General features: G+C 49.0%; 3 protein-coding genes across 13 annotated transcripts in view; 2 read left to right on the top strand and 1 right to left on the bottom strand.

Moving 5' to 3' along the window:
- Nucleotides 1-17964, top strand: part of PGF (placental growth factor) — a 21413-nt gene extending 3449 nt beyond the window's left edge. For 2 of the 9 annotated variants that reach the window (XM_081140511.1, XM_081140512.1), the window contains 5 exons: nt 2515-2711; nt 3523-3599; nt 5640-5669; nt 5776-5838; nt 9355-12435. In XM_081140511.1, the coding sequence (XP_080996637.1) occupies nt 2515-2711; nt 3523-3599; nt 5640-5669; nt 5776-5833 (362 nt within the window). In that variant the 3' untranslated portion in view covers nt 5834-5838; nt 9355-12435. Of the gene's footprint in view, nt 1-2514; nt 2712-3522; nt 3600-5639; nt 5670-5775; nt 5839-9354; nt 12436-16472 lie in introns of those variants that run through there. The other 7 variants (XM_081140518.1, XM_081140517.1, XM_081140515.1 and 4 more) reach the window with 5 other exon arrangements.
- Nucleotides 17965-25072: 7108 nt separating this feature from the next.
- On the top strand, nt 25073-41643 carry RPS6KL1 (ribosomal protein S6 kinase like 1). 3 transcript variants are annotated; one of them, XM_081139631.1, is made up of 13 exons: nt 25073-25165; nt 26159-26238; nt 26326-26387; nt 26485-26772; nt 28036-28160; nt 29079-29171; nt 35791-35838; nt 36225-36357; nt 36937-37527; nt 37949-38038; nt 38207-38289; nt 39695-39790; nt 40102-40619. In XM_081139631.1, exons 4-13 carry the CDS (start codon nt 26508-26510, stop codon nt 40210-40212), a joined length of 1635 nt encoding a protein of 544 aa, XP_080995757.1. In that variant the 5' UTR covers nt 25073-25165; nt 26159-26238; nt 26326-26387; nt 26485-26507; the 3' UTR covers nt 40213-40619. The 3 variants fall into 3 exon arrangements, with proteins under 3 accessions (XP_080995757.1, XP_080995756.1, XP_080995758.1); XM_081139630.1 differs by lacking the exons at nt 26159-26238; nt 26326-26387 and adding an exon at nt 41177-41643 and having other exon boundaries at nt 25092-25165; nt 40102-40208; XM_081139632.1 differs by lacking the exons at nt 26159-26238; nt 26326-26387; nt 28036-28160 and adding an exon at nt 41177-41642 and having other exon boundaries at nt 25106-25165; nt 40102-40208.
- Nucleotides 41644-42902: 1259 nt separating this feature from the next.
- On the bottom strand, nt 42903-63093 carry DLST (dihydrolipoamide S-succinyltransferase). The gene is made up of 15 exons (XM_081139621.1): nt 62734-63093; nt 62121-62154; nt 59679-59727; nt 57123-57178; nt 56904-56978; nt 56381-56436; nt 55467-55578; nt 53795-53938; nt 53349-53425; nt 52377-52474; nt 48953-49083; nt 46362-46435; nt 45992-46075; nt 45421-45588; nt 42903-44472 (listed from the first exon to the last, which is right to left on the bottom strand). Exons 1-15 carry the CDS (start codon nt 62794-62796, stop codon nt 44338-44340), a joined length of 1356 nt encoding a protein of 451 aa, XP_080995747.1. The 5' UTR covers nt 62797-63093; the 3' UTR covers nt 42903-44337.
- Between the last annotated feature and the right edge of the window lie 6445 nt (nt 63094-69538).

Raw genomic sequence — 69538 nt, 5'->3', positions numbered from 1 at the left:
CACTCGTGGCCCTGGGAGCAGCCTTTGTGGGACAGCTTAGCCCTGGCCTGGCCCTTGACTGGGCCACAGCCTCCCACTCCTCTCACCCCGACCCCTGCCTCTGGAACAGGTCTGGGGCCAGAGGAAGCGCTCTCAGGAGCAGCTGAGCAGAGCGCTTTGCCGAGGGCCTTGGCCCACATCTGGGAGTGGTCACCGCTTGCTGAACTGGCCCCTTTACCCACCCGGGACGCTTTGTTTCTCCCACTCACCCAGACTGCAGCCTCCAGAGATGAACTACCCTTTTCCTGGTGGCTGCCAGGTAAACCAGGCCCAGCTCACCCCCTTCTCAGCCTTCCCCCAACACAACCCAGCCTTGTGGTCCAGAAAGTGGCGGATTTCAGGGCCTGGAGCCTGGGCCTGTTGATGCAGCCTGTGTGGTGGGTGTGGGGGTGAGGAAAGGAAATCCCTTCTTTTGCCGCCAAGGCTCAGCTGGCTCTGCTTAACCTGGCTGTGGCCCCAACAGCCCAGCTGGATGGGAGTCTGTTTGCAGACTGGTAGGGGGCTGGGTTACCCCTTCTCTGCTGCTGTTCTATGGCACTTCGTCAGCTGGCTATTCTCTGCTATTATTTATGTTTTCCAAGGTGGAGATTAAACGTTCAGAGTTACATAGTGCTCATGGAGATTTTAGACTAAACACGCATTCGTGGAGTTATGATAGGGAGGTGCCCCTCTGACCTTGCACTGCAAAGGCCGGCTTCCCTGGGGCTTTAGGGCTACTTATGGGGAGAGGGGCTTGTTTCCCACTTGGGGGTCCAGGGAGAGTGTCCCAGTGGCCTGGAGAGGTAGGATCAGGGGAGGCACTGGTCTTCCTCTTGTCCCTAGGCCCAGCCCTAGTGCCCCCTAAGCAGACAAAGCAGAATGGAGCAGCAGACACCCAGATAAGTGTGGTTTATGGCCTCTGTGACCTCCTCGGCCAGCTCCACGTGGACATACCACCTCTTGGGTATTTTCCACCAGCTTGCAGCCTTTCCCCAGGGCCTCTGCTGGGGCTGAAGTTTATTTTTACTCTGAGATTACCCCAAGACTCATGTCCTCATAGGCTCAGTGGAATGGACTTTGGCCCCTTCTGCCTCTTAGAAAGGGCCATGGAAGGAGGTGAGCCATGGTAGGAGAACCAATGCTCTAGGGCAGAGGCTTCAGGGCCCCCAGGTGACCCAGCTCCCATGTCTTCTCCTACCAGCTGAGGACAACCATCATGTGTGGAGCAGGATGACCCAGGGCCAGAGATGTTTCTCTGCCCGTGGCCTCAAGGCTGGACTGGGTAGTGTGCCCAGAATCACAGACCGTCTGTCAGAGCTGGGAGAGACCTTAGCAACTATCTATTCCTAACCTGCTTCTTTTTCCCCAGCCCAGGAAACTGATATACCCAGAAAGGTTAAGTGACCTCCCCAAGGTCACAGAGTCAGTGTAGGGCCAGGACTAGAAGCCAGGTCTCCTGCTCTGGCTACTCATTTCCTGTGAGCCTCTATTTGGGGCCAGGCCCCAGGTCTTCCTCTGAAGGAGCAGCATCTTTTGAGTCCAGATTGGCCCCCCAAAAGCTCCCACTCATGAGCACCAGGACATCGTGAGGGTTGGGGATGTCCCTGATAGTCTTCAGTGAACTATCATCTAATCAGTCATTATTTAGCCTGTGTTTACTGGGTGCTTGGGGCCCTGTCCTCACAGAGCCTCAGTTTGGTTGTAAAGGAGATAGGAGCCACCAGTGGCTGAGATAAGGCCAGTCCTTGGGGCCTAGTTATGCTCAAAGGAGGAGCATCTGTTCATTCTAGAAAAGTTGGAGAAAAATTTAGAGAGGAGGCAGGAAGGCGGGCCTTGAGAAATGGGTAGTAGGCTTGATTTGGTTAGAAATGAGAAGTGAGGGAGGGACATAGCCCAAAGGTGGGAATTATAGTGATGTAGTCCGGTTTGGTTCAAGGGCTGGTCCCATAAAATAAGGAGTGGGGATGGGGCACGCTGCTGGCTGCAGTCTTGGCTGCCTGGCAGAGGAGCTTGCCCAGAATGGGGCAGGAAATAAGGACTGGGGCGAAGGCTAACCCTCCCTGTGGGAGTCTGCAAGCCAGTCTCGCAGAACATACAGAACTGTGTTCTGCAAAGTCCCCAGGACCGAGGAAGCACCAGGTCAGGCCTGAGAAAGACCCAGCGGGCCTGGGGAGCTGCCAGGGCACGCTCCTCGAAACTCCAAGGGCACTAAGGCAGGTGTGGGTGCCTCAGTTGAGAATATAGCAGAGAGCTCAGGACACTGAGGAATTCCATTCCTCTGGGACTTCCACCTGGCAGATGAGCTCAGGGTCCAGCAGTCTAACCAGAGGGATCACATCAGTTCAGAGCAGAGGGAGCTCAGATAGGCTGAGGGCTTCCTGCAGGAGGAGGTGTGGGCTAAACCTAGAAGGCTCTGCAAGGTCTAAGGAGCCAGGACAGGGGCATCAAGAAGCAGGGCCCTCCTGACCTGACCCAGCTGACTGTGCCCCCCTGTAGTGATGCCCTTCCAGGAAGTATGGGGCCGCAGCTACTGCCGGACCATGGAGAAGCTGGTGGACATCTTGTCGGAGTACCCTGATGAGATGCAGTACATATTCAGCCCATCCTGTGTCCCCCTGCTGCGCTGCACTGGCTGCTGTGGTGATGATGGCCTGCGCTGTATGCCAGTGGAGATGGCCAATGTCACCATGCAGGTAGGAAGGGTCTCCTCCGCACGTCCCGCCTGCCCCATTATACACACCCTACTCAGAGGTCCACAGCACCTGCCCACCTGGAGAAGGAAGGAGGGCAGGCCAAGGTGACAGGACTGCCACTGACTCCCAGGCCTGTGCTCTACCACCCAGCACAGTGCCCCTCCTTTTCAAGCCCGCATCCCAACTTTGAGCCCGCTCACCTCCTCCCTTATCAGCCATCCAGGGCTCTAGCTCAGCCCTACTCCAGGACCCAGGATATCTGATTGAGGATGGAAAAGATTTGCATCTGCTCAGACTTAAGAAGTCCCTGTTTATACCTGGAGCATTTGGTGCCCTGAGCCTTGCGCGCACACGGGCGCACACATACGCACACAGTGGTTTGTGGAGCACTTGCTGAGTAATGTCAAGCACTGTGCTAGGCATTTCATAAATGCTACCTTAACATTTGGTCCTTCAAGGCAAGTGTTTCTCCTGTTTCGGAACTAAGGAGCTTGAGGTTCAGAGATGTTATTTCCCTTGCTGAGCAGGTGGAAGAGCCAAGATTTCAACATATGTCTCTCTGACTCTAGAGAATAGATCCCCTTCCTACATTGTTGCTATGCTGGTGGCCGTGGGTGGAGAGGGACAGGGGCCTCCCTCAGATCCACATGCCGGTGGGAGGACTGTTTGCCCCCTACTCAAAGCAGAATGAGGGCACGTAGTCCAAAGGGTGGGGGGAAACATGGAACCTTGTCCTTCCTACAAGTGGAAAGAGTGTTGGAAACCCACAGCCACCTCCCCAATCCAGGCATCCAACCTTTCTGTCCCACAGATCCTGAGGATTGACATTCGGAATCAGACCTCCTACTTAGAAATGACATTCTCTCAGCACAAGCGCTGCAGATGCAGGTAGGTCCTCAGGGAGTGGCAGGGACAGGCCCCATGCACTTGGCAGCCTTAGCCACGTGGTTGCCCATCCCTGCTGCAAGCTACTCTTCCTTCTCGGCTAAGGGAGACCAGGGAAATCAGGGATCAGAGGCAGCTGCATTTTGTCCCCCCCATCAGCCAGTTTTTGCCTGAGGAGGTGGTTCCAGTAGTTGGAAAACAGCTGCTGAGAAGCCACGGTGGTGAAGGAAGCCTGGGTCCCTCCCAGACTTGCAGGGGCGCAGGGCACACCATGTTCCTCCCTGAGATGGGAGGCAGCTGCCACAGCCCTGGAAGAGACACTGAAGCAAGGACTCTTCAAGCCTGGGCTTAGTTCTGGGCCAGGCTGGTGCCTGTGGAAGGGGACAGTTGGGCAGAGGAGCACAGAGAAGGACAAGCTATGGCAGGAGGAAAGGGGCAGAAGGAAGAAGGCATTGGGGTTTCTGTAAAATCGTACGCCCACCCAGCAGAGCCTCTGACCAGCTTGTTCCCAGGACACTGTGAACATTAGTTAGCAGGAGGAGCAACAGCTGAGGTGCTGTCCCCATGCTCTGGGTTGTGGATGGAGGCACCAGAGAAGAGACCCTGAGCCCTATTCTGGGCAGGAAGCAGGGGGACCACCACCATTGATTCTGCCCCTTCTGTGTGCCTAGCCCCACACCAGGCACTTGAATGTGTTTTCTCATTCAAGTTCAAATGTCCTCATTCTCATTCAGTGAGAATTAATTGAGCACCTACTACTGTATGCCAGGCACTGTCCTACATGCTTGAGATGGACAAGGTCCCCGCTCTCCTAACAACCCTGAGAGGTAGCTACTATCATCAGCCCCATTTTATGGATGAGGAAACTGAGGCTTGGTGTGGTTACCTGATTTGCCACAGCTTATGAGTGAACCCAGCCGGTCCAACCCCTAAGCCTACCCTGTGTCATGCTACCCCTCGTGGCCACCCTCCAGAGACCCAGCACTGCCCTGGGCTTGGCTCTGCTTAGTGTCCAGGGCTCTGGCCACCCCCCTTGGACCTGAGCCCAGGCTCTAGGCCCCCTTCACTATACCACTGTCAGGGACTCTGTCTCAATCCATTTTCTCCCATTCCTCCCAGCCAGGTTTAGCCGAACTACAGTAGTTCTGTAATGACCCCTCCCAGGCACAGTGCTAGACAGTGACCTTTCACATTCTACATCACCTTTGCCCTCACAGCCACTCTGTTGGGACAGGCAGGAACTGAGGCTCCACGAGTGTCTCTGACTTGCCCAAGATGGCAGAGACATGACCAAGCAGTCCAAGAGGCCCTGGTACCCTGCCCTGGCTCCCCAGGGAGACAGCCAGCCCAGGGCAACGTTCCCTGGCCCTGCTGCCCCACACCTCCACCCCTGTTCCCAGGGAAGACTGAGGCCCTGTCTGCTTCCAACAGGCTGACCAAAAGGACACCTTTCTCCTCTCCTCTGGGCCAGCAGCCACAGCTCCAGAAGCAGAACCAGGACATGCCTGGTGACTATGGGGCTGTGCATATATCCCCTCACTGCACCCCTCACCCACTCCTCCCGCTGTTGCCTGCAGCATCACACATCCTCAGAGCGGAGGTGGCAGTTGTGTCCTGACAGGCAGCCTTAGCTGGCAGCAACCATCCTCCACTCTGTGGCCTCATTCACTGTCCTTGAGGAAACTCAGTGCACCCTGGAGCGAAGGGCAGGAACAAGAGAAGTAAACAGAGAAGGCAGGAAAGAACAGGCTTACAAATCCCCAGACTTGATGCCAAGAGGCTAAGCACAGAAGGTTATGGAAAGGGGCCCCAAAGGGAAATTTGTATTGCTCTTGGTGGGGTCACCAGAGTCTGGAGTGGGAACCGAAGCCCAGGGGCCTCTGGCCATCTCTTCCTCACTAGCTCCATGCTACCCCCTAGTGGCTTCAGCGCCAACTGCAAGATCAGGATGAATATCTGAGGGGAGGTGTGTGGGTGGCAGGGAGCCCCCAGTGTCTCTCTCCTGATTCTCCCCTGCTCCTCTCTGTCTGTCTGTCTCCCCAGGCCCCTGCAGGATATAATGAAGCCAGAAAGGTAAGTGGCCTGGCTGGAGCTCCAGACTATTCTCAGGCCTGCCAGCCCCTGTCCTAGCATGAGAACCCCCCAGCCACTCTGTCCTGACGCTTTTGGCTTATTGCAGGAGGAGACCCAAGGGCAGTGGGAAGAGGAAGAAAGAGAAGCAGAGACTCAAAGACTGACACCTGTGAGTGTGCTGGGGGGCGGTCCAGGGATGACAAGGAGGCTGAGCCAGCAGGGAGCCCCCACCAGCAGGCGTCAGTGCTGGGGAAGGAGGAAAGCGAGGCCAAGAGCAGGCTTGGGGACCAGAACAGGGAGCTGCATTTCTAGAGATTCTAGGGCCCAGGAAGCATCAGGGGGCCTTGGTTCTTGTCCTGACTTAGCCCAAGTCTCTGTGTGGCCTGAGCAAGTCACCTCTCTGAGCCTAGTTTTTCTCTCTGTGTAAAATGAGGAGCCAGGGCCCCACTAAGCATTTAGTCATTCTAGAAACACTTACCAAGCACTTAACTGTCTGTCAGGTATACCGGTAAATGAGCCAACAAGATTCTTGCTCTTAAGTGCTTACCTTCTAGTGATGAAAAGTCCAATAGCTGAAAATGTACCCAGGGCTACTGCCTAGAGGCCTTGGGGAAGGAGCAAGAGCCCACTGGCTCCCACGCCCCTATTTCTACCCCCAGGGGGTCTGGGGGTCCACCCACTTCCTATTTCCCTCTCAATGTTACCTGTCCATCTTGGCTTCATACCTGGAGGCCCAGGTTGGAGTCCAGGCCTGATTTAGCTGGGAGAGGATTAGAGAAGGGACAATCCAAATCTGTGAGAGTCAATAGTAAAAATAAAATATTTCACATCTACAGTAACTCAGTCACACCACGGGTTCCTTTTAGTTCCAAGGCTCCAGGAAATCACTTAGGGCCGTGGGACTGGAGCTGACCCAACTCTTACCCCATGGGTGCTCCCCTCCGTGAACAGAGACTTCCACCCCACTCTGTGAAGACAGGGATTGTAGGGAAGTTGGCCCCCGAAGGCACGTGGCCCTCATTTCTCCCCTGGGCCCAAGCAGCGGCTGGGGAAGGAGCTGGCAGTGTCGTCCACGCGGGGCTCCCCGCCGCCAGGCAGGCCCACACAGAAAGCGTCCTGTTGCTCCATCTGCCAGGGCAGCAGTCTTCAAACATCTCATTTGGGAATCTCCTGAAAGAATTTTAAAAACACGTGCTCCCTTGCTCATTTTTACATTAACATTTAACTTTTCCATCAAAATTATAAATGGTTGTAAAGATATCATTTCTGGCATGTTATAAATATTAATGTTTTAATATAAAGCCACTAGATAACTCTTGAGATGTATCTTATGGGATAAGGTGTTTTAATTTAACAACATCATGCACTTTAAAAAGAAATGAACAACAGCAACAAAGCCTCAATATGCACCCCCTTTAATAGCAGTTGCATATTTGCAGCGCTGCTTTTTCCTTGAACTTATATTCCCATTTCACCTCCCCCACAGAATTTTAGCCTAATGTAATTTTTTTAATGTTCAAGTCTTTTCTATATCACCTTGTCATGTGTACCTGCTACAATGGTATATAAGTTTGAATTAGTTTAAATTTCTTGTAAACATAAACTTTAAATTTTCTCCTGGAATGAATTATCACAATAATTATTAGTCATACCAATTGATCAAAAGAGCACAAATACATCATATTTTAATAAGTGTTAAACATAAAAGTACAGTCAATCCCCGGGCGGTGTGACCCAATAGGTTGGGCATCTTCCTGTGCCCTGACAGGCTGCTGATTCAATTCCTGGTCAGGACACATGCCCAGGTTACAGCCTCGATCATCCACACGGGGCCTGCAGGAGGCAGCCAATTGATGTTTCGCTCTCCCTTCAATGTTTCTCTCTCTCCCTCTCCCTTCCTCTCTCTCTAAAAATCAACTTTTAAAAATCTTTAAAAAAAAAATACAATCAGTCTAATTAAGGATGCATCTCAATGAGATGGATGTGGCTACTTCTTTCAATTAATGAACCCGCTAATGAATGTTACCTCATGCCAGACTGAGACAGGATTCAGTATTAATTGCATTTCTGTTCACCATTTTTTATAGATGAAAAGGTTGAGAAATCACGCTCACATAAATAAGTAAATGGGACTAGATGCCACTTAATTACTTGAACTTGTCAACATAAGAACCATCCAAACCTGTAGAGAATTTTTAAAAGTTTATTTGCGCCAAACTGACAATTGCCGGGAAGCAAAATCTCATCGGATTGAGAAAATGCTCCGGAGACTGGCGGTTCTGTAGCTTATTTTATACATTAGAATCGAAGGAGACAAAAGAAGGGTTACATGAAATTCATTGGTGCTATGTAGGTTAGGGAGGCGGAAGAAAGCAAAGCTGGGAAATCTCTAGGAATGGATAAAATAAAATGGATAAATATATACTTCTTTTACAATGGAGGGCACAGGACGGTTAATAAGTAACATTTACAGCACATAGAGATGGTATATGGGGAACCAGATAACCATGAGGGGCTCTGTGCTCTCCTGCTCTGGTGGGAGGTTGTGCTCTGAGAGTTTGGAAAGGAGATTACTCTCACATTTCAAAGGTATGTTATCTTAGCTGCAAAAAGACATTAGGCGCACTGAGGAAATGATTGGCCTCTGTCAAGGAAGCTACAGGCCTAGGACGTGACCACCCACCTTGGCTCACTTTTAGTTAGGAAGTTTTATGTTCAGACCATCTGTGTGGTTATTCTTGGTCTCTGAGTTTACTGGGCCAGCAAGGCGGCCCCCTTGAGCTCGTGAGATTTAGAATGCGGCCCCTTTTTCATCCACAAACTCCTCCCAAGATATTTGCCAAAGACCTCAAGGTAATCTGCTAACAAAAATTACTTCTCACGACGTGTTAGCTGACGATTCGGTTGAGTTGTTAATTCTGTTGAAAGAAAAGACTTCAAACTATCCGACTCACAAAAGGCTTGGTCATCCAGTCATTTGCCATATTTCCTTTTTCAACACCTACAGTCAGTATCTCAAGTTGTTCTTTGTTCAGTGTCCCTGGATATATTTGCCTTGGGACAAAGTATTGTCACAGCCTTGGAATGGGCAGGATGCTCCCAGGTAGAAAGGTAACTGAACTCTCAGGATGGCAGGGAAGCAGACCTCTCAGGCAGGCAGTTTTCAGGTGGAGAACTGAAAATGGATTCTTTTAAAACTATCAGCACTCATATACATCTTGGACAATTTTCTTGTACATCCAGGGGCACCTGTACCCTCATTTGAAGACTGCTGTCCTAAAGTAATCAGTGGTGTTAGTGTATGGGGCCCGACTGGGTTCATGCCACTGACTAGCTGTCTGACTTTGGGCAAGTTTCTTAACCTCTCTGAGCCTCAGCTTTCTCATCTGCAAAAGGATGATATTAACAGTGCCGTCCTCATGACGGGTGGAGAGCTTGCTCTGGCCGCCGTGGCCCGGCTAAGTGGGAAGGTAAATGAGAGAGTGCGTAGCACAGGGCCGGGTGCCTGGGTCCATGCTTGGCGCAGGGTAGCTCCTAGCTTCTCTTTGGCCTCGGTGCAAGCAGAGATCCAGGCATGCTGCAATCTCCCCGTGCTCCCTGTCCCAGCTTCCCCCCTGGGTCTGTCCCCCCTCCCGTAGGAGGGACCCACCCCCCACCGTGTACTGATACCGCTTTCTGTGTTTAGCCTCTGGCAGGTGCGGTGATACTTCTCCCCCAAGGTAACCGGCCCCACGGAGGAGAGAGACCCCATACCCGGCTCCTGTATTTATTATCGTCACACTCTCAGTTACCTCTTTGCTGGCACTTGCCCTCTATTTATTAGCCAATTGTATCCCTGCTGAATGACTCGCTCCCTCCAAGACGAGGGGCAGAGAGGGACAGGACCCTCAGGAATTCAGTGCCTTAAGCAGAACGTGAGAGAAAGAAGGCAGCCACGGCCCAGCTCATGTGTGCGTCAGCTTGGAAAGAAGCAAGACGTGACTTTGTGAGGGGCAAGCCAGGCCCCAGAGGCCCCGGGGTCTCCCAGGGGCTGGAGAGAGAAGAAGAGGAGAGGGGGAACCCACTGCCTGTCCCTGGGCCTTGGGCTCTTCATGGACCAGCAGCCCTTGCTTTGGGAGCTCCTGGCCGGGATGGGGTGGAAGGCGTGCTCTGGCTGGACCAGCAGCCCTTGCTTTGGGAGCTCCTGGCCAGGATGGGTGGAGGGCTTGCTCTGGCCGCCATGGCCCCAGCTGAGTGGGAAGGCAGGCAGGGGGTGAGGGCCCTGTGGCCTCCTCCTCTTCCTGGCAGCGGCTCTGCACCCTGGAGAGCAGAACATTCAGCTCCTGAGAACAGCCGTTGCCTGGGGCCTTTGCCACTCCTAGTCCCCTCCGGTATCTCCTCCCATCATGCCACTGCTTGTACTGGGACATTGTTCCTTATGGCCAAGGAAGGCGTCACCATTCTGCCCCTCTCAGGGACACGGGCAACGAGTGGGCCCCAGGCTGGACATGGAGCACACTGCCCCGCATGGCTGTCTGACTGCCAAGGCAGATTCTCTTGAATAAAGTTATTCTAGTCTGGAAACAGCTTCTCCAGGGGATTGTGTCTGCTGGAGCAGTGAACAGCAGCAGAAATGGAAGGATAGCAAAAGGGATCATGGGCCACAAGGGTTGGCTCCAGCCTCTCCTGCAGCTTCCTAGGGTGTCTTCCCCTCAGCTGTTTTAGGCAAAAACCCTGAAGTCCACTCTTTCTATAATGAGGGGTTCCCAAGATATAGTGTTGGCCCCAAAGTTGGAGGAGTCTGGCCCCAGTGTTCCCTGAACACCATCAAATTCAAGAGCACAGTACCCTTCCCCTCCCCTCAAGGCCACCCCATAGCCAGCCCAGTGCCTGGCCCTCTGGACCCTGAGTGAATGGGGGCTCCCAGGCTCTTCAGGTCCTGGCCCCCATCTCCAGCCTGCTCAGGCTGCTGAGTGCAGAGTTCTGCAGATTCTGCCCGATTTCCTTTCCCTTTTGCCTCCCATCATCCTCTGCCTTCCTCCTGAAGGCCTTGGCATGAAATGAGAAAAAATGCTTTTTAAAATGTTTTCAGTCCAAACCACATACTATCAGACTCCCATCTACCTCTAGTTTAAATGGATGTGTCTGTATGTGTAGAAGTCTCTCCCGTCATGTATATGGTTTTACTGTTCTATGTATTGTGGGAAGGGGAGTTCCCCATTTATTGCAGGCTGCTCAGGACAAACCCACAGGGACCCAGGGGCAGGCTTGCCTTGGGCTTTGGAGGGAAGCCATGGACCGTTCAGTGGGGTGGGGTGGGTTGGCCCTGCTAAAGCAGCTGCCCTTGGCTGTAGGTTCACTGAGGCCTGGGCCCCCTGGAGGACGCTCTGGTCAGAATGTGCTCTGGCTGGTGATCACAGGGTGGGTGTGGGCCAGCCCCAGGGCACATGCTTTGCAGAACTGCACTTTCTCCCTTGCATCTCCCCTCTTGGGCTGCAGCCATTCTGAGCCATTGCCTTTGGTGGACTAAGAGCTGAAAATAGCACCCCTTCTCCTCTGCCAGACCCTGTCTTGGCCCCAGGGACCCCAGCTCAGTCCCTATAGCATCTCCAAGGCTCTCAGCTTCCCAGATCACCCACATGGAGGTCAGTCTTCCTACCCAGGCCATGGACCTCTATAGAGAACTAGCCAGAGACCAGGGGAGCTCTTGGAGGCCAGAAGCAGTGGGAATGAGGAGGAAAGGACCTGACGGGTCCCTTTGGCCATATTGCAGTCCTCCAGATCAGTTAGTCCCTAAAGGGCCCTTTTCACTTGCCCATTATTTATTTGTGGAGGACCACCTGTGTACCTGACACTGTCCTAGGCACCAAGGATCCAGTGGGGAATAAGGGACGCAAGGATCTGCTCTCACAGATCCTGGATTTGAGTGGAGAGAGACCATACCATGTGTTACAGGATATTGGGTGGGCTTTACTGTTGCTCAATCTGGTGACTGGACCCATAACTAAGGAAAAAAAGTGTCTTGAGTACCCCACACTCTAAAACAAAGAAGAAACCATTGGGGATGGACATATCTGCCTACAGGATCTATTAGGAGATGGCTGAGGTAATTCTGCTAGGCCCAAACATCACCCAGCACCCCTTGAGCACCCTCCACAAGCAAAGACCAGGAAGGAGGAAGGGGAGGGAGGGGAGGTTGCTGGAGACCTGGGTTGCTGGTCCCTCCCCCTCTTCTCTGTGGAGCTGGATTTGCCCATGTGCTATCTGAATGGGAACTAGAGGAGTGGAGAACTGAAGAGTGACAGGGGACAGAGAAAGGGGACACCTTGGGGCATCCAGCAGGAGTTTCTCATGAGTCAGGGGGACATGGTGAAAAGTGAATGGCTATGGGCATCCTTGTCCTTGTTTTCCCAAAAGGGAGGCCTGCAGACGAAGAGACCCCACAGGCTACAGGCTGTGGGTGTAGAGTTGGGGCAATTGCTGAGTGGGGAGTATCAGACATAGAGCTGGAAAGGAAACACCTCAAGGAACAGTGCTCTGGGGTATCCCTGTGGTGCACAACAAGAGAGTTGGCACCTGTTATGCTAGGCACAGTCTTGGCCAGAGAAGAAATGGCCACAGCTAAGGGGGACTTTCCCCCAATTTCTCCTTCCTGACCCTGTGTGAAAGAGAGAGAGGGACTTAGGGACAGACCGTGCCCCTCCCAGCTCCCTTGAGCCAAATCCAGGCTCTGTCTTTGGAAGAAAGAGGTGTTATACTTACATTGGATGGACCAGCCTAGATGGGGCTGGACCTTTAATAAATTAAAGTGACAGGAACATTAGAAGATCTGCCCAAAATGCTATTAAGAGACAAGAAAGGGAGAATCAACATAGTTCGTTTAGAAGCAATGATGAGAGAAAAGAAACTGGTTGGTTTGTACTTTCACTGTTTGCTCAAAAAGCAAGTTAAACATGTAAACGAAGAAATTAATAAGAAAATGAAACATCATTGCCAAAATGTGGTTCTGGCACATTAGATATGACCTTGGCTTCTATCACATTTCTCCCCCAAGAAGGAAGCTCTCTGTTCCCTCTCTGAATCTGAGTTGACCTGGGTCTGCTTTGATCAGTAGAGTATAGCAGAAGAGACCCTATAATAGTTCCAAGTCCTTTCAAGAGAACTGGAAGCTTCTGCCTTGGTCTCTTGGAACCCTGAGCTGCCATGTGAGAGGTTCAGCTATCATGAGGTCACCATGTTGGAAGGAAGCCCAAGCTAGCCATATAGAGGTGTGTGGGGGAGAGAGAGAGGCTCAGCCAACCTCTCATTGTTCCAGGCTCCCAGCCTTTACAATCATCCCAGCAGAAGCCCCATGGAGCAGAGACAAGCTGTGCCCTGTTTGATTTCCTAACCCGTAGAATCATGATATATATTAATAACAAATTGTTATGCAGCAATAGGGGCTGAATGGAAAATAAGGAAAGGTGGTGAGATAGTACCCTAGACCCTAGGGAGAAGGTACCCTAGACCAGGAGGTCATGGAAGGCCTCTCTGTGGAGGTGACATTTATGGTGAAGTTTGAAGGACAGGAAGGAGTTCACTCCAAAACAAAGGACAAGAGCACTCTAAACAGAAGACACCACTGATGCAGACGCCTTCGAAGGGATCCCGGTGCGGCTGGGGCATGATAGGCAAAGGAGGAAGGGACACGAGATATGACAGATGTTAGAGGTGGGCAGGCACCAGATCATGAAGGGATTTGCAGGGTTAGGAGTTTGAATTTTGTTATAATGTGAAGGGAGACCACTGGAGGGTTTCAAGCTGGGGAATGAAATTATATTACATATATTTTTGGAAGATCTCTCTGCCTTCTGTGTGGAGAATGGATCCTAGGGGCGCAAGAGTAGAGGAACAAATACCACTTACAAGACTGCAGCAGCCTGGCCGGGCGTGGCTCAGCGGTTGAGCGTCCACCTGGGATCCAGATCACCATCTGATTCCCGGTCGGGGCACATGCCCGGGTTGTGGGCTCGATCCCCAGTCAGGGCGTGCAGGAGGCAGCCGATCAATGACGACTCATCATTGATGTTTCTATCTCTCTCCCCCCCTTCCTCTCTCTGAAATCAATAAAAATATTTTTTTTTTTAAAGGAAAAGACTGCAGCAGATCCAGGCAAGCAATTATAATGGCTTGGTTTAGGAAGAAGTATTGGAGAGTAGAGAGTTTGATCTTAATGTCCCATGTGGGCTGGTTACCCTGATCATTCACTCATTCTTTTTTTTTTTTTTAAAAACATACCTTTATTGATCTCAGAGAGAGGAAAGGAGGGGGAGAGAGAGAGAGAGAGAGAGAGAAACATCAATGATGAGAGCTGCCTAGCCCGCAATCCGGGCATGTGCCCTGACTGGGAATTGAACCCCGATCATCTGGATCCTAGGTCGATGCTCAACCGCTGAGCCACGCCCGGCCGGGCCTTTTATTTTTTCATTCTCACCCTAAGATGGAAGACATTTTTTCCATTGCTTTTTCAGAGAGAGTGGGAGAGAGAGAGGGAGAGAGAGAAACATCAATGTGAGAGAGACACATCGAGTGGTTGCCTCCCACTCATGCCCCAACAGACCAAGCTTGCAACCTTGGTACATGCCCTTGGCTGGAATCGAACCCAGGACCCTTTGGTCTGTGGGATGGCACTCTAACCACTGAGCCAAACCAGCTAGGGCTCCATTGATTTTTAGAGACACTGGAAGGGAGGGGCGAGGGGAAGAGACAGAGAGAGAAACATGGGTGTGACAGAGACACATCAATTGGTTGCCTCCTGCATGCACCCTGACAGGGGCACAGGGATCAGACCTGCAACCCAGGTACATGCCCTTGACTGGGAATCAAACCCTTCGGTGCGCTGAGCCACACCAGCCAGGGCCATTCATTCATTCTTGAGCATTTCTTTTAGTCTCCTAAGAGCAAGCCATTTGTAGTAGATACATGTTTGAGGGGGCAAAATATATTAGCATGTGAAAGTCTTCCCAGTTTCCCACTAAAGAAAATCGCATTCTGCAAGAAATTAGAATAGGAGAGAGGTCTTAGCTGAAGAAGCTAAGTTGATTTACCTAAGAACTAAGAGAGAGAAGGCAAGCTGGAAACGGAAAAGAAAAGACCTCAAGCCTCCATCTAGAGAAAGAGCTTGGGGTTTTGTTGATTTAAAAGCTTCTGATGATTTAAGACAATTTGTGGAGTGAAGGGAGGGTTTGGAAAGGTGCTGCTATACTTCCCTCACGTGGAAGTTCCTAATGTTCTCTGAGAGATATTCACTCAATAAGGCAGAGACCCAGCCCAAGGGAACGCCTGGATTAGTTAGGCTTTTGCAGAGAGAGATAAGAAGACATTGTCTCTGATCTTACAGTTAGTCTAAGGAATCCGATATGCACAGGTGATTACGGAAGAAGGAATGAAGGCCACATAGCTTAAGCAAATGCAGGTGAAGTGCTACTAAAGAAATTGGACATATCTGAGGTGACTTACACTGGGGAAAATCAGGGCATTTGAGTCAGTGGCATTTGAGCTGTGACTCAAGGAATTAGGCAAGATTGGGTGTGGGGAGATGGGTGGAGAAGGCGTTCTAGGAGCAGGCAACCTGTTAACAAAGACCGAGAGATGGAAGATCCACAGCTAAACAAGGATTTTCCAAGGGTTCCGTTTTGATGCTTTAATGTGTGTGAAGCAGACGAGGGATAGACAAGGCTGGGAGGTAGGCTGGGCCCTGATGCCATCCTAGGTTGTTAGGGCTTTGCTAGGCAGTGGGAGGCACTGACATTTTTTAGGCAGGAAAATATTTTAAGCAGGAGAGTGACATGATCTTGGGATTCAAGGCTGAAAGTAGATTTACAAATAATCCATTTCTATCTCATTTTACCATTGAAGAAGTTGAGGCCCAGGCTTGTCCAAAACCATGAAAGTTTAGTGAGCCAGAGTTTTAAAATTTACCAGTAAGTGACTGAATTGGAATTGAACCTAGATTTGCCTCCAAATCGACCCCTCACCACATCATCTCCCCCTAAGGATGGAGAGCGGAGCAGAAGGGAAGGGGAGGACTGTGTCCGCTCCAAGCCCGAGAAGCAGGCCAGACATCTGGAGGTGGGTGGACAGAATAGGCCCCTCCACAAACTCTGGTGGGAAATCAAGGCTCCAGACAGGGCGGTAACAGAGGCTTGGTGTGAAAAGGTGGCTGTCTGTCAGCACCAGAGCCCACCAGCTATTTTCCTAGAGAAGGCAGACCCTTCCCTTTCCTGGGGGAAGCCTGGAGTGCTCTCCCTGCCCCTGACATTGGCTGTGACTGAGGCCCATGAGGCCCAGCCCCTGCCAGCTGTCTGGGGGCCCCACCTCACAGGCCATGGGGCTCCAGGCCGAAAAGATGGTGTGTTTCCAGTCCCTGAAGTAAATTTGTTGCCATGGAACCACCAGGCAGGACAGTCCGAGAGGAGGTTGAGGGATTCTTCACAAAGTTGGGCTAAGTCCCCGTTTTCTCTTGCTGACAGGGTGTCACCTGGGTGACGGGGAAAGTCCTGCTGCCAGACCGCCCTTTCATTGAGGCATTCTGGAGACTCAGCCCCTGTCCTCAGCTGGACTCAGAGTAGGAGAGACCCTCCTTCCATGATCTAAGTCTTCCCCTCTTCCCTCTCTCTCCTCGAAGGCCCCTGCCCCCACAGGCCCCAGCAGTCAGCAGGACCACCCACGAGTCACCGTGTGGGCCGCACCTAACGGGAGCCTCTGCTCACAGCCGGCCCACAGCGGTGGCTGTTTACACTGTAATGGTGATATCTTTCTCCTTGGGCTCTTTATCCCCTTCAGAGCTGTCTCTGCCACAGTCCCCTTCGGAAGCCCTTGAAGCCTTCTCACTTGCCAGATAAGCTGGGAGAAAGTACTAAGAGGGTGAGAAATCTACCCAAGGAATTTCAGCCCCTCGGGGTCAGGGGGCTGACAGCTGGCCCCAGCTGCTGCACAGCCTGGCAGAAGCTGAGGCCTCCAAGGCTCTGATTCGCTTGCCCACCCAGGACCAGCTCTGTGGGGTCATGATGCCGGAGGGAAGGCTCAGTCAGAACCTGGGGGCCACCCTGGTGCTGCCCCCCCAAATCAGCTGGAAATACAACTTCTCACCAGACATAGTGGGGCCCGGAGGGAGCAGGACTCTCCTCTCATAACAAAGTCCTGAGCCCAGATCTAGGAGATGCTGGGTGCCCTCGGGTCCTTCTTTAGAAATCAGCCCTGACCAAGCAAGACCAGCTCCAGCAGCAAGGGCTCCACGTGGGCTGTTCCATCGAGAACTTTCATCTTCGTGTATGTATAGACTTCCCTGCCATCCCCGCCCCTCTGCCTGAGAACAAAACGTTCCCATCCTCTCAGGAAAAGACTCAGTGTTATATGGCTATAACAGCAAGCCACTCTTAGAGCCAGTTATAAACCTGGTTCACATGACCACTCATTTCAGTAACCCTGCTCCTGAAACCGTGTGCTCGATCAGTAACTACTCACCTCCTGAAAATAACCAGTCAGCAACAGCCTCACTCAGTTGACCACGCTTCTAGGTCAACCAGCTCCTGAGTACTCGGAAAGGTGACTCGGCCTGAACTCCACGCTTCCCAAAGCCTGTGTGAGACTCTCCCTGCCTTGTTCAGACACTGCCCTGCAAGTACAGCTCTCTCTTGCTTAAGCAAGCAGTAAACTCAGCCTCTTGTTTCAGATGTTGAGTGGCTACACCTTCCTTTATTACTTCTTCCCCCAAATCTTTCTTATAATGTATCACAAATTCTTCCAAAATCCAGAGAACAAACAATATACTTTTTTCAGCTTTGGTAAAAAGTTGACCTATGCTGAAGCCAGAAACCCCTTCCTTCTTACCCCTCTGCCCTCCCCCAACATCCCAGCTCCATCCTGGACCCACGTGAAGCATCCATGAGACAAATAAAACTCTCTTTCGATAAAGCGAATCCCTTCCCTTGGCACAGCTTTTATGATGCTGCGTTACGTCAAGACTCCCTCCTCCCAACACCAGGCATGAGGACAGGGAGAATGGAAGAGCTGAGGGAGACACACTGCCACATATACGTCCCTTTTGATACAAAAATGAGACCGTAATATATTCATTATTTTATAACTTTCCTTTTAAATTTAATGTATTGTAGACATTTCCCCCATGATGTTAGATATCCTTCTACAATGGGACTTTTTAAGTACTGAATTGCATTGCCTTATTTGGCTATCCCATAATTTGATGAATTGATCTATTGTTGGATATTTATGTTCTCTTTTTTGTTGCTGTTATAATAAACAATGCTATGAGGAACATCCTTGTGGGTATGTCTTTGTGTGTAGAAGTCTCTCCCATCATAAAAATAACAACAGCAGCAAAAATCAAACCAATCCCTCGATTGCACATGCTCCCTCCGGTGCCTCCCTAGGTTGCTCTTGGGCATTTGAGAGTTTACACTGTCTCCTTCTTGGCATTTCCATTCACTACCACAACACAGCCCTGAAAAAGCGATTCCAGGGATTTCCATGGTACCAATCAGCCTTTTGTCGTTCTTAGAATTAAACTTCCAGTCCTTTCCTCAACCTGGAAGCTTCCATGAGGTCTGACCTCTGCCCACCTCTCCAGCCTCATCACATGCCTATTTCTCTAAGGTTGAACACACTTGTCTTTTCTTAGTTCCTGAAATTTGTGGTGTCCCCTCAGGACCTTTGTTCATGCTGTTTCCTCTGCCAGGAAACCCCTCCCCACATCCCACACCCAACCCCTCAACCTTGCTGACTAACAAACATGCACCATCCATAACTCAGCTCAAAGGCACTTCCTCAGGAAAGAATCCCAAACATCCCTCCCCATCACACTGGCTCTCATGCACCTTTAGAAGCTTGTGAAGCACTATGAAGCACTACTTCCTTATTGCACTAATCACTATATTTTGAAAAAATAATTTCTAATTACATGTATATAATTTAATATATAACTTTTTAAAATTAATTATAACATCACAAATTACACCAATTTACTCTGTTCTTTAAAACAGAACATTAAAAGGAATTGTGGTGCTTTCTCTCCCAAGTCCAGGTCCCTGCCTCCACTCCCTGATAACACTACTGTTAGGAGCTTACTGTGATCAGTGTAGGGGTCCAGAGCTTGGGTTTTGGAGTCAAACTGTCAAGGTTTGATTCCTAGTGCTCCTACCTGTATAAATTTAAGCAAATTTCTTAACCTCTCTCTGCCTTAGTTTTATCATCTGTAAAGTAAGGATTAACAATAGTAACTAATAGTGTAGTTTTAAGACTTATATAGATGGTCAATGTTAAGTGATTAGGAACTATGCCTAGGCTTTCCTCAGCAATAGAAATGCTGTTTTGTCAGTTTTCAGAGGGCAAGTCATGGGTCTTCTCAGCCTCCATAATTTCATGAGCCTATTTCTTATCATAAGAAATCTGTCTATCCATTCATGCTATTGGTTCTGTTTCTCTGGAGAATCCTGACCAATACACTATAATATATAAATAATATATAGTATTGTTTTGTGTATTCAAAAAATACACATATAAATGGCATCATATTATAGGTAGCATTTGGGAACTGTTTTTACTCAATATGTTTTTGAGATCTTGTAGGTTTAGTTCTGGTTTATTCTTTTAAAATGCTAAATAATAATTCACTATATGAATATACACATTTTATTAATTCATTTTCATATTCATATTGCATAAGATATTGAATTTGGAATCTTTTCCAATTTTTTGATATTTCAAGAAATACTGCAATGAATATCTATATATATCCAAGGTATGCTGCAATAATAAACAAAAATGTTTTTCTAGATTCAATATCTAGAATTAGAATTGCTAGATCATACATTATGTGTATTTTCACTTTAAATGGTTCCCCACCAGGAAAGGCACTTCACTTTCTACCTAAAGATCAAGCTGATATTCTTTGATGCTTTCTTCTAAAAATTTGTGGTGGTTCTATCTCTTTTAATTTAGAATTTTAAACTTGGATTTATTTTTGTATATGGTATGAAGTAGGGGTTAATTTTTTTCCATAAATTAAGTCAATTTTCCCAACATCTCTCATGAAGAATGTACCCACTGATTTGAAATGCATTTTTTAAAAAATATATCTTTATTGATTTCAGAGAGAGGAAGGGAGAGAGAGAGAGAAACATCAGTGATGAGAGAGTCATTGATCACAGCCGCCTCCTGCACGCCCCTGACTGGGGATAGAGCCCGCAACCCGGGCATGTGCCCTGACTGGAATTGAACCGCGATTTCCTGGATCTTAATTCCATGCTCAACCCCCGAGCCACGCTCGGCCGGGCTGAAATGCATTCTTTATCCTAAGTCAAATCCTCCTACATGCCTGAGTTTGTTTCTGGACTCTATTCTATTCTTTATAATCTATTTATGTGCACCAGTGCTACCTGTTTTAAAAACTGCAGCTTTGCCCAGCCAGGGTGGCTCAGCAGCTGAGCATTGCCCTATGAACCCGGAGGTCACAGTTCATTTCCGGGTCAGGGCACACGCCTGGTAGCCGGCTAGATGGGGGGTGGGGGCGGCATGTGGGAGGCAGCCCATCAATGACTCTCATCTTTTATATTTCTCTCTCTCTCCCTCTCCTTTCCTCTTTTGAAATCAATAAAAACATATTAAAAATGTTTAAATATTACAGCTTTATAATATGCCTTTTGATCTGATAAGGCAAGCTTCCAACCCACCACTTGTTCTTTTTCAAAGAGCTATTGTTGCACATTTACATACACTGTTAAAATCACATGAGGGGGAGAGAAACAAGATGGCGCGTAAGTAACCGCTGCACCCGCCGCCTCCCGAACCACGTCAAAATTACAACTAAAATACAGACCCACCATCACTCTGAGCCTCCTGAAATCTAGCTGAACAGAAGCCCTGCAACCAGGGAGCTGAAGGAGCATTGAGCCCAGTAGGAGGGACGGAGACGCCGGCGGATCGGGGCTGAATCATGGAGATGCAACAGCGGGCCCACACCCGGTGCTATGGGTTAAACCCGGGAGGGAATCTCGGCGGTGGGGGTTTTCCAGAGGAGTGAGGGGTCCCAGCCCCACAGCAGGCCCCTAGCCCAGGGCTCCAGGGCTGGGAGGAGACGTTCCCACAACTCTGGGCTGTGAAAAACAGCGGGGACTTGTCGGTGTGGGACACAGAGGCCGTGGGAGCCCCCAGCTTTCCTCTTAAAGGGCCCGCATGCGGACTCACTGTGACCCACTCCCTCTGAGCCCAGTGCCGGGCAGCAGCCTGAAAGGACCTGGGACACTCGGGGAGGAACTAACCTGCCTGGAATCCGGGCGAGAGGTGGAGGGGCGGCTTCCTCCCAGGCAGAAGGGCTGGCAGAGGCCATTGCTCCTTTGGCGAGTCCTCCCCGCACCCAGCCGGCAGGCAGGCGCCATATTTGAATCGCCAGCATCTGACTCACACCGTTGGCCCCGCCCCGTGATTCCCGGAGGCCCACCCCTCCCTACCTGCAGGCTCATCCAGGCCATTTCCAGGGGCTTTTCTGTGCAAGTGGCCTCTCGAGCCTCATGCTTAGGACTTTCCTAAAATCTCTCAAACAAGCAGCAGCTGCCCCATACAGCTTGATAAGCGGCGCCAGGCCTGGCACTAGTGGCAGCCTGCATTGGCCTCTCCTGGACAACTCCAAGCCCAGCACAAGTAGCAGCCAACTAGGTTTGCTGAATAACTCATGCTGGGTGGCCCTGGGCAAGGCACTGGCACAGGCTGACTTTGCACCTCCCGGGAGGCTCCAGAGACAGTGCACCTGGTGGTGAGACTGGACCATGCTGGATTACAACCCTACCACATCCACGAGTGACACACTCAAGGGGAGCACTTGGTGAACACCAAAGCTCCACTGAAGTAAAGCCTTCCCCATAGGGGTGTCTCCAGCACAGCAGCTCTTTGGCTATAGTTGCAGCTGGTCCTCACAGCCAATTGGCCAGAGGGTCAATTCCTCCTAGCGATGCCAACAGCAACCAAGGCTCAACTACAACAGGACAGTGCACACAGCCCACACAGGGGAGCACCTAGAAGGCCCAGCTTAGGTGACTGGGGAGGCTGAGTCACTGGGCCCTACAGGACACCTACTACACAAAGCCACTCTACCAATTCCAGGAGACATAGCAGCTCTACCTAATACATAGAAACAAACACCTGGAAGCAGCCAAAATGTGGAGGCAAAGAAACATGTCACAAAGGAAAAAACAGAAGAAATCTCTAGAAAAGGAACTAAGTGAAATAGATCCAAGCACGCTAACAGGTACAGAGTTCAGAATTTTGCTTATAAGGATGCTCAAGCATATTATTATGAAAACAACTGAGAAAATCGATGACATAATGAAGTACCAATTTGAAATGAAGGCTACATGAACTGAAATGAAGAATAATTTACAGGGAATCAACAGTAGAGTAGAGGACACTGAGAATCAAATCAGCAATTTGGAACATGAGGAAACAAAAAACACCCAACCAGAAGAGCAAAAAGAAAAAAGAATCCAGAAATATGAAGATAGCATAAGGAGCCTCTGCAACAACTTCAAGAGGTCCAACATTCATATTATTGGGGTGCCAGAAGGACAGGAAAGAGGGTAAGAAATCAAAAACCTATTTGAAAAAATAATTACAGAAAACTTCCCCTACCTGGGGAAAGAAATCGACTTACAAGTCCAGGAAGCACAGAGGGTCCCAAACAAGAGGAACCCAAAGAGGCCCACAGCAAGACACATCATAATTAAAATGCCAAAGGTTAAAGACAAAGAGAGAATCTTAAAGGCAGCAAGAGTAAAACAGTTAGTTACCTGCATTCTGATTTCTCAACAGAAACTTTGCAGGCCAGAAGGGAGTGGCAAGAAATATTCAAATTGATGAAAAGCATGGAACTACAACCAAGATTGCTCTACCCAGCAAAGCTATCATTTAGAACTGAAGGCCAGATAAAGAGCTTCACAGAAGAGAAAAAACTAAAGGAGTTCATTGCCACCAGACCAGCACTACAGGAAATGTTGAAGGGTCTTCTTTAAGAAGAAGCTAATGAACAAAAGAATCTGACAAACTAAATAGATCCAGAGACACTGACGCAGGCAACAGACAATCATATTTCAGAGGGAAGGGGGGTGGAGGTTGAGAGGAGATTAACCAGAGAAGTTATATGCATATATGCATAACCCATGGACACAGTCAATAATGGGGTGAAGGCCTGGGGAGGCGGTGGGAGCAAGGTGTAGGGGATCAATTGGGGGGAAAAATGGAACACCTGTAATATTTTCAACAATAAAGATAAATTAAAAAAAAAATTACTTGAGACATTATGTGTCTATATGTCTGTGTATTTATTATTGTTTTTCCATTAGAAGGAAAGCTCCATGAAGGCTTTTTGTCTGCCACTCACCAGCATACCCTCAATGCCTAGAAGAGGGTCAGACTCATAGGCCCTCTAAAAGTTTTGTTAAGTGAATAAATATACATGACTTTTACAAGCACCCTGTTCTAAGTTCTAGGAAGAGTTCCTTTGGTATTTTGGTTGGAATTGCATTGAAATTTTAAATTATTTTGGAGAGAATTTACATCTTTACAATGGTAGTCACCCCATTGTTGAACACAATACATCTCTCCATTTATTTGAGTCTTTTTTGTGTCTTTCAGTACAATTTTATTGTTTTCTCCACGAAGGCCATATATTTCTAATTTTTTTTTTAATGGTGTTTTTTAAAGTTTGTAATTTTTTTAAGTTATTCACCTTAGAGTGAGGAAGGGAGGGAGAGAAAGATGGATGTGAGAGAGAAACATTGATCAGCTGCCTCCTGAACACACCCTGACTGGAGAGCCAACCCACAACCTGGGTATGTGCCTTGACTGGGAGTCAAATCTGCCACCTTTTGGTGTATGGAACGACATTCCAACCAACTGAGCCACACCGGCCAGGGCTTTTTCTAATTATTTTATTCCTAAATATGTCATAGTCTTTGTTACTATGGTGAATGAGATTTTAAAATTATTATTACATTTTCAAATTGTTATTGCTGATATATAGGAAAGTTCTTGATGTGTAAATATTGATCTGGTGCCCTGGCCTGTGTGGCTCAGTTGGTGTTTTGGACTCAATCTCCAGCAGGGGGCGTAACCCATTGATGTTTCTTTCTCACATCAATGTTTCACTCTCTCTCCTTATCTCTTCCTCTCTCTCTAAAATCAATAAAAACATATTTTTAAAAATATGTTGATCTAGTGTCCAGACACTTTGCTGAACTCAGCAATAATTGCTTTGGGTTTCCCAGGCAGACAATCACATCATCACAAATAATGGCAATTTGGCCTCTTCCCTTCCAATTTTTAAACATGTTTGCTTTTAATTTCTTGCTTTAATTGTAACTTCCAGCATATTGTTGAAGAGTATATTGATTCATTTTGGGCTGCTCTGGTATATCATTCAAGATTGGGTCAAGGCTGCGGTAACAACCCCAAAATCTAGCCGCTTATCACAATAACAATTTGTTTCTCACTTACACCTCATGTCCAACACAAGCCTTGGAGCAAGGAGGAGTTCCTTAGTGTTGTTTCTCAGAGACTCAAGCTGATGGAAGCTCTATGCCCTCGTGGACATGTGCTTCTAAGATAACTAGGCAGAAGGAAAGGGCTGGTGAATTACCCACTGACTTTTGGAGCTTCTACTCTGAAGCAATTCGTGTTCTGTCCACTAGTATTTCAAAGCAGGTTCCATGGCCAAGCCTCACTTCCAAAGGGGTAGAGAAGTGTGATCCTACCATATGCCAGAGGACAGCAGGACCACAGGAATGGGTCTAACGCCCCACCACTGCCTGTGATGGAAGTTACGTTACATATGCTCTGAGTTTCTTGTTAATAACCCCTTATCAAGGTAAGGATTAAGTTCATGAGTTTGTTTAGATGTTGGTAAGTAAAGAGCTTGTCCGTACTGTGCTTGAGTGTTAAATTTTTATCAGATGATTCTATGCCCTCTGAGGTGCCGATATTATTTCCTCCCTTGACCTGTTGAAGAATTTATACATGTTTTTCGCCCAGAACATCCTCCGCTGCCCTCTTCAAACACTTCTGTTGGTTAACTCCACATTTTTCAAAGCTCATTCATTCACTCAGCAAATATTACTGAGCAACGCAGGTGCGCCAGACGCCGTTCTGCGCACTGGGGTACACCCGGGAACAAAGCAGGCAGAGGCCCTTGACCCCACCCCCTCCCAGCTCCGCCCCCTCGCCCTGCGCGCCGCCCACGCTGCGACTTTAGGCCCCGCAGGAGCCGAGCCGGGCGCTGATTGGTGGTTTATTCTAACGGCGAGAGGCTGAGCTCATCTGCGGCCAATGGCTGGCTGCGCCCGGCGGGGAGCCCGCACCTGGCTGGAGGGCGCAGGGCCGCGGTCCCGGGTGCGCAGCGGCGCGCGGCGCGCGGAGGTGGAGGGGCGGTGGCAGCGCCGCGGCCGCGCGGACCGAGCTCCTGGCTCCGGCAGGTACGGTGTTCGCCCCGCTCCTCGCTGCACCCACACAAGGGCGCCCCTCCTCTCACTCCCCCGCCCGGCTTCCTCGGCCTGACCCCGGCGGGGCGGGGCCTCTGGCGGGCCCGGGACTCACGGGCTGGACACGCCGCTTTCTGTGTCCAGGTGCGGTCATGCGGCTCTGCCCCGCGGGGCCCGGCCCGGCGGGGCGGCCCCTGAAGCCGGGACCTGACTCGAGCAGCCTAGCCCATCGGCACGCCCAACACGGGCCTCAAGGCTGCATGTCCCGGATGGGGCGGCGGGACCGGGTCCCTCCCTCCACCTCCTGGCCGCATCCTGGCCAGGGTGCAGCTTCCCCCTGGCCCTGGGATGTGGGTTTCCCTTCCCTTCCCGCCCCCCTCTCCATCCTGTTCTCTCCTCCCATTTTCTACAGAGGCAGGCATAGCCTGGGGTTGGAAGTTCAGGCCCTGCCCCTTCCCAGTGGGGCCTGAGAGAGCAAAGGTGCCCCTGCAGCACTGCTGGCCTCTCTCTGAGCCCTTTCCTTTGCTGCAGCCACTTCTCTGTCCCTTTGGACACTTGTGTCGCACACCGCTCAGGAAGGAGCTGCTGTCAGGTCTTTGAAGGCCACGTGGCCTCCCGGTTTCAGAGGAATTCCTTCCCTAGGGCTGGGTAGGCCCTGCCCTCCTTCCTCTAACTCCATCCAAATCTGCCACCCAGTCATTTCATTTGCCCACAGGCCTTAAGGCCTGGCTTTGTGCCCAGCTCTGTGCTGGGCCTTGTGGGAAGGTCCCCATTTCTGACCACACTGACCTCAGCACTAAGGGAAACACAGCAGGGGCAGTCCATTCTGTTTGGAGCTGAATTGTAAAGGATAAATGAGATTCCTGTAGGAGGAGCAGGGAGGGGAGAATGGGTAGGATGGAGGAAAGTGTGAGGAATGGCCTTTGAGCTCAAGGCCCCTGCCTGGGCCTCAGAGTGTGTGACCTCCATATGTTTATTGTGTAACAGACATGGGTTTGCTCTATGCCCATGCATGAAGGCAGCTCTGGATCACGAATATCTTCAGCTCTCTCAATGCTCAACACATAGTAAGTAGTCAAGAAATACTTGTTGAACTGAATTTGAATTGAAGGAAGGAACCCCAAGTGTGTTATTATTCTATTCCTACCACTTAGGAAAGATCTGGCTCAGTGAAAGGACTTTACCCACATTAGGTCTGATCCTCCAGCCCTCGGAGGTGAGTGTTAGTCTCTGAATATTCAGTGGAGAAACCAGAGCGCAGATGGGGTGTTGTTCCCAGCTGGATCCTCCCTAATGCATCTGTTCATTCCCAGGTTGCACCTGCAGGGCAGCAGCCATGAGCCTGGTGGCCTGCGAGTGCCCACCTGGCCCTGGCCAGGAGCCTGAGCCCTGCTCACGAGCACAGTCCCAGGCCCGCCTGTACCTAGAGCAGATTCGCAACAGAGTGGCTCCAGGGGCACCTGACATGACCAAGCGAGACTACCTGGTGGATGCAGCCACGCAGATCCGGCTGGCCCTGGAGCGCGATGTTGGTGAGGACTACGAGGCAGCCTTCAACCACTACCAGAATGGCGTGGACGTTCTGCTACGAGGCATGCACGGTAAGGGCCAGGCTGAGCAGGGGCAGGGGCTGGTGAGGAATGGCCAACTTGGAGCTCGTCTCTTTATCTGTCCATCTGTGCTGGGTGAATAGGGCCTGCAGGCCTCTGTGGATGACAATAATAATAGCTAGTGTTTATTGAGCAGTTCCTATATGCCAGGCACTGGTCCAAGGGCTGTATTAACTCATTTGAGACTCACAGTAATAGAAGATACTATATATGTTGTTCCATGTAGCTCCAAGTATATAGGAACTATTTTTTATTCCTATTTTCCAGATGAGAAACTGAGGCACAGAGCAGTAACATAGCCTTTTTAAGGTTCCATATCTATCAGTTGGCAAAGCTGGGATTTGAACAGTTTTGGCTCCAGAGGCGGTATGCTTAACCCACTATGCTGGCCTGGCCCTGGAGCTGGACTGGGCTCTGGCCCTCTGGGGGTTTGCATATAATGGGGGGAGACTGATGAGTTGATGGTGGACAGTTATAGTCTCAGGTTCAGTGATGAGCAATGAGGAAGTGAAGGGGGGGAAACTGAGTCTAGGCCAGGCCAGCATAGGGGCTTTTCTACAAGTCCAAACCCTAATCTGAGCACTGTCCAGCTGAAACGTCGGGCACTTCTCCAGAGAGGGAACAGCAGAGCCTGGAGGTGAGAGGAGAGGCCTGTTCAGGGCAAAGTAAGGCATTTCCAAGCTGGGGGAGAGGGTCGCTGGAGGCCAGTGTGAGACCTCAGATGGCCTTGGTAGCCAGGCTGAGGGTAGGAGTTGAGCCCTGATTTGTGCTTCCTGCCCTCCTGCTGAGACTTCTCAGTGCCTGGGCTTCAGGTCTGTCCTGCGAATTCCTTTGTCCTTCAATCCTGATCCCTACTCTCGCTTTTTTCACACTGGGCATCAGAGATGAAGGAAGCGTGTTCTCTGGGAGCTTCTGCCTCTTCCTGTGAAAATGGACACGGAAATCCCCACTCAGTCTCTTCCCCAGCTGTGATGGCTGCCAGAGGTGGTGGGTGCCAACTGTAAAGTATTGTAGGCTAGGGTGTCCGCAGCTACCAGCCTCTCCTGCCATCTTCTTCCCACCTCCCCCGGTGCTGGTCTCCCACCCAGAGGAGGGGCTCAGGAACAGATATGGGTCAGAATCTGCTGACCAGCGTCAAAGTAGGCACTCAGTCTTATGGAGAGCAGGGGGCAGGCAAGGGGAGCTGGAACCACAGCCCTCCAAGGCCAGGGTGGGGGGCAAGGGTGGGTCCTGGTGACCCCCTCCCCCCCACAGTCGACCCCAACAAGGAGCGATGTGAGGCTGTAAAGCTGAAAATTACCAAGTACCTGCGGCGGGCAGAGGAGATCTTCAACTGCCACCTGCAGAGGACACTGGGCAGCGGAGTCAGCCCTGGCACGGTGAGGAGACCCCTCCCCAAGGGCCTGAGGGCTCTGAGGGCTGAGAGCTGAGCCCCAATCCATAGGCCAGTGGTCTGTGTTCCCAATTTTGGGCTGCAGGACAGGGCTGGCAGCGGTGTGTGCCAGGGCTACCCCTCCTCCCACCTTCCTTTTGGCTTCCTCTCTCCCCCACATCCTCCATCGTTCATTCATTTTCAGACACTTAGTGAATCATCTCCAGTCCAGTCTCACGCCCTCACAGAGTACACACACACGTCTCCCCACCCTCACACATGGCTCATACACATGCTCACATGTGTACACACTCCAAGGCTTCCAGATCTGTTTGTGTTTGAATGGGCCTCAGTGAGTATTTGGAGCAGACATGAATACCCCGTGTGCACATACATACATGCATACATAGATGTGCACAGATGCTGTCCCCATATGGCTTTTCTTAACCCAGTTGGCACTCGGAGGGGATTGAAAACACACACATACTTCTCATGCCCACAGACATGCACATGCACCCCTCCTAGGCTCACTTTTCCCCAAGGCAGATGCCTGGGCCACATGCCTTGGTCTTTGAGGCATGTTCCCTGAGATCTACATGTTCTCAGGTTATTTCCCCACCCCTGTAGCATCTGCCTCCTGTAACTGGGCTTTCAAGGGGTGGTTTTTGAAGCCTTAATAACTCTCTGAGCCTTGGAGAAGGGCTGGGCGAGGGCTGAGTGAAGAGGGCAGTGTGGCCAGCCTGGACAAGTCAGGACCAGCTTCTCTGCTCAGCCTGTCCTTGTGAGGTGAGGTTGGACTGTACCCCATTTTTGCCCTCTCCCTGTGCTCCCCTAGTAGCTGGAGGCCCTGCCCACTGCCTGGTGAGAAGCATGGCTGAGGAGGGCTGGGTCCTGAGGCTGTGTGGCCTGTCTCCCACCTCCGCAGGGTTTCAGCAGCCTGAGGCTCCGGCCCATCCGCACACTGAGCTCTGCCCTGGAGCAGCTGAGGGGCTGCAGGGTGGTCGGGGTCATCGAGAAGGTGAGTAAGCAGAGCCTGCAGTGTGGGAGGAGATGGTGTGTGCAACTGGGGGTGACTGGTGGGCAGAAAGAGCAGCTACCCCTAGTCCTTCAGAGGGGGCTGGAAAGGGGTCAGGAGGTCCAGGGGGGAAGAGAGCAGCTGTGTCCATTGGCTCCCTATCCCTCCCTACCCCAGCACACACCAGTCAGGTCCTGGAAAGGAAACTGGGAACCCAAGAGGCAGACAGCGACTTCCCACAGCTCTCCAGCTCAGACACAGAAAACTGCTCCCTCAGAGATTCAAGACAGAGGCCACAGGAGAAGCTGTGCCCAGGGCATGCTGCCAGCACACACTGCCTGGCTCACTCCCAGTTCCCCCAGGTCCCCACCCCTCAATCACTCTGCACCCTGGGGCTGCAGCCAAGAGTCTCCTCACCAAACACAGCCAAGAAGTTCCTGTGTCGGGAAGATGCTCATCTCCAGAAACCTCCCTCAGAGTGTCCAGACTGGCCCGTGCATCATCCGAGGCCTTGGCCACTATGCCCTTTCTCCCCCGGCCCCACCCTCCTCCTGACCCCATCTGGGACCTTTTCCCTTAATTCAGGGCAGACAGGAAGATAGGAACTGACATCCCAGCCCACACCTGGGACACTCATTAGAGTGGAGGAATCAGAAGGACAAACAGTGGAGTCAAATGAGATTGGAGCTGTCGACGTAAGAAACATTGAAACCTGTATGAATTTTTATGAGTTTATTTGAGCAAAAATGACAATTGCTGGGAAATGAAATCTCAATGGATTGAGAAAATGCTCCAGAAAAATGGCAGTTTTACCACTTATTTTATTTATTTAAATATATCTTTATTGATTTCAGAGAGAGGAAGGGAGAGGGAGAGAGAGAGAAACATCAACAATGAGAGAGTCATCGATCAGCTGCCTCCTGCACGCCCCCAACTGCGGATCGAGCCCGCAACCTAGGCATGTGCCCTGACCCGGAATTAAATGGTGATCTCCTGGATCCTAGGTCAGTGCTCAACCGCTGAGCCAGGCCTGGCCAGGCTTTACCACTTATTTTATGCATCAGAATCAAAGGGGAAGACCTGGGGTGGGGTTTACATAAAACCCATTGGTAATCAATTAGGGAGGCAGGAGAGAGCAACGCGGGGTGGGGGTGGGGTGGGGGGGATCTCTGGGATTGGATAAAAAGTACAATGGATAGACATATGCTTGTTTTACATTGGAGGGCACAGGATAAGTAATGAGTAACATTTACAGCAATAGGATGGTATTTGGGGAACAGATAACAATGAGGGGTTCTGCGGTCTGATTCAGTGGGAAGTTGTGCCCTGAGGGGTCTGGAAAGATTGCTCTGACATTTCAAAGGTATGTTATCTTAGATGCAAAAAGACATTAGGCTTGCTTAAGGTAAAGACTGAACTGTGTCAAGGAAGCTACAGGCCTAGGACAGGATCACCCACCATGACTCGATTTGTTAGGAAGTTTTATGTTCAGACCATCCTATGTGGTTACTTTCGGTTTCTGGGTTTGTAGGCCTGCCGCGTATGCCTCCCCTGAGCTTTTCAGATTTAGCATGTGGCCGCCTTTTCGCCCACAGAGCCGATATTAGATTGCCCTCTGCCCCAGCCAAGGGCTACCTGAGTAGTCACTAAAGCAGTTCTTCAAACTGGCTGTTTATCAGAATCACCTGGGAGCTCCCTAAATTACAGACGCCTGGGCCCCTCCCCAGGCCTTTTGAGTCAGAATTTCTAGGGTTGAGCCAGGAATCTGTAATTCAGACACTCCCAGGGGATTGTGATGGGTCTGGAGGCCACAGTGCTCGCTTCTCCACCCGCCAGAGGATGAAGTGCTGCCTGGGCAGAGCACAGCTCGGCCAAGGGCAAGTCCTTCGCCCCTCTGACCACCGGTTTCCTCACCTGTCAGTGGGGTGAGGATCCTCTCCCCATGGGTGATGTGGGAACTAAAATGAAGTAATTTGGGGGAAAGGCCTGGCACACGCTAAAACATGTGATGCATGTTTGATGGCTCTAAATGCTGTGACAAACTCCAGTCTGGAGGTATGCAGGCTTCATATCCCCCAGCCTTGTTCCAGCTGCTACTCGCAGGTCCCTAGAATGGGCCCCAGTCTGTCAGCAAGACCCAGCCAGCTTCCATCTGTGCAGTCCTGCCCTCCCACCCACTAGTCCATGCGGCTTGGACAGGCTGGGGAGGTGACTGCCACCACCTTTCCCCAGATGGGACCCCACTGAACCAGGGGTGTTGCGGAGAGGAGTTCCAGGTGAAATTAGTTCCAGTTGAAATTATAGGAGTTTTCCTAAACTAATTACTTTGTTTTTTAAATTATAGGAGTTTTTGGAGCTTTTAGGATGCACATGTGCACCTCGAGTTTCTAAGAGGGAAGTCTGTGAAAGAATTCCCCTAATTTGTTTAACCCCAGGTCACCCATATGCAAAGCATTTTCAGAATCCAGTATTCTGAGTCCCGTGCATATGGACAGCAACTGTTCTGTCTTGAGAGTGCCCTTTCCTTTTTTACCCTTTCTTGGGCATTCAGCTTACCTACTCCACCACCCTCCTGAGATCCTGCTTCCTTTTCCTGCGTCATTCCCAAGCCTGGAACACCAACTTCCCCAAATTAGGAGAGGTGTTAGGGACATTGGGCCCAGGTCCCGGCAGCTAGGCCTGGATGTGCGCTCGCAGCGTTCCATTCCACGGCTCTGCCCAGGCAGATCCAGGCGGGAGGGCAGTGCTGGCCCAGAGCCAGGCAGGGGCAGAGGGCCCGCTCAGGAAGCCTTGAGTGCCCCCGAGATGCCCAGCTGTCAGGGGTAACTGGGCTGGGGAGAGGGTCTCTAGGGGCTGAAGAGGTACTGGCAGGCATAGGGGGGTGGCAGGGAACAGAGGCGGGTTGGTCAGGGACTCAGTAGGCAGTTGGCCAGAATGCCCAGGGGCCTGCTCTCAGGGAGCACGGGGCCTGGGAGCCTAGTCCAGGAGCCAGGCCCTAAGTCAAGGATGGGGAAGAAAAAGGTCATCCAAGTCGCTTGTTTTTTTGGCTCAAACACACGGGTGGGGTTTTTGTGTGCGTGTGTGTGTTTTTATGTATTAGTTACCAACATTTAAAAGTTGGCAGGTTTCATATAGAAGTCCAGATACCTTGCTTCCCCTGAAAAATTGAGAGATCTGGAGACGCTGGCTCACACGCCCTTGAAGCAGCAGGGAGCAGAGGAGGGGCTGCCTTCTTTAACAGGACACCAGCCCTCCGCTCTGCCCTCTGCTTTGCTCCAGTCCCTGCCCTGCCCACTTGGCTCACGTGCTCGGCCTCTGCGGACCTTGGATTTTGCAAACCTGTTTGAAACTTTTGGGCTTGTTGGCTCCGTGAGAGATACCTCCTGGGATTTTGATACTTAGGGCATTTTTTAAAGAACGGGTTAATGTGTTTCACCAAAGCTTTAATTGTCTCCACTTCCCAAGAACTCAGAGGGTTTCCTTTAAAAAAAAAAAAATTTTTTTCCCCTTTTTAAAAAGGTGAGAGCAGTCACCCATAACTGCTCCCAATAGCAATACTCACGTGACATTCATAAGGCACATTCTGGTTTGCAAAGCTGGTGCATTAAACCTCTTCAGTCACCGTGGGGAAAAAGCATCACACTGTGCAGTCCAATACCGTAGTCACTAGCCACACAAGACTATTTTAATTAAGATTAAGTATTATGTTTCTCAGATGCACCAGCCACATTTCAAGAAGGGCTTGATAGCTACACATGGCTCGTGGCTTCCATATTGGACAGTGCAGATGTAGTTTCCTTCAGGGCAAAAAGTCCTACTGGACAGTGATGACTTTTTTTAATATGTTTTTATTGATTTCAGAGAGAGAAAGGAGAGGGAGAGAGAGAGAAACATCGATCGGCTGCCTCCTTCACACCGCCTACTGGGGATCGGGCCCACAACCCCAGCGTGCGCCCTGACCAAATTGAACCCGTGACCCCCTGGTGTGTGGGATGCTCAACCAACTGAGCCACACCAGCCAGTCTCAACAGTGTCAAATTTTATCGTTCCAATTTTAACGCTTCACGAATTTGCGTGTCATCCTTGCACAGGGGTCGAATTTTAATAATTGTTTCATAGGCAATGAAACAAGTTCAGAAAGGTCATGTGACTAGCTAGTGTTCTGTTCCCAGTAGCAATGAGCAAAAGAGAGGGGATTTTTTTGTTTGCTTGTTTAATGGGAAAATGCCCTCTCTGCTACTCTTTTGAAATAATTTGAAAGAGGAAGAAATTTAAAACAGAAAAAAAAAAAATCCCCACCGTCCTACCTCCAAGATAATTACTGTTAATGTTTTGATTTCTTTCTAGATGGGTAGGTTTTAATACATATGTAGTTTAACCCACGTGTTTCAGTGTACTGATTTAGTTTTATTTCTCACTGCCCCAACCTTCCCTGCTGGTTTTTGGACTCTGTAAATGATTGGGCCTTGCCCAGGACAAGGTGGTAGGGAGTCCCACTTGGCAAGGGACAGTGGGGAATTATCTGGTGTCAGTACTTGTGGGAAACTCTGTTCTCCTAAGTGACCCCAGAGTTTTCTTTTTCAAACATTGGACAGATTTAGTCAAGGAGCTGGGGCCAGGCTGGGTTCAGTCTGTGGCTCTTGGAGGAGAGTCTTCTGGTGGTCAGAAGGAACCCTCCCCCCCAACCCCACTGCACGAAGGGCTCCTGGTGCTCACCTGGTCCACCACCTTCATTTCACTGGTGATGAGGACACTGAGGCCCAGAGGGGAAGGCACATGCCAAAGTCAGCTGACTGTGCCCCAGTTAGTTATTGCCCAGGGCCCAAGGATCAGCCTGCCTGGATTCAAATCCCGGCTTTACCACTTCTTAGGAGTTGGACCATGGGCAACATAACCTCTCTGAGCATTCACCCAGTAGGGCTGTGGGAAAAGGAAATAATCTATATAAAGTATTTAGCACAGAGTAAGTGCTCTACAGCCAATGTGGGGTTTCTTAATAATGATAGCCAACCCAGTGTGGTTCAGTGGTTGAGTGTCAACCCATGAACCAGAGGTCATGGTTTAATTCCCAGTCAGGGCACATGCCTGGGTTGCAGGCTCGATCCCCAGTAGGGGGCGTGCAGGAGGCAGCTGATCAATGATTACTCTCATCATTGATGTTTCTCTCTCTCCCTCTTCCTTCCTCTCTCTGAAATTGATAAAAACATTAAAAATAATAATCACTACAGATTATTGAGGGTGTGTCTGTGGCAGGCACAGGTTGCTGCTCTACTTGAATTGTCTGCTTTATAGAATCCAGATGACCTCCAGATGGGGTACTGCTATGACCTCATCTTGCAATTAAGAAAATTCAGAGAAGGTTCAGAGAGGTGATGTGTCTTGGCAAGTGTGATAACTGGCATTCTCACCACCTTTAGATTCACAAAGGGCCCTCCCATTTATGGCCTCAACAAACCAGTGATGACTGAGAGGGGCATTTGTAATTACTCTTTGGTAGATGAGAAAGTCAATTCACTTGCCCAAGATCTAAACCCAGCCTCAACCTGAGGCTGCAGGCTCCACTGCCCAGTGGCCTGGCCTTAGGACCTGGCTCGCACCCACCACCAAGGGGAGTATCTGTTGGGCTGGCCAACTGCCAAGGATCACAGCACCACCAAGTGGTCTTGTCCCCACGTGCCCCTCATCTGGGCTGAGTTTTCTGCTTTCCTGCCCTCCATGAGAAGAGTCAAGGGCCCAACTTCATACAAGACCCTGCCCCAGTGACTAGCAGACTGCTGCCTCGAACCAAAACCAACAGGAGAAGTGGGCTGCTCTCCAGAGACAGCCTCCAGAGAGAACAACTATTTAAAAGAAGGGGGTGGGCCTGGCCGGGCGTGGCTCAGTGCTTGAGCATCGACCTAGGATCCAGGAGATCACAGTTCGATTCCCGGTCAGGGCACATGCCCGGGTGGCATGCTCGATCCTCAGTTGGGGGTGTGCAGTAGGCAGGTGATCAGTGATGACTCTCATCACTGATGTTTCTATATCTCTCTCTCCCCTCCCCTTCCTCTCTCTAAAATTAATAAAGATATATTTTTTAATAAATAAGGGCGGCAGGGAGAGAGAGACCTGAAAGAGCACTCCAAGCCTGGTGCTCTGGGCTCTGCTTGGCCCATGGGTAGCCTGGGGCCACACTCAGAGCCTCAGCTTTTTCACCTGTAAAATAAAAGATCAGAGGAGGCAACTGGCTCTCAGGCCCTTTCCATCTGTGACACCCTCAGACCTTGCAGGGTGGACCACTCACCATGCATGTGTGCCCTGGAAATAGAGCTCACAGTGCAGTGGGGAGACAGGAAATTAGATACAGTGTGATAAGGTTCCCCTAAGGGTGACCGTGGAGAGCACTGGAGACAGATTAGGGCCCCAGCCCAACCTGAGGGTTTGGAAGGCTTCCTGGAGGAGGTGGCTAAGAACTGTAGGTCTAAGGAAAGTGGATGAGCAGGACAGGATTGATGTCAGTTTCTGGGCCTGCCCTTCCTGCCTGCCCCTGGGGCCCCAGTGGAGGAACCTGAGAGCTGGGGTTAGAGCCATGGAGCCTGGAAACTAGCATGTGCCTTGACCAGTGCCTTCTGGACCTTGGCAGGTGCAGCTGGTCCAGGATCCAGTGACTGGAGGGACCTTCGTGGTGAAGGCAGGTGCCGCCCAGCCCCCTTCCATTCTATATTCCCCTTGGGACTTTTCTCAGAGCTCTTTGGGGAACCCCCTACTACTAAGAACTGTATCTGAAGCTCACGCTCCCTCCAAATCCAAAAGCCACTTGTCCTGCTCCTGAGCATACCCCCGGCCTCCCTGGCACACACACACACAACCTCCTCCTTGGCCGGGAAGGTGGAGGACCTGGATGCCACGGCGGAGACAGGGGTGAGAGCCAGGGCAGGAACTGGGCGGAGGCAGTTGCTCCTGAGGGTGGCTTCTACCCCTCATCCAGTTGTCCCCGAAGCTGGGGCTCTGACGTCCCCTAACAGAGCAGCCTCTGGCCTGTCCTCAGCTGATCTGCCTGCCCTGCCCCCTCCCTAGAGCCTGTCCAGATGTCACATGGCGAGTCGGGAGCGGCTCACCATCATCCCGCATGGTGTCCCCTACATGACCAAGCTGCTGAGGTACTTCATGAGTGAGGACTCCATCTTCCTGCACCTAGAACATGTGCAAGGTGAGGTGGCCTTTGGGACCAGACCAGGGGATCCGGTCTTGCTGGGGATGATGGCAGACCAGGCTGTTGTGGGTCTCTGTGTGGTGCTGAGGGGCAGGGGACGTCCTGGGGAGGATGTTCACATCCTGGCGAGAGGGCATTTATGCAGATGTCCCCTTTGTCACCATTTTCTTCAGTCTTGGCTCTTTTCATTTTTTTAGTCTGTGCCCATCCCTCAGAGTGGCCAAAGAAACAGTACATTTTATTGTACTATTCTCCCTAAAAATTAAAATTATGTGTGTGTGTGTATAATATATTGAACACTGGAAAACCCCCACCCAAACCAAGGGCATTAACAATAATTTACACCTCCGTAGGGTTTAAGCACCTACCTTGTCCCAGGTTGGGAGTCCTCTTTAGGTGGGTGAGAGGAAGGAGAGGTCACTAGGTTAAGGCTCCGGGAGGGAGGAACAGAGGCTAGGACCTGGAAGGCAGGGGGTCCATGCCCAAGGCAGAGGGTCGGCAAGATGGGACAGTGCCCTGGTGTCCATGCTCTTCTTCTCCTGTCCCCATGCTCGCCTCACCTTCCGCATGGCCCAGGAGGCACGCTCTGGTCCCACCTGCTCTCCCAGGCGCGCCCCCAACAGTCTGGGATCAGGTCTGGCTCCAGCCTGGAGGGGATGAAGGCTCAGCTCAACTCTCGCCTCAGCCTCCGGACCTCAGTGCTGCCGCTGCCAGGCCACACCCGCCTGCAGGACACAGTGCCCCTGGAGTCTCCTTGGACTTGTTGGAGCCTTTCCCTGGCCAGGGAGGCCCCACCCATCAGACCCCAGACAGAGGCTGAAGGCAAACCCTCAGCCAGGACCAGCACTTCCTGCTCCTTGGACCTTCCAAAGGCCCCAAGCAGCCGCCTGCGCCTCCAGTCCCAGCGAGGACCTGGCCAGAACTCAGACACGGGTTCCCCTCAGGGGCTCCCTTGGGTTCGAGAGGGTGCCGGCCGGGTGCTGGGGCGCTGTGGCCGCGGTGGCAGTCAGAGCTGCCCCTCAGCGTCTGGCGGGGCCGCCTGGAGTGTGAGGGAGGAGCAGGTGAAGCAGTGGGCCGCTGAGACCCTGGTGGCCCTGGAGGCACTGCATGAGCAGGGGGTGCTGTGCCGGGACCTCAATCCCCGGAACCTGCTCCTGGACCAGGCAGGTAGGTGCCCAGGCCTGGGGGAAGGGGAGTAGGCTGCCCTCCCCGACCCCACTGCTCAGGTGGGGGCCCCCAAGGCCTAAGACAGAGAAGGAGAGTACCCTCAGGTCGGGGTTGGCGGAGGTCACCTGTTCTTCCCCTGCCTCCCCCCAGCCTTTTCATACAGGACTCTCCAAGGTGGAGTCTGGGAAACAAGCCCCTTCGCCCCCAGGAGTCCAGGGCAGCAGCTCCTGTGAATACTCAGTTGTCCCTGGGCCTCGGCTCCATGCCCCTAGGGAGGCCATGCTTAGCCAGGCCAATGGCTCCTGCCTTGTGCCTGTTGGGGGAAGTCCTGGAATCCCCTCCCCAATGCCAGCTGCTTGACAATGACTAACTGCAATTTTTGTCCCCATTCCATCCCCCTGCGCACACACTGGGCGGGAAGGTCACATTCGGCTCACGTATTTTGGCCAGTGGTCAGAAGTGGAGCCCCAGTGCTGCAGGGAGGCGTTGGACAACCTCTACAGTGCCCCAGGCAAGAAGGAAGGGAGGGCCTGCGCCCTAGACCTTGGGGGCCTTTGTGTGGGTTGAGCCTGGGGTGGGGCTGAGGGTGACAGAGGGGATGAGCTGTGTCTGGGTAGGATGGGTAGAGGGGAGACCTGCCTTGGGTAAGGTTGGGACATTTGTGTTCTTGCTCCCTCAGAGGTGGGTGGGATTTCTGAGCCGACTGAAGCCTGTGACTGGTGGAGCTTTGGGTCCCTACTATATGAATTGCTGACTGGAACGGTGAGTAGCTGGGCAGGGTACAGAGCTCTGGTAGGAGTCACTGAGGGCAGGATGGCCTGGGCTTAATCCAACCAGCCAGTGTCTGGGCTGAGGCTGCCTGGTTCCGCAAAACCTGGTCATGGGGTTAGGTATCCTGCCAGCACAGCTGCCCCGTCCCCAGCTGACCCCCACAGGCCATGAGAGAGACAGGGAGCCACTGCCACTCAGGCTGTAGACACAGTACCCCCACCATACGAGTAGCTATAGCTTGTGAGACTGTCAGCTTACATGGATGAGAGCTGAGTTGGGATGGTCAGGGCAGTTTCTGGAAGAGAGGGCCTGGGCCTGGGTCTGGAAGAAGGGTGAAATTTGACACAGCCCTTCTCCCCTGAACAGCACCTGGGTCATCCCCTCAGCCTCTTCTCCCCACTGCTCACTTCCCACTCCCCACAGCCTTCTGGGCTGTAACTCCCAGACTTTGACTAAGGAACAGGAGAGAGGGCCTCTGGGATCCAGACCAGCAGCTGTCCATCCAGCCTGGGTCAGCCAAGAGCTGTTCCCCCTGCAAACACCCTTACTCAGGATGGCAGCCTCTGCCCTCTGTCCACCCCCGATGAGCTCAGCATTGCACCTGGGGCTGGTTAGATCAGATAGCAAGGGAAAGGCCAAACTGTATTTAAGCAGGAAATGGCCAGGGCAGATGCAGTGAGACCTGAAGCCCGGATCTGAGCAGTCCACCATGGCTCCCTCCTGCTTTTGTCCCATAGCGCAGGGCCTCTCAGAGCCCTGGCTGCAAACACCCCACAGAGTGGCTCTCTCCTCTCGGTCTCCTACCACCTCCCTAGCCTGGGGCTTCTGGCCTTCCACTTGGCCACTTCTTGCAGCTCCTCCTGGCCTCCAGACAGGCCTCTCTGCTCTCCAAAGCTGCATCCTCTGGAGTGCAGAGAGGTCCTGCCGCCTTCCTTTACTGCAGCCCTGCCTTGGCCCTGGTGGTAGCATGCCATGGTCTGCTGTCAAATGAGTGGCCCATGGAGATTTTTTTTCTTTAAGGAGATAAGTTTCAATACTTTTCCTGAAATGCCTGCCCTGATTGCGACCCAAAAGCAATGCTTCTAGCAAGCTTGAAGCCAGGGGGACCTGGGTTCAAATCCTGACCTCAGCATCAGTCCCTTCACCTCTCTCAGCTGGCTTCATGTCTTTCAAATGCAGATACTTATATGTGCTGTGAGGGTTGTTGTGCAGTGTGGAGAATGGCTGTCAGGCATTAGCGGTCTGGCATACAGTAGATCCAAAGCAGAAGGCAGCGATCTACATGGTCATCACCCCCATAGAATGTGACACAGGGAAAAATAAAATCCTGGCTGCCGCTGGAGTGTACACTTTCCTGGGGTTGCCTCCTCAGAGGCCCCTTCCTGTGTCTTCCCAGGCCCTGTCCCAGAGCCACCCCTCGGGAATCCAGCCCCACACCCAGCTCCAGCTGCCCGAGTGGCTCAGTCGCCCAGCGGCCTCCCTGCTGACTGAGGTGAGGTCAGCCGGCCTAGAGGATGCGGCTCCTTGGCCTGAGGGTGGGTGCTGGGAGGGGAGAACCCTGTGTGTGAACAAGGGTGCTGCTACTAGACTGCTGATGTGGGTGCAGAGGTCACAAATTTCTATGTTGGCAGCCAACCACCACCAGTGTGCCCCAGGGTAAAACGGGGGTTTCTATGGGCTGGGCTGGGCTGGCAGAGAGAATGGACCCCCAGGGCCATGGTGGCAAGTCCCTGGAGGTCAGGCTGTGCCTCAGCAATGGGGCTAGGCAGGCCTGCCAGGCGCTGACTGGGCCTTTCTCCACAGCTACTGCAGTTTGATCCCAGCAGGCGCCTGGGCACTGGAGGAGGCGGTGTCAACAGACTCAAGTCCCACCCCTTCTTCAGTACTATCCAGTGGAGCAAACTGGTGGGGTAAATGGGGGTGGAGTGGGCAGTGGAAGTAGCTGTACTGGTCTGGATCTTCTCTCTTCTTTTCTCCTGTCATCCTGTCACCCCAAGCTGACCTCTCTAATCAGTGGCCCTCGGCAAAGAATGCAGGATGCAGGTCACCTGCCTTTCCTGCTTTGACCCCTCCCTTGGGCCTCAGAAGCAATCACCACCACTGCTGAGGAGGGGCCTAGGGAGTCTCCCAGCAAGCTCTTAGAGAAACCCTTTCTAGTCGCTGCTAAGGGGAAGGGACAGGACAGATCTCACCCTGCTAGGCAGCTTGGGCCCCTCCACCCATCCTTCCTCCACCCTTCAGTCAACAGATACCTACTGAGTGCACACCTTGAACCCTGAACACAGACCTACCCCATTAAAGGGTGCCTTCTGTCACACTAGCTCTGAACTACTCGCTACCTGCCATGTTGTGCCCGACTTGGGACATCTCTGGAAACTTACCTCAGGATACTGATCCGCTGGCTTAGTGGACTCAAACCAAGGCTGCCTGGCTGATACCTTAGCCATGTAACTAGTGGCCTCTTCTATCAGACTCCTCCTGCAGGGGGTGGGGAGGCTGGGGGAACAGGGACGAAGTCTGTGGTGGGCATGGACTGAGGTCGGGGACAGGGTGGGTGATCCACTGCCTCTCCTGACCATCCCCCCTATCTTGAAATTTCAGACTTTGAAGAGCAAAAGGAAAAGGGGGGGGGGGGGGAGAGGATTAGGATAAAGAGGAGGGGAGAGGGTGGAATGCACACCTTTGCCAATTAGAGCAATTTTGGAAACAGAATAAAGAGCTCCCCTCCCCAGCTAGTCCATGGGGTAGAGAAAGGGGAGCCTGCCCCATGGACTTGAGAGACCACAATTCAGCCTCCAGGCTGAAGCTGCTAAGACAAGTTGAACCCATTAGGATTCCCCTCTCGGGCATTCATCCTGTTTACCATTTTGCATTTTAGTCTTGAGGGTCCACTCAATTCATTGCCTACTGTGACTTCATCTTTTGAAATGCATCACCACACACAATGATTGCACAAGCTTTTAGCCAGAAGCAAGATGTTTCTGGTGTCTGAAGAGCTGGGGTAAGTGGTTACCCCCAAATACAATCCCCTCCTCAGGTTTGGGGGTAGTCTTTTTCTTCTCAGGACTCATCCTGTCACTGGGGTGTGGCAACTAAAACTTCCACCAGACCTCTGCCCCTAACTCCTTGCCTCCAGTGTGTCTGCATCACCACCAGGTGGCGCCTCTGACACTAATCTCCAGTCTGACCATGAAGGTCCAGCTCTAACTTGAGGGTAGGGACTGTGCTGAGGATGGAGTGACTCTGGGCAGAGAGGACAAGGGGCAGCACAGCCTGGTATGGTCCTGGTTTTTCTGGGGCTTGCCCATAACCCGTACCCCCAATAAAGCCTGATGTTGCCTGTGGTGTTCTGGCCTCCTTAATGCAGTGAGCGCCACCCTGTCAGGAGGGGGCGATTGGAAGGCTCCTCCAGAGAAGCTCCATGAGAGTCAACAGTGAGCTTGGAGTCCACCAGGAAGTAGGAAGCAGGGCTGATGGTGGACCCATGTGCCAGCTGGTGCCCTGCAGAGCAGCTCTGAGCCCAAGGGGACGTGCTGGCATGTACCGATTTGAGAGAAATAAAAAGAAAACAAGTCTTAGAAAAGGGTCGTGATGCCTAGGGGGGTAGTTTAAACCTCAATGACCCCTTGAGACAGACTCCTGTTCAGAGGTTAAAGACAAGACCTGGTTGGAGCCAAGTAGAGCCTGTTCACAAGTCTGAGTTCCTTTTGCTACGCTCCCTAAGCCAGGCCAGACCACCTCCAACCACTGCTGCATCAAGTCTGAGTTGCTTCTGGGCCTCATCTATGCAATAAGCACTGTACATATGGCATGGTGCTCTGCTCTGAGTTTTGCATACTGTGGCCACTAGCCCTTAGGGGGCTTAGTCTACCTCCTTTTGATAAAATAGGGATGCCTCCCTTGTAAGTTTACTAGAGAAATGAAAGCTTCTGGCACCATGTCCTGGATCTAACAGAAAATTCTAAAATTCCTTTCATTAAATCCAATTTTTTTTTCTACTAATTCTGCCTTCTGGGAGCCACTTGCTTCTGTGACAGACCTTCATACAGAGATGGCATCGTTCTCTGTAAGCAAGATCAGCAGGTACGGACTATGTGGAAAGACCAGGCTGTATTTAGGCCTGGAAGCCATCATGCCTGTAACCTGAAGTCAGTCTAGGTTAGCTCCCAACTGTCCACTCTCCCTCACACACCACTACTCCCAGGAGGTAACCTATCCTCATTGGTTCTTACTGACCTTGAGCATCTTGGTACACATGGCAATCAAGTCTAAAATGTGAAATTTTTTAAAAGTCCCCTCCCCAATCCATTCCAGAAATAATGTGTCGCTGTTTGCAGGGGCTTCACAAAAGTGGGGACCAGTCTCTCCTCCAGAGCACAGCTTGCCAGGCTCAAGGGGTGCACTGGAAAGAGGCCTGGGCACTTTCCTGGCTGGCAGACAGCCAGAGTTCCATTTTCTGTCAAATCAGTGCAGTGTTAACTTCAAAAGTTTGGCGTATCACAGGGTAACCAAAGGGACATTATGTGGCTTTCAATACAAACAACCATCAGTGCTGGAGACTTATACAACCAGAGTAACTGAAAGGAACACAGAAGCAGCAGGAACCCTGTTTGAGAACATTTGCCCTTTAATTTGCATTTAAAATCAGTTTCTTTAAATATTTCAGTTACGAGTTCTGAATAGTGAAGACATAGCAGATGCTGCAGGCACTCAGTATTGGCTCCCATCCCTTCCCCCCCATCCCCAGGCCTCGCTTCTTCGCTCAAGATGGAAGATACTAACGGGCACTTAAATGGCTCCCGGTGTCAAGTGTCAGCAGCCTCAGGCCTGAATGCAGTGGAATTCAAAGCAATGAGGCCTGGTAGCTTTCAGGACAAGATGTGTGCCTTTAACCACGTTCCAAGGAATTCCATTGGATGTGCCGACCCACCGGCAGTACCTCAGAGGCGACAGGGCTCATCCCCCCGAGTCCTAGCACCTTGGGGCTCGTTTCCACCACAGTCCATTCGAGGCCTGTGCTCTGAAGAGGAAGAGCTACAGCCCCCCTTCCCAAGGGCCACGAAACAGGAACGAACAGAACTGCCTCTTCAGTCCACGTGCTTATACCAATGGAATTTAAAAGCTCAGGTCAATCTGAGCCAGTCCACAGGAAGCCCCCTCACCCCGTCTCTACCAGGCTCCAGTCCACCCTCCACGGCCACGATGTGCTAGAATCGGCTCTAGATGAGAAACGATGTGCTAGAATGTTCCTAACAACCTGGAAAGGCTGGCACAACTGCAGTTGTGTGTGATGGTGCCAAAATGGGTCTTCCTGGTGTGAGGTTATGACAGGGAGACGGAGGGCAGGCCTGGGTTCTGTTCCCTTGTTTACAACTTATGACCTCAACGGGAATCTGCCCTCTCCCCTCAACACTGCCAACACCCCTCCTACCCAGATCCCCTGGCCTGTGCTTCCTGGAAGAGGTAGAAGAGGCATCTTGAAGTCAATGACAGCTGAGAATGAAGGTGCATTTAAGAAGCAAAGCAGCACCTCTTGGCCTGTGGTCAATACCTCCACACAGGTGGAATCAAGTGAGAATGTGCACAGCATGGCAGAGGCTGCTCTGAGCTGGGGAGGCACAGCACCCTCCCAGGCAGCTCTGGAGAATACACTTTTGAAAGATTGAAACTTAATCACATGGTCCCCAGTGGTTTCCCTATAGCATACTGGCACAGGGGAGAAGCAACATTATCTTGGCAGAGGGCTAATGGAAGAAAGGCAGGAATAGTAATGAGCATCCATTAAGGCTCTCTCTCTCCCTGTCTCCCTCAAGCCTAAGGAAATAAGATATTTGAGTGTTGAGAGGGAGCAGAGAGGGGGAGAGCCTGGTAGGAACACCAAGACCTGTGACTGCTGGTTACATAGTGCCCTGGCTTCCTTGCTTGAGGCCAACAGCATGTGCCTGTCTGTCACCAGGCTAATCTGGGACCCACGTGGGGGCAGGGAGAAGACTGGTTTTCAGTTCCTGCATGGTCAATGGGTTGGGGTGTGACTTCCTCCTAAAGGTCCAGTAGGAGGATTCTGGGATCCTCTACCGCTGCCTTGATTTTGCGGAGGAAAGTCACCGCCTCTCTGCCGTCAATTAGCCGGTGATCATAGGTCAGTGCCACGAACATCATGGGCCGTACCTCCACCTAGAGAGAGAAAGGTTTACAGATTTGTCCGCAGTAGAGCAGAAAAAGCCCCACTGAAGTGGGGAGATGAGAAAAGCACAGCCCATAGGAAAGTTCCCAGTTCCTTTCCCATTGGTGTTGCTTCTAGATACAGTATTTTCAAAGACCAAGCCTTATTCTTAGGGTAAAGCCCCACTTTTCCCCCAACTCCGAAATAAAGCTTATCCAAGAAAACAAGAGTCTCCTCACAACTGCCTTTTTAAATATACTCTGCCCTTTATTCATCTGTTTTCTACAGGAAGTTTCCCCTTTAGTTCTGGCTGCTATAGTTACTTCTTTAGGGTTATAATTTTTTTAAAAAAAAATCTAAACCCAGGATATGCAAAGTTGAGTATGTGAGCATTTTCAGGGGAGAAGATCTATGATTTCAGATTCACAAAGGAGTGAGTGAACCAAAAAAGTTCAAAACATAGTCCCAGAGAACATTTTCCTACTGACATGTCTTCCAGGGTCAGCTCCACCCCCTATGACTTCATTCTCTGAACTCCCAGAGAACCTCTAGGCCTTATCCTACACTTGGAAGCTCGTAGACTGTTCTGCAGCAAGGACCAGGTCTCCCACTGTATCCCCACTCCCTACAGCATCTAGAGAATGAAGCGGGCGACTGTCCGGGATGAAGGAGCAAGCCTTCCCAGCTCAATCACCCTCAAACTTGACTGTGTGTCAGAATCATCTGTAGGTTCTACTTCAACAGGTCCAAAAGGGGGCCCAAGAATTTACATTTCTATTAAGTTCCCAGACAATGCTGACCCACACACCACAACTTGAGAATCAATGCCTTAGCTATTAATTAGAAACTAAGGGATGAAACTTATGCCTGAAATTATAGTGAATCTTTTATAATTAGCAATTAGTTAGATTTCCCTCGTATCACCTGCGCCTAGGATATTAACAGTGATGGTTCCTTACCTTGCCTCCCACGGCCACTGGCCTATCAAAGATGGCATGCATGCCCAGGATGGCAGACTGAGGGGGGTTGATAATAGGTGTTCCAAAGAGGGAGCCGAAAACACCTCCATTGCTAATGGTGAAAGTACCACCATCCATATCTTCAATGGCAAGTTCATTCTTTCGGGCCTAAAAACAGATTTCATAATTGAAATGTAAGGTCATGTGAGAGGTTCCTTCACCTAAAGGAAGTACAGAAGGCTCATATCTGAGATCACATTGCAAGTTTCAACATGAAAGTTGTTCAGCTGAGATGCCTGTGACTAGTGTTCACCAAAGGACAGGTACAATGCCTTTAGTTAGGCCCTTCTCTCTTCTGGCAGGTCTCATTTGATAAGACCTTCAGTCACAAGAGCATGCTAAACTGCCAGATATCTGCACTTCGCTCTTGTGGGTGAGAGGTTATGTACTCCTAACGTAACAAAGTGAGGCTCCTGCTTCCTGAGCACTGCTCACTGGTAAGCCTTGCCTTCCCTGGGCTCTCTTCCCCGACCTGCCCAGCAGCTGATACACATACTGAGTTCTGCTTTACCTTCTCGCCCAGTTCACTGATGGTTCGCTCAATATCTGCATAATTCATAGTTTCCACGTTCCTGATGACGGGAACCACCAGACCCTGATGAAAGTGAAAAGCTGTTTTCAGTTGCAAAGTAATAGAAACCTTCACAGTTATAACTCTCTTGATTCAAGTCAATGGTCTCCCGTTCCCAGAATATCTTAATGACTCAATGTGATTAATAGAGTTTAAAATATTTAGGCTTGACATTAAAAATGTGGTATGGTCAAAAACAGGTCACTCTTTTGCGAAAGCGACGGATCACAGGCATGATCTGTGCCCAGCTGTCTCCTTTACACAAGGTGAGAATCTAAGACCAGAGCCCCCACCTCCCGCCCCAACATACCCGTGGGGTGGCCACCGCAACGCTGATGTCAATGTAATCCCTATATACCACCTCTTTGGTTGCATCATCAATCACTACAAGACAGAAAACACATATTACACACAACTCCCGAGGCCTAGGCTGATGAGGTAATATTTGCATTAATAGGGTAAAAATCTAGTGCTTGGTAAAGTGTGGGCTGACCAACCAGCATGAAAAGCACATTACACATGACAAACTCCTCTCACTTCCATGCTAACCAACTGTAACATCTCCCAAATAATATCCTGAGACCCTGAGCACAGGAGCACCCATTTCTTTGGCAGCCCTCAGAAGGGCTCAATACACTGGCTCACATACGAGAGGTATGCATTAAGTTTTGGTGAACAAGCCCTCCCTTAGCTGAGAATGGCTAGGTTTAAAAAGTGCTCCCATGGCTCTGAACAAAAACGTCATCCCCTTTCAGCTGGAAGTTGTTATAGAAGCAACCCTGCACCCCTTTTCTCTGAAAGAATTCAGAACCAAGATCCTTGAGGGGGAATTTGATAGGCAGTTCGGCAGACATGAGCAGAGCAAGGACAATGGACCAGGTACAGAAGGTCACCAGGATGGAAAGCCCTGGATGCAAGACAAAGGACAATTATAGGGTGGGACCTCCAGGGTGGCCTTTCCTCTTCTAGTAGATGGCTGGTCATGCGGTTTACACCCCTGCCCTTTCCTCCCTAGAGGTAACATCTAGGCTCAGCTGCATTCCAGCTCCAGGCCCAGAGGAGCAGCAAAACCAGCCACAGCCGACCTCAGGACCAGCTGCACTGAATGATGCTGCCTGTCCGTCTGCCCCCCCCCCCCACCTGGCCACAAGCAATCGATCAGTGGAGACCACACCTGAAAGGCCACACCTAGAAAGCTACTGAATATTATAAGATCTTTCCCTGGGACCTCCCTAAGATAAAACCATTAGGGTGAAGGACCTGGTACTCTCCCTCCCAGGAGGACGCCCATGCTTTCCCTTTTCCTTCCTCTTCCCCCCCACCCCCAGCATGTCACCATTAGCTTCCTCAGTCCCAAGCTCCAAATGCCCTTCCTTAACCTAACTTGTTTCCTAAGCCCATTTCTTCTGGGAATTATTTCTTCCACCTCTGTGATTAACAAAATACATGTTCTCTTATACATATATAAATATAAAAAAAAGTGCTCCCAGCTCTGCCAACATGGCTCAGCGGTTGGGCATGGACCCATGCACCAGGAAATCACAGTTCGATTCTCTCTCTCTCTCCCTTCCTCTAAAATCAACAGAAACATTTTCTTAAAAAAAAAAAAAGAAAGAGTTCTCCCAAAAAAAGCAAGTTAGCAAAGGGACATGGGGAAGCACTGCCCATCTGCTGTCCACTCTCAACAAAAGGTCAGCAGGTTCTTCTCAAAAAAGGAAGGCTCTTTCTAGGAGGCTCAGGAGGAAGCAGGGTAGTGTGGCTTTAATAGTACACCTTGAGATAGCAAATAGCAGCTGAAAATTTAGGTCTAGTGCTCATGAAAAAATACAAGTTTGGAATCTTTTCCATAGAAAGTATGTGTTGTATTGTTAGATCAAGACACCCAGGGAAAGCCCGACTGGTGTGGCTCAGCGGTTGAGCATCGGTCTATGACCCAGAAGATCTCGGTTTGATTCCCAGTCAGGGCACATGCCCGGGGTTGAAGCTCGATCCCCAGTAGGGGGCATGCAGGAGGCAGCTGATTAATGACTCTCTCATCATTGATGTTTCTATCTCTCTCTCCCTTTCCCTTGTACTCTCTGAAATCAATAAAAATATTTTTTTTTTAAAAAAAAAGATACCCAGGGAAAGCATGTAAAGTGACAAAGCAGCCACAAGAACTCAGAAATGCCTAGGTGTACTGGCAGGCAGAAAGGCTAGAGTGCCAAGCAGGAAGCATGAAAGAATAGAAGAAACGACAAGGTACATACATGGGCCAAACAGACAGCTTTCTACCTACGTAGGGCATATCACTTGATGGAAGGGACTTAGGCCTCTATTTCTAGATCGTTAGGGACCCTGGCACTGCTGAGGGAGGTTGCAAAAGTGTCAATGTCCCCTCTCCAATCTTGCAGGGAACAGAAAGTCTCTCAAACAAAGAAGTGTTTCCACAGGAAAGAGAACTGCTCGTTAGGTCAACATTTCAATGACGTAGGTGAATAAAACGGAAGGAAAATGAGTACTAAATCTCCCAATGAGGCCCATCAATCAGAAATCAAAGGTCACCCTGGAGCCTATGCCAAGTGTGGAAGTCAGGCCCCAAGATAACAGAGCCTTTGGGAAGGTGAGTGTCAGAACATGAGCTTCCACCCTGACATGAGAAGCCTAGAATGCTGAGCTGAGAACTTCCAAGCTACGCGCTGGGCAGAAAAATCATTCTGCCCATTTAGTGGGGACAAAGTAATGATACTATTTCAGAAAGGTGAATCAAGAAATCCCTGGCAAAGACACTTGTGTTTTCACAGGTATGAAATTAAAAGTCTTGGTCTGCTGACCCCCATCTTTGTGTCTGTGTGTGGGAGCAGGTCTGTGTTATACACATACCCACCAGGATCTCTGTGACACTGGCCACCACAAACTCACCTGCATTTACAACAGGTTGTTCCTGCAAAGCAAAGGCTGAGGCCTTCACAAACGCCGACATAAAGCCCAGTTTGAGGTTATGTTTCTTCAGAAAAGCATCTTTGTGCCGGGCCCTCATCTCTTGGATGTTACTGCAAAAACACATTACAAAACAAACTGACTATAAACGAAGCCTTGATTCTGACTTTCATGCTGGCTTCTAACTCTGCGTACACCACTGGGTAAGATTCCCCTCACTGCACCATCAAGTTCAAGGTTTGAAATAGTCCACTAGAGGCCAGCATAGTAACCTTCCTCACTCCTTTACCAAAAACCTGGACACAAAGGAATCAAGTCCAATCTATCTTTAAGGTGGGCTGAGCCCTATACAGGCTCCCTGATATTCCAGAAGCCACAGATTTCAGTGACAGATAATGTGAAAAAGAGACCCCAGAGCACACCAACATCCCCGCCCGGATGAGAACGTTTCTAGCTACACTAAAATCGTGAGCTATCTACCCTGAGGGAAAAAGAAAAAAAGAAAAAAAAAATTTTTTTTCAGCATAAAGTCCACAGATTAAGCAATATTATTTTTCTTATTAAAATTATTTTCAAAAAAACCACCAAACCTGGTTATGACTTCCTTGTGACAAGCCTATCTCCTAATTAGTGGGGGAAAAAACACCCCCCAAAACTGCACAGGCATATGGGCTCCATGCGAGCAAAAGCAGGCGTACACAGAAGGGTATAACCCAGTGCTCTTTCAGGCTGATGGGAAAGTCAATAGATTCATTCTTCATCTCCCCAGAGTTAGCAGCTCCATCCGCTTGCTCCTTTAAACAGGTGCCCCGCTACAGGTGAGGGTCAATGCTGGGCACCAAGATACAAAGATAATAAAGACACAGCTCTTGCCCTTAAAATCAGTTTAATGGGTGTGGTTTCCTTGGTATTTAGAAAAGTGGCTGTGTGTGAAGCTAAGCTTTTCAAGTACGAGCAGCAGTCCTTCTGAGAAGTCTCTGCAACAAGAGCAGCCTTTGTTCTTTCACGAGTTGTTTCTACATACACACCACATACCTACCACAGTTAGTGGGAAATGGCTTTCCTATCATTTTGCTGAAGAAACCTCAGTATTTATCGGAATACAGTTCTGTGATGGAAATTGAATTTAACTGTATCTCAGGCGCAAGTGCTCAGTTCTCCCTTTCTCCCTATAATAGTCTAATTCGACATCAACATGAAAGATAAGATGATAGAACTTTAACTCCCCCTTTCAGACCTCTTGTTTTTTTAAAAAGGAAGTTTTCCTAGGGGGATTGATTGAGTTTAAATGTTTGTTTTCCTGAGTCTAACCTTATTTAGTGCTAGGATTACCACCCTAAAGACATTACTGGTTCCCAAGACACAAGAGCTGCAGAAGAGGGACAGAGAAGTGATCAACATCTCTGCTCTCAAACCTGCCCCAATGCTATTGTCTGGTCATTAAGTAGTTTCTATTTCAAAGCTCTGTCCTTGGAGGCAGAGGCTGGGACAACAGGGAGACGAGAAGGTTTCTCAGAAAGGCCCTTTATGGGTTAGCTGATCAGCACAAGACCCAAAGGGCACTCGATCTAAACCAAATTACTGACTGCAGCGAGACCCCAGGCCATCGTTAAGTGACACCTCGATTAGCTGCTAAAAGGAGATCCAACTATTACTCCTACCTTCCAATCAAAGCTGTTGAGCCAACTGAATCTTTCAAGGCCACAAATATTTACATGTTTTGTCTTAAGAAATTGGGTAGAATTTCAAAGTCCAATTCAATTTGTGCACAATTTGGCCCTAATGCATTGAAACCTAAGCTGCAGACCTTGTGATTCATTAGTCAAGGTTCTTCCCTACATTCTATGGACAAGAGAGAAATCTCTGGCTTGAATAACATCCAATCTTTTTAGGAAGTTTCACAACAGAATGAATGACATCTAGTGAAATAGGCCACAGAGCCCTCCTCTGTGAACAATGCCACAGCACATAGTCCAAAACCATTCCCTCCTCTATGCTTTTCAGATCCCTTCCAAAGAAAAACAAATTTCTCTAATGAAAAGCAGATAAGCAGACTAAACACTTAGGACCAGAAGAAACAAAAATGGCCTGAAGACTTGATGACTTACCACTAGATGAACATCAGCTCCTACCTGTTACCTCATTCCTTCCTGCACAGGTTCCTCACAGTATGTTTCTCAAATGTGTCTTGTATTTTCCTGTCTGTGTTAAGTTGACATTGTTAACTTGCTGACCAGCTATTTTGAGCCAGAACTCGCCCGTGTGGCTGGCTACTTTTCTGTTGTGACTGGTCAGCAAGGTGTTTAAAATTACTTAAATTAACAAGTGCAGACACGAGTTATCTCGTGACTGGTCAGCAACATTAGGACACGGAAACACGTGCATACTCATGACCTGTCAACAAGGTGTTCTACCATTGTTTGGATCGACCTTTCTCCATGTTACCTGTGTCAAAAATGCTAGTTGTTCTCTTTCCTATGAAGCCTTTCTGACCTACCCTCCCTACCTCTGCCCCGACCTCAAAAACAAATGATGTCATTCTCTTTTCCACTTCACACTCTCTGCACCCTTCTGATACTTTTCTAGATTTTACTTTGTGTTTATCCACACTAAACAGTAAGCTCTAGAAGGACAGGGGCTCTTTTCACTCACCTTTGTATCCTTCTTAAATACATATCATATCGTATACACAGTAAGTGCTCAAAAAATGTTAAATTTAACTACTTCTCTTCCCTACAGTGCTGGTACTTGTAAACACCAAAATCTTTAAGAAAATAGGTGAGTCAACAATTAGCTTACTACAGAAATGGGTATACAGTAAGTCCTCACTTAACATCGTTTGGCGTTAACATTGCTAGGTTCTGTGACTTTAAGCAAAATGTATAAAGAAATCAATTTTACCACAGGCTAATTAATATAAACAAGAGTTAAGTTCCTGCGGCATCTCATTAACATGACGCAACTATGTTGAAACAACTTTATTCGAGGACTCAAGGGACTGATTTAGTCCCTTTAGTTAATATTCGGAGTTTTCCCTTAAACACACAACTTGTTTTCCATTTCACAGTCAAAGCTGAGAAAGATGAAAGATAATACAAGCCTGTGCCTTTTCACACACACAATTCTGAGTCACTTAGGAATACGCACAAGGAGCAGTCACCATGAGAAAGAAGCAGGTCGGTGCCCTGCTCTGGGCACTGTCAAGTAGTTCTCCATACCAATGGGTAGGCCTCGGCATAGGCCTCGTTGGCCTGGATGCCTTATCTCTACTTGGCAACTCCACTAGTCATCAGGAAGTACCTCTCCCCTGTTAAGGCAGTTCTGGAATCAGCAGGAGGTGGGGATAGGGCAAGTTCAAGTGTTCTCCCAGAAAGGGGTATGGAAGTAAGATGAGCAGAGCTCTCACCTCATATCAATCTCATTGAAAGTCGTCAGCATCGCACATGTATTCTGGGCCTCCTTCAGACGCTGAGCAATGCGTTGCCGCATCCTGTTCATTTTCTCCTGAAAGTGAAAATGGGACAGTATTGACAATCTGGGTCTCTTTGGATCAAGCACTCCCCATTGAGTCCAAGGGAGTAACCATTTGCAAGGAGTGGGAGGTGAGGACTATTAATATCTAAGTACAATGAGGGCCCCAGGCTTCCTCTTTCCTGTGGCCTTGCTCCTCTGAGCCAGAGCAAGGAAACGTAGACAAAAACTACTCGCTTAGGCGTGCTTCAAGTCTGACCAAGAATGGAGGCCAGGAAATGGTTTGATTTAAAAAGCAAAACCAATTTATGAAAAGGAAGAGTGTGGTGTAGGGCTAGTCAGCCCAGGGATCATCATAGAAAGGGCAATTTCTAGTGTTAAAGACTTGCATGAGAATAGCTACTTGTGGAATGGAAACTCACAGGCAATACACTTTTGAGGCTATAGTATTTTTAGGAGGTAATCTCGGAGAGAGGAACCCACACTCTTGACCATACTTCCTTGAGGTTTCATGTCTGCCCCTGATAGCTACTGCTACTGTGTGGCCCTCAGCCAGGTATCCCGGAAGTACAGGAATAGAGCTCACTTCACCGCCGCTCTGAAGTGTGTTAGCGCACCCGCCCCTCCCACGATACTAAGCTACTATCCCTACAAATAATTTACTCACCCAAGACAATTCAGTGGTAGCACAACATACTAGGAAAAACCACTGGACAAGTGTTCACTCAGGTCCTAGTCCTATCATTTGACAGTTCGTGACTATGAACCAGTCACTTTCCAAACTCAGTTTCCCTGTCAAGGTCAAGAGAATAAGCAACCAGCCATTCAAGGTGGGCACTGCCATTCCCATGCTCCACTGATCTCAGCACGCCCCTGCCCTTCCTGCATGGGGTCCTCAGAAGCTTACCCGATGTTCTGAACGCAGACCTTGACCAGCTCCTGGCTCAGCTGCTGGACGAGCAGCAGTGGGTTTTACTGCAGACACTGAAAACAAAGAGAGGGGTACAGCTGCATCAGAAAATGAGAAACATTTGCTGAGTATGTGCCAGTGCTTTCCTACTGTACTGTCATTTAATCGACAAGATATTCTGAGGTACACTGGTACCATTCCCACTTCATAAATGAACAATCTGCTCAGGATAGTTAAGTAGTCAAAAGTCACACAGCTGTAAACAGAAAGCTGGCATGCAGACCCAGGTGTTTTGATACAAAGTCTACAGTTCTTCCTACAAAGTGGCCAACAGAGCCTGTTCAGAGCCATGATTAGTCTCAGACTTTGGCCCTGTGAGGAAACATGACATCAGATGAGATTGTTCTTCTCCCACATAAAGACATGTGGGGGTGGAGGCTTACCCGGTTTGCTGGCAGGAGGTTGCGAGGGCGAGGGCACCGGTGGCATCTGAGTGGGTATGGATGCTGCAGGGGGAGGAGGAACTGCCGATGCTACAGGTTCTGCGGCAGCAGGGGCTTCGGTTGGCTTGGCCTTAGCAGGAGCAGCTGGAAAACAAGAAAAATAGATGCCATTGATGCTGTCTGGAATGGAAATCAACCAAATCACTGATACTAAGTAGAATTTAGTAGCAAAAGCTCTAACTCCAATCAATTAACAAATGCTTACTGGGTTTTTGCTATATATGCAAGGTATTATGAGATACGCACAGTGATATAAGGTATCATTCTTCTATTCTCCAGGGCCCCTAGATGTCCTACATCAGATTAACTGAATTCAGCTGCCTCCCTAATTTCACAAATATCTACTGATCATCAAATTCAGCAAGTACTTTCAAAGCAGCCACTAAAGCCCATGGAAACAAACTTCTAAGCAAAGGAAACCCAGACAATTTAAGATGTTCAAAACACATAAATAAAAATAACATATTTCTAGTTATGGTAATACCGACAACCTCATCTTGTACTTTAAAATCACATGTGGAAGAATATTCTTAACTTTTAAAAAACAAGTTTAAATAATCAAGGGTTCATTTAGACTTGAGTTCAAAGCATTTGATTTGGGCTCTCAGAAGTCAATAATGTGGTCAAGTAATAAACTAACAAGGTTAAATTAGATGTTTATTTTTGTTTTACCCATCTGGACATTACAATTGGCTTTATATTTAAATTAGAACTTTTTTTAAGGAATAAATTATCAGAAGATGGACTTCTTCAACTGAAGAATCAATCTTCCCTAGCCTCTCACTGCACATTCTTTCCATGCTGGGCTTCTATATTGCCTTGACCAATCTCAGTGAAGTAATCTACCACCTCTCTGCTAAATATTTTAATGAGAAAGAAATAAACTTTAGTAGTTATAGCATTTAACTGAGGATCATAGAAAGTTCTTTTTTATTCTCTAATACTGACTGTAAGGTCCAGTACAAATTCATTTCCTTACTTCTTATTTCTTCTCAAGAGAAATACCAACCCTCCCTATAAATGTTATAAAAACAGATGTAAGAACACTACACTGGATTCTCCATAACAGATACCATGAAACATTGCTTTTTCTCACTTCTCACTTTAGTACAGTATCTCTCAGCCCTAGCTGTGTATCAGACACTTGGAGAGCATTCACACACACACACACACAAAACTATGACAGACAACCAAGATCTTGTAACCCCAGATTTAATATATCAGAATCCCAGCACCATGGAGTCTAGGCATTTGTATTATTTTTAAAGCCTCCATGTGATTTTGATGCCATGTGATTTTGATGCCAGGGAGGGGGGAAAAAAAATCCGTCTTTAGAATCCTCTTGATTTCTATCATATCTTTACGAAAACGTCCAGCATAAGAAACATACATGGAAAGAACAGAGTATTGTGAAGTTTATTTTAATAATCTTTCCTTCTAAAACTTGACATTTAAAGCTCATATTATATAAATATCATCCCTCTTATTCCTTCAACTAAGGGCAGCTGGAATGCCAAATTGTCTTTGAGGTATCAAGGAATTCGTATGTTATGCTCAGCCCCAATTCCCAGGGTGACACTGAAGACCTTGACAACTAGGAGGACCTCCTCACCGCCAGTTTTCCTGAGTGTGAAAAGAGGAGTGCCTCCTTCTACTTTCCCCCCATCAGGTACCAAGAGAGCTTCAATAACGCCATTGGCTGGTGATGGAACCTGCACGGATGTCTGGAAAAGAAGGACAGATGGAGAGAGTCCAAATTTTTACTTAGCATTAGAATCTAAAATATGACTCACAAGAGTTGCAACACAGATATACAAGACTGTGCATACAGAAACACCAAGGCCACACTTTTAGGATAAGAGTATGACAAGCCAGTGCTATTGTGAGGATTCACCCTTTCTGTCCTTTCTCAGAAATACTAAAGTAACATTCAGTCCATGAGTTTCCAGGTGATACTTGAAAAACAACTGGCAACAAATTGTGCACACACGCACACACACACACGCGCACACACACACACACACACACAGCTACAAAACTATTACTAAAGTACATAATACATACACCTAGAACAGCGATTTTCAACCCGTGTGCCCCAAGAGTTCCTAAAACATGCAATACCTGACTATTTAGTCAGGGGCACTGACCTCTTTTCCCTTAGATTGTCAAATAAAAAAATGACAACAGCCAACACAACAATAGCCGTCCAGTGTGAACAAATCAAAATTACACCTATTTTTTTGTCAGATCGGCAAAAATATAATACATTTTTCGGTGTGCTGCAGAATTTTAGTAGTTTGTGTATGCTATGAGATGGAAAAGGTTGAAAATCGCTGACCTAGAAAAATCTAAAATTAAACTTTAAAGTTTTTCTTCTTAATGAGCTATTCCAACATTTTTATAACTATGTTTAGAGCCAGTTAAAAATTATCTTGAAATAACAGTTAAGGCGCTATTTCTTTCATTAGGTTAAGAAACCAAGGAGAGACCATAAAAAAAATTGGCACTAATATAGGACAAGCCTACCTTGTCAGTTTCAATCTCACAAACCACTTCATCTTCTGCAACTGTGTCTCCAACAGCTGAAAAGACAGTCAAAGGCTACCTGTCAGGAGGGCCTCCACTAGCCACAAAATCCCCTTTAGCAGGTATAAGACTCCTTTACTACAGGGCCAGGAGAAAGTACATCACATGTAAAAGAAAAGAGTGGAGCCCGGCAGGGCATGGCTCAGAGGCTGAGCATCAACCTAGGATCCAGGAGATGGCGCACAGTTCGACTCCCAGTCAGGGAACACGCCCAAGTTGAGGGCCCGATCCCTAGTGGGGGGTTTGCAGGAGGCAGCCGATCAATGACTCTCTCATCATTGATGTTTCTATCTCTGTCCCTTCCTCTCTCTGAAATCAATGAAGAAATATTTTTTTAAAAAGAAAAGAAAAAGAGTGGAGCCCCAGATTCCACTGATTATCAGTGTGTGTGTGTGTGGGTGGGGGGTTGAGGAGAGGACTTTTAGGAAGTATTTAAACTTCAGTGAGAGGGCATTAACCTTACCTTTCTCCCACCTGACATCTCCTTCTGTGACAGATTCTGCAAACGCTGGGGTTTTTACTGTAATCACATCATCCTCTAGGAAGAGAGCACAAGGAAAATCACACATAATCAATGTTTTTTTCCTTTTCAATTTTTTTCTTCAATTAAACTCAGACAATTGTTCTCATCCCATTAAAACTCCTTTCCCAAGAAGACAGGGAGCTGAAGGCAGGTACTTACTGCACACAGCTGTAGTTCTGAAGAAGCGCACACTGAAGACACTACTATTGTTAATGCTAGAAAAGAAACATAAAAGTAAACTGCTTTTAGCAAGTGAACTACTCACAATTTAGGCACCATGGATCACCTTCCCTTTAAATCGGTGATTCTTGACCAAGGGTGCCCTCAGTGTCACCTGAGGGAACTTGACCAGGCCCCACCCCCAGAGATGCTGACTTGGCAGGTCTAGAGCAGAGTCTCGATGACTTGAGTGCCCTAAGTAGGAAGCTCACTGTGTGAGTACAGGACTCTATTCTGCAGTGAAATGCCAGGTCTCACAAAACAGACTTACATTTGGTTCTTTGAAGAAAAACATAAGCTTCTTAGTCCTTTGCACACTCACCAAAAGGACTTATCTTTTTGATCAGGTGTGTTTTTTTTCTTAACTAAATCCAAGTAAAATAAATTGCATGCTTTTGGGACACATGCCATTGTGCCAAATACAATGGATTTCTGTCCCTAGGATTGCAGATTTAGATTAGATAAAGCAGCTAGATGAGATAGTAAAATAAGGTATTATTATGCACAGACACACACACACATAAAACAAACAAACCAAAAAACTTAAAAGGTATCTCCTAGTCCATTTTGGACTAATTAAAGAGGAATCTCAAAAAACCAAGGTATTTTTTGACATGGTACTAACTTTAAATAATGTAAACCAGAGAATGCTGTCACTTTGTATCCAGGAAAGCATTAACAGTGGTTACCTCCAGAGAATGGGAGACTAGACATATATGGTATTTATGGTTATCTGTAACATACATACACATTTGGTGAGAGTGATTTGGATTGATGGGGACTTTCACTTTCTATATTTCAGGACCGTTTAAATATTCTACACCAAGCACCTTTATAATAGGAAAGTAAAACAGATTTAAGTTGCCTTTTGGTATTTTTACCTTTATAATGTCAAAATAAAAATAAAATTTATGTAGAATCAAGGGGGAAAGTGTGAATGTATTCTGTGTAAAGTTTATAACCATGTATAAGTGCATGACATGGGCAAGAACCAATGCACAATGTGCAAATGCAGAGACCACTCTGCGAGGGCATCCAAGAACCTGGGGCTCTGGATGCTCCGGGAAGAGGAACTTGGTGGCGCTGGAAGACAAGGGTCAAGTCTTCTCATAGACACTTTTTACTTTTGAACCATGTAAATGTATAACCTATTAAATAAAAACATAAAGCCAAAATAGTTTTACAATAAACAATTTTTAAAATAAAGTGGGTACCTTATTCAAAGAAAAAATACACAACACAAAAAAGTTATTAGATTAGGGTGATAGCCTATTCTAATGTGTAAACTCACCCCTCAAAGTTTAGGATTTAAAAAAATAATTTACTTTCAAATAGTTATTTGTTGTATTTATTGCATGGAAATTTGTGGTTGCTCCAATTTTCATTGAAATTGCTGATGAGGAGCACATTTTGAATCTCTCTAAATAATTTTTTCAATTATAAAAGTACTAGACATTCACTGTAGAATATTTAGAAATAACAAGAAGACCATTTACAATGAGATTATAGCAGATAGCAAAAAATGGAATCATTTTATAACCTGCTTTTTTTCACTTATCATAGGGTGAACATGCTAACATGGCATAACTTAACCAATCCCCATTGTCCGGCCATTTGAGAGAAATCTTGGTATACCAGGACTTCTTCAGTATAGATTCCTAGAAATGGAATTGCTAGATCAAAAGGTACACACAGTTCAAAGACTTAATGAATGCCAAATTGTCCTCCAAAAATAACAAAGGAATTCATACTTCTAGTACTAAGTACATAATTTTATTTAAAAGAAAACCAACACACAAAAATCCCATTGTGATGCACAGTGAAGGAGCCAATCTGCTGACCCCTCATTTTGAAGATTTTCCCTGCAGAGAGAGTAGTTTGATAGCTGTTTACTAGGTAACTAGACAGCAGCCTCTAGTTACCTAGTAAACTCTGAAAATACTCAGAAGGCAAAGTAACATTAAGCAACATTCATAAGCAGAAGTTAATCTGAAACACACATGGGTGGCCTTTCTCCAAACTTCACATTATGCAATAATAGCACTCCCTCCAAACTAGTCAAAGTCCCAGGACTCAAAAGACTAGTCTTTTGCTTTTACTGTTTGTAAAATAAATAACTATGCTACATCAAGAGGATGCTCTCAATCTCCACAATAAATGTAACCTCCAGCCCTTCAGCTGTACTTGTATCCGACCAGAATACTATTTAGGAGCACCCTTCTATATCTATTAACCATAAAAAGAGGGTTCCAACTCCACTTTCATTACAATTTAAACACCTTAGGACAGGCACACTTCTGGTCCAGCACTTGACACAGGGCTGAAGCTCAAGGTACACCACACATCATAAATTAACATCAAGGTTAGGTCTAGGGACTCAACATAACCCCTAGAATTCTAGCTCTGGAAACCAGGGAAGAAAGCAAATGGTCAAATTTAGAAGTGATATCTTAAGTGCCCCATGGCCACATAACTGTACTCCCCAGTGATACTTACACAATCTTCCTGCTGTCAGGGTAACCTGGTCCCTGACATAAGGAGACCCCTGCAAGAAACAAAACAACTCTTAACCAACAACTCTTACCTTATACAAGATACCTGCTGGGAATGGAAAAGAAGTCCATTCACCCCCTAACTCTGAGAAAGAGTAGGATTAACTACAGGCAACAATACAGTCTTTATCATAGAGTCCTGCTTCTCAGACTTTTCCACCAAAGTAACCATAATGGCAGAGAACAACGGGTATGAGGGGTTGAGTGGTTATGTGGTTGAGGAGGAAACGGGAGAATTCTAAGGGCATAGCCTGAAGTAGTTTTATCTTATTTGCCTTAAAATTCATAAATTTTCATCATCCCTGTATGTTTTCCTAATAAAATGTCTCTACTCCTCAAGTCTTCAGACACAATTGAAGCTTGAGAAAGACACACATGGCTTATCCTGTAAGTACACACAGCCTAATCAGAGAAGCAGTGGGGACGTTTGGTCTGGGTTTGTTTCCCTGGTTACTTAAAATGGACTGAGCTGGAAGTCTTATTGCCTAAACCCTAGTAGCCAAAGACCAGGCTATCTAAGGACCCAGGTCTCCAGCTTGTCCTAGTACTGAGCAAATAATTATCCCTCCTTTCAGTTTGTCTCTTCCTGAGGTCTTCTTTTCTGGTAACACTCGACAGGTAGGAGCTCCTTTCTGCCCCACCATCCTTATCACAGATCATTGCACTTTCCCAACTGATACCTAATTACTACAGCTGCCTCACCTGAATGTGTTCACTTTTTGAATCTATTAGCAACCCTTTCTGAACCATGGGTTCAGGAGACACCAAATGGGAGATAGCTCTCTTTTTCGCCCACCTCCCCACAAACATTCCCAGGGTTTCAGAGTCAAGTAAGTCACCCATGTCCAGCAGCCAATGACTCTGCAGCACAAATCTCAAGTATAATAGCATGTCTTTGAGCCAGAACAGCTAGCAGCCCATGCTGATTTTTAGAACCCTGAGTCCAATTCAGAGTTCATCCTATAGCAAGTTTCATTTGTAGGGTTTATAAAAAGCTTTCACATAACGACCTCATTTTGATTTTCGTATCTCACCACTCCCTGAAGTGGAATGACCATCTGCCACGATTCCCATTTTATATATAAGTAGTGCTTCCAGAGGTTAAGTTGCTAGCCCAAGGTGAAGCCCTGGGCCACAATGCAAAGCCCAAATACAAGGCTCTTTCCAGCAAGACATGCTTCCTTTCCATTTCTATGACCAGTCAAGTCCCTTCCTGCCTGAAAACCTTTGCACAAGCAATTCATTTTGCCTGGAATATTGTTCTCTTGGATAACTCCTATGTACTCTTCAAGGCTTGGCTTAAATGTTACTTCATTGAGGAAGCCTTAACTAACATTCCCACTGCAAGCTGGGCTACATTATCCCACCCTCTCATTGCACCCTGCACTTCTCTTTCAAAGTAATCAAAAAGTACATCCCTATGTGTGCATAAATGTGTATTTGGAGTTTCTCCAGCTAGCACAGAAGATCCTTGAGGGTAGAGATCATCAGTATTTGTCACCTAGCACAGTAGCAAGAACTCTATAAATGATCTGTTGAGTACATGAGGCAGGCTGAGGAGTCAGGTAGATCTGGCTTGACCAACAGTTGGCTGAGTGACTTTGGTCAAAGCACTTAACCTCTGTTAGCCTTGGGTTCTGCATTTGTAAAATAGAGAGAATATTTCTTATATTCTTTCTTAATGATTAATTGAAAAATGCACAGAAAGCACTCAGAACACTGCTTGGCACACAGAAAGCCCACAATAACATCAACTCATTCAACAAGTATTTATTCCAGGCATATAAAAAATTATTGAGATAAAATCTAAATCCCTTCCGGTAGTCTCTATACCATCTTCTTTCTCATGCCACTCTCTCCCTTAATCAAAATACTCTGGCCAACTCACTTTTTTTTTCAGTTCCCAAGCACTGCTAAGCTCTTTCCTTCCTCAGAGACTTTGTACATGCTATTATTCCCTTCCCTTCTCCTGCTCTTCACTGGGCCGGCTTCTGTAACAGCCTTTGGTAACAGCTTTAATGCCACCTATTTGGGACTCTTCTGTCCACCTTCATTTGCTTTCTTCTCAGCTTTTAACTAAAATTTGTGATGGTTCATTTGCTTAGCAATTTACACTTTGTCTTTCCCACCAGACTGTAAGCTCCAGGAGGGCAAGAATTTTCCACTGCTGTATCCCTAGTGAGGGCCTAGCTCCTACCTGACATGCAGTAGAAACGTAGTATCTATGTACTAAATGAATAAATGATAGATGTTGCTACTAAATAGCATTTGTTTCACTCCTATCTATCTGAACATTATGTGGAGAAACAACAGGCACCCCGATTTCCTCACATACTCCTCTGCCCAGGAGGAGAGCATTTTAGGTGACGGCAAGGGCAGAACTTACCAGGCAGGGAACGTCTCCCTAGAGGGCAGTTCCCCTGTTGAGAAAGAAGACATTATCGACGTCACCCAACATGAAAGGAGGGAAGAAACAGCTTTTTCTCTTAAGTATTAAGACTCAAAGCTATCCAGGTGCTGGAGACAAGTGCATCTAGTGACTCCAAAAGGTAAACGCAACAGCCACGGCTCCCAGTCTCATTCAGCTCGCTGGGCCTGCCAAACATCTCAACTCCCAAAGGGAGTGAGTACCCACTGACTTCAACAGAAGGGGAGGGACAGGCCCCCGGATCCCGTCGGGGGACTCGCGGCGTCTCCTCCCAAACTCTGAGCCTCGAGTCGGGGCGGGCGCGGCTCTGGACGGCTCCTCAGCCCGGCGCGGAGGGTGCGGTACCGCAGGGGACGGTGCGCCCGCGGCCTCGGGAAGGCGCGGGGCCGCTGGGCTCCGCAAGACGGCTCCGAGGTCAGCAGCGGCCCTGGGCCCCCCAGCCCGCGGCCTCTGCGTCCCGGTGCCCTTGGTGCCCGGCCTGGCCGGCGCGCCCTGCCTCTGCCCCCAAGCAGCCCGTCCATCTACCGGCGGGTTTCTCACCCGCCGCGGCCCCGGCCCGGCCGGACCGTACCTTCTGGAAGGCGGAGAGCGAGCGGCTGAATGCCCGGGACACGCAGCGGGACCGGGACAGCATCGCGGCAGCGGCGGTGGCGGCGGAGCCGAGGGCGGGCGGACACCGGATATAGGGCCGGGTAGTGGCCGGAAGTGGGACGGGCCGCGGCACCCGCCGCGCGGGGAGGGGGGTTCGGGACGAACCACTGGAGGGCTGGGGAGCGACGGGCGGCGCCGAGCGGCCCTCGCCTCCGCTCAGCTGCCGCGGGAGTGAACCCGCAGCTGTGGGGTGGGTCGGCGCCCGCCTCGCTGCCTGCGGGCCCGGGCCGGCCCTCCCGGCGGTGCCCGCGACTGTCGGGCGACCAGGCTGCCCCGGGGTCCCGCGCCTCGCCGGCCTCCCGGCGGAGCGGGCTCAGCGCTCGCGGCCCTGCGGGGCCGGAACCCGGGCACCACGCCCCGCCCCTCCGCGTTCCGGGCGAGCGGGAGGCGGGCGCGGACTTTGGAGCCGGGCCTTGGCGACTTGCCTGTCCGATCTTACACTCGTTTGGCCTTGGGCAGTGACACTGCCTCCCTGAGCCTCGGGTTCCTCACACGTAATTTAAAAAGCAGTCGTCACTTCCCTGCCTCCCTGGCCCCGGGACCCAGAGGCAGAACCCCCAGAGGACCGCGGACGGGCTCCGTGGCCCTTTGCCGAGATCTTCACCAGCAGCCTCGCTTCTGCAGCAGCTGATCTCCCCTACTCGCCCCGCGAACCCCCTCCAGCCACGCTAATCGCTCCTCAGGCATCCTGAGCGTTGGGGAGGCTGTCCGTTGGTCCCTCTACCCCTAGAAGATAAACTCCATGAGACCAGGGGCCTTGTCTTGCTCAATGCTGTACCCCCGGCGCCTAGGGATGGGCACAGGCTGGGTGCACAATAAATACTTGCGGGCTGAATTTGGGCCTCCCAGCTTTGGGCAGACCATTCTTCTTTAGTTTCCTCGCTCACCTTCCTAATAGAGAAGGGTTTTTTTTAATAAGCTTTTGGCTGAATTAAGAATGAATGAATGAGCCCGCGCGTGCGCACTGAGGGCGCGGGGTTGGCTGCAGGCCAAGGGCACGCACCTGGCTGCGGGCTCCATCCAGCCCCGGCCGCAGGTGCAGGAGGCAACCAACGGGTGTGTCTCTCTCACATCGATGTTTCTCTCTCTCTCCCTCCCCCACCCTTTTTACTGCCTCTGAAAAGCAATGGAGAAAATACTCTCCAGAGAGGATTAAAAAAAAATTTTTTTTTTAAGAGAATGAATGAATGAGTGAGCTACTTGGTTACTGCTCCTGTTGGTTTCTTTAGGTGAATCATCTTTCCTGGTCCTCAGGACCTTAATGGTGCCTTGACTCACCCAAACTCTGAAAGCACTTCCACTGGAACTCTGGAGGGATGGGAAGAAGCCCTAAAGAGCAGCAGGGAGCACACCCTGGCCCTGCTGCTGCCCCCGATGGAGTCCTCAGCATCCTTCACCTGGGTTATTATTTCCTGTATTGTTGACAGTGTTACAGACGTCCCCCGTTGGCCCTGTCTTTGTCCCTCTCCACCCAGCCCTCGCCTCATCTGGGTTATTTTTAAAGTTTCCTAATCTGTCCTGGGCCTCCACTCACTTTCTCTGTCCTTCACACCTGTGTCAAAGATCCTTCTGAAATGCACAGCTAATCCTGCCACTCCTCTGCTTAAAGCCTTTCAATTGCTTCTCCCCATTGGCAGGATAAAGTCCAAACTCCTCAGCTTGACCAGGCACCTGACCTCTGCCTACACTGGGATCCTTCTCTCAGGTGCTGAGCGTTAGTCCTACCCACAGCTCCTGGCGTAGCCCCAAAGTGCTTCTCACTCCTTCCAGCGTTTATGTGGGTTGTTCCCAGCTCTTATTTACCTAGGGACTCCTGATCATCCCCTAAACCCTAAACTTCTGAATCCCTTCCTAATCCCTTTGGGCAGAGTTCACAGATAACTTTTCTATGCTTACAAAACATTGTGTCTGTATTACGTTGCCTTGTAATGTCCTGTTTACCTGTCTGTCTCTGCTACTGGGCAGAGTAGCTGGAGGAAAGAGATGACTCTCTACAGGCAAACCTCACTTTATTGCCCTTCACTTTATTGTAGTTTACAGAGGTTGCATTTTTTACAAATTGAAGACAAGATCCTCCATCAGCAAAAAGATTACAATTCACTTTATTGCAATACTCACTTTATTGCAGTGGTCTGGAACTGAACCCGAAACATCTCCGAGGTATCGCTGTATCTTCCTGGATCCTCTGCACAGAACATAGTGCCTGGTGTTCTGTAGGTACTTAATCAACACAAGAGGAATGACTAAATACTGCCACACTTACAATATGGCTGGATGCAGCTAAAGATTCCAACAACTGTAATTAGGACTCTTGACAATCCCTTACAGGGGTTGCTGTTAATATTTTTTAGATGGCTACTTAATTTTTTTAGTTTTAAATAATTAATTTTTGAAATTATTATCTAAGGTTAATTATTATCTAACCTTAATTCTTATCTAAGGTTTATAAGCACACACCTGAATCATGTGGCAAAGCATTTATCCTAGAATTTCAGTGATCGCCCAGGTTAACCTTAGATGTTACAGTAGTAGACTCCACACACACACATATGCACAGTAGCATGCAAAGTCTCTCTCAAAGAATAAAGGTTGAATTGATTTTCTTGAGATTTCCATATGAGCTTCTGTGGAGTCCAAGGTGTAACCCAATAGACTTCCACACTCTTCTGTATTTAGAGCCTCCCAGGACACAGCATCATCTGTTGGGTCAGGAGTTTATGAATATAAGTTGTGGCCAGGTTCAAAAGAGAATTTTTAAAAAATTATTGTAAAATATATATTCAGAATGGTGTATAAATACATGAGTATGGTTTAAAGAAAAATAATAAAAGTAATACCCACACTCACCACCCAACTTAAGGAATGGAAAAGCCCTGTGGGACCCTCCTTGCTGACCCTCCCAAAGTTAAGCACTGCTACACTGAATTATGTATTAACCACCTCCATGCTTTCATTGTAGTTTCAATATGCACGTGTCCTAAGCTATACTCGGTTTTGCCTATTTTTTTTTAAATTGAGGAAAGATGCATGTGCTTTCAAGTTATATAAGAAAAAAATTTTGTTTCTAGGAAGGGTAAATGGCTCAGTTAGTGAAAAACACCAGAGTGGCAGCTCACCTTACATAATACACACAGCATTCTTTTCCCTTACCTGAAATCCCCCAGTACTTGCAGGTGTGGCCTGAACTCACATCCTTGCTTATATATTTTTGAATGTTATTGACCAGATGGTAGATGGGGCTATAGCCTATCCTTCCATCTGGGCTCCTTAAAATAGAGGCTACTGTATACACTTCATATTACTCATGACACCTAGATTCCACCTATCACTGTCTCTCTCCATTCAGTTGTAATTAAAAATAATGGGTAGGTGAATACTCAGTGACAGTCTAGACATTGTTTGGCCTATTTTTAAACATAACATAAATGAAATCACAGTGCCTGTATCATTCTGTGACCTTTCACTCAACATTATATTTTGAGGATTTATCCATATTAAGTTGAGCTGTTTAGCTCATTGGTTTTCATTGTATTTTGCAACACTCACTCCACTTCCCAACTTGAAAGAGAAGGTGGCAGAATTCAAATGATGCTCAGGTGCAGGTGATTTGCCCAGCGAGTTCTCTGCTCTGCCAGAGACGGGGGCCTTGGGCCCAGCAAACAGCCTTCCCACCAGTGTTTGGACCTCTGCAGGAAGGACAGGCCACACAGCCTCTCCTTTCTGCAAAGCTGAGATGGCCCATTTTGGTGCTGGGCTGATTTCAGTATCCTCAGGGAGAAAGATGTTCACGTTGGAGCTGCCTCTCTGGGGGATTTGGAAGCAGCAGTCAAGAGCTCCCTGCTGGAGGCCAGTGCAATGCAAGACACTGAGTAATTCAGTCCCCAGATTTTCAAAGGGGCTCTGTGGGTCTTTAGGCAAGGACAGAAGAGATGGCATTTCAGCAAGGTCCTCTCTTAGCTGACTTTTCTGAGCATGAGTTGGGGTGGGGGTGGGACATGGCAGGGGGGCAGCCAACCAGCTCTGGCCTCTATCTGCATATTCATAAGCCCCCCACACTGGTTGGCTGTGCCTGGCAGCCCCCACTGTCCCCAGTGCTCATGGCTGCAGCAGGGCTGTGTCTATCAGATGGTGCCTTGCACTGAGAAGGGGCAGAAGGCTTCCCTCACTCAGCCACAGGCACCAGGCCTGTTGAGGAGGAAGCAGGGAAACCAACTCACTTCCTGACCATGGCTCTGTGTGCCCAAGGCTGGTGAAAAGTGCCCTGCTCCATCTCCTGGGGTGGTGGGCCCCACCTGGCTGCAGAGTCCAGGACTCGGACCTCCCTGAAAGCATCCTCTCTGTGAGTAACACCATCCCTTCCATTTACCTTGCCAGAGCACTTTTTAAAACTGACGAAATGTTTATTATTAAAATGTTTAAATATGCAGAAGAGTGGGGAGACTGTGTCTACATACCCATCACCTAGATTTAGCAATTGTTAATATGTTGCCATATTTGCTCCATCTATTTTTGTTGGCTGAAATATTTCCAAGTAAATTGCAGCCACAGAGACATCTCACTCCGAAATACCCTGGTCTGCTTCTCCCGAGCACTTTTGAAGCTCTTCTTTCATTAGGTTCTCACACCTGTCTTGAGTGGGGGGCGATTATCATCCCTATTTCAGAAAAATGGAAAAGGCAGAGGCTCGAGGGCAAATGGCTGGAAGAGCTCAGACCTCTTAACTCACAGCCCAGGGCACCTGTCTTACCTCACAGCCACATGGAAGGATCTCTTACGCCCAGGGATGTTTTCCTAGATAGTGATAAGACATCGCAGCCACTGTGTGTGACCTTTGGCATGTCACTTCCATCTCTCTGGGCTTTGTTTGCCGCATCCATAAAGCAAGTTCAAGGCATGAGGATCCGAGGTTCCCCAGCATTGGCCTGTGATATGTTCATTGGTTTTCACAGTAGACAATGTATGGAGTTTTTACAAAGCTAAATTTATTTGGATAGTATGCCCTTCTTCCTCAGTTCTTTTTCTTTTTTAAACAGGGTGGTTAAGATTATTTTCTTTTATAAAATAAAAATGATAGTTGATTGTAGTCTCTTGTATGCTTGTTTTTTTGTGCCCTTACCTGCAAATAAAATATTAGCAGTTCTAAAGCTGGTCCCAATTATTTTATTATATTTTATTAATGGTTGAAATCTAAAAGTCTGGAAGCCTCCCACAGTACCAGGTGATCCCTAAGCCCCTTCCAGCGCTAACAGTCTGTGGCTGTGGGGCCTCCCAGCCCAGCCCTAGGGGGAAAGGAAACTGTAATTTAAGGAGTTACTATTATCAGGGCCAGAGAGTGCAGGCACTGGGCATGTGTTATTACGTGTGATCCTCACTACAACCCTAGGGGATGGCACTGCTATCAACCCTATTTTACAGAGGAAGAAACGGAGGGGCAAAGAGGCAAAGTTATCTTGTGTAAGGTCACGTAGAGCTAGCGAGTCCTATCCAGGCCCAATACCCGGTAGGCAGATCACTCAGTAGTTCATGGGCACCAGGGACGCCGGCCATAAGGGCTTCTGTTTTGACTGTATGTCAGTCTGTCGATGGACAGGGCTGGGTGGCCTGGGCCATCAGTCTGACCTCCTCTCCCCATTTCCACCATCAGTGCACGGGGCAGGAAGAGCTGCTCGAGGCTGGACCAGAGATGGACGGTCCACATGGAGGTGATGCAGGGCCCCCAATTGCCCCATCTTAGAGAATGAAACAGAGATGAGGCTGTATATAAAAACACGTTAGTAAAGCATCAGAATGCTTTCTGACCTGGAGATGTGCCACCCTGAACAAGTCTTAGATTGGCAGCTAAAGTAAATCTGGATTGAGCATCAGTGACAGTGCTGAGAAAGGGTGAGCACCCCCTGGGCTTCACTTGTGCCTTTTACCGAAAGACTCCCCGTAGCCCACCTGCTTTATTCGTTGGTTCCCTGGTGGCCCTGCTGAGGTGTGTCGGAGGCACTTGCTGTTCTCTAAATGCAGACACACCACCGAAGGGGAGCTGCTGATCTCAGCCGGGCCATGAGGACCCCTCCCTCTTACCCCTTTGAGCAGAGCTCTGGGAGATCTGTCGGGGCGACCCCATGGAGGGGTGCAAACTCACGGGGAGAAGGGCAGTGTTGGGCGGTGACCTGGGCACTCAATGTCGCAGACACTGCCTGTGTTTTCAGCGCGCGCCCATGACTTCCAACGCTTCAGCTGAAAGGAGATGACACACAGCTTCTTTCTTATGTCTGTTATTTAAAATTCACCCTCACCCTCATGTTACACTTTCTAGCTCTAAGATCCTATATAACTTTGCAGATATCTCATGAGCCCTGTGTTCTGTGCTCATGTTTGTAGCAAAATTTGTTTCTCCGGTGGGGCTTTTTATGTCCGGTGCCCAGCAACCTATTTTTGGAAGAGAGTCAGTGACAGAAAATGCAAGCTTTGTTTGTGTAATAATTATTTTTTAGAGCGGTTTTAGGTTCCCTGCAAAATTGAGCAGAATGTACAGAAATTTCCATATAGCCCTTGCCGCTACACATGCACAGCCTCCCCCACAAATACAAGTTTTTAATTACCAAAGGCAAAGGTGGCCTTTTTTAAATTAGAAAAGTAAAAATATACCCATCAAAAATATAAAAAATACAGAAGAAAGAAGTAGAGAAACAAAATTATCTATGGTTCCATCACTCATAAGAAACTATTGCTTA

This window comes from Miniopterus schreibersii (assembly GCF_964146895.1).
Source record: "Miniopterus schreibersii genome assembly, chromosome: 1".
Taxonomy (NCBI): Eukaryota; Metazoa; Chordata; class Mammalia; order Chiroptera; family Miniopteridae; genus Miniopterus; species Miniopterus schreibersii.
Note: the sequence above shows the minus strand (reverse complement) of the source record. Positions and strands in the feature narration are given on the sequence as shown.

Bases quoted from the DNA above. Each gene is read 5' to 3' on its own strand.
- RPS6KL1 (XM_081139630.1), top strand. From the start codon at position 26,508: ATGAGCCTGGTGGCCTGCGAGTGCCCACCTGGCCCTGGCCAGGAGCCT. The intron at 36,358-36,936 runs GTGAGGTGGCCT...CGCATGGCCCAG, and splicing joins GCACCTAGAACATGTGCAAG to GAGGCACGCTCTGGTCCCAC. The intron at 38,290-39,694 runs GTGAGTAGCTGG...GTGTCTTCCCAG, and splicing joins ATGAATTGCTGACTGGAACG to GCCCTGTCCCAGAGCCACCC.
- DLST (XM_081139621.1), bottom strand. From the start codon at position 62,796: ATGCTGTCCCGGTCCCGCTGCGTGTCCCGGGCATTCAGCCGCTCGCTC. The intron at 46,436-48,952 runs GTGAGTTTGTGG...TCTGTCTTGTAG, and splicing joins ACAACCTGTTGTAAATGCAG to TGATTGATGATGCAACCAAA. The intron at 46,076-46,361 runs GTATGTTGGGGC...CACTTTCATCAG, and splicing joins TTGCGGTGGCCACCCCACGG to GGTCTGGTGGTTCCCGTCAT.